The sequence below is a fragment of the Mustela putorius genome, unplaced genomic scaffold (genome assembly GCF_011764305.1).
Source record: "Mustela putorius furo isolate JIRA1106 unplaced genomic scaffold, ASM1176430v1.1 tig00000151_pilon_pilon_pilon, whole genome shotgun sequence".
Taxonomy (NCBI): Eukaryota; Metazoa; Chordata; class Mammalia; order Carnivora; family Mustelidae; genus Mustela; species Mustela putorius.
In genome coordinates this window covers 1,735,154-1,801,321 of record NW_025421296.1, presented here as the reverse complement: position 1 = coordinate 1,801,321, position 66,168 = coordinate 1,735,154, and the positions used below count along the sequence as shown (strand labels likewise).

General features: G+C 37.6%; 1 protein-coding gene and 1 long non-coding RNA gene across 2 annotated transcripts; one reads left to right on the top strand and one right to left on the bottom strand.

Moving 5' to 3' along the window:
* Positions 1–7,937: 7,937 nt before the first annotated feature.
* VCPIP1 (valosin containing protein interacting protein 1) lies at positions 7,938–38,910 on the bottom strand. Its single transcript, XM_004772977.3, has 3 exons — positions 35,951–38,910; positions 24,918–25,004; positions 7,938–12,969 (listed from the first exon to the last, which is right to left on the bottom strand). Exons 1-3 carry the CDS (start codon positions 38,652–38,654, stop codon positions 12,098–12,100), a joined length of 3,663 nt encoding a protein of 1,220 aa, XP_004773034.1. The 5' UTR covers positions 38,655–38,910; the 3' UTR covers positions 7,938–12,097.
* A 25-nt stretch (positions 38,911–38,935) lies between these two features.
* Positions 38,936–63,349, top strand: LOC123390896. Its single transcript, XR_006605479.1, has 3 exons — positions 38,936–39,406; positions 57,712–57,767; positions 62,185–63,349. It is a non-coding gene; the product is annotated as an uncharacterized LOC123390896 (long non-coding RNA).
* Positions 63,350–66,168: the final 2,819 nt, after the last annotated feature.

Genomic DNA, 66,168 nt, shown 5'->3' with positions numbered 1-66,168 from the left:
GACAAATCTAACCATAAAATTTGTGCGGCCGTTATTGTTTAAGAAAAATGTGAGCTTTATTTTGCCCAGACATCAGAGCTACTGTAATAGCGAAGACTGTGGTAGGAAAACGAATATCAAGAATGAGCGGGACTGACAGGTGAAAAAGTTTTTAGCTAGAGTCGTGTTTGGCACAGAAAAAGGAAACAAGCCCAAGTGTCGGTCTGATCATCCCTGGGCTCGCTCTACGGGAAATAATTGAACCGTGATGCAGGAGAACAATGTACGAAGACAGGAGCGGACTGGAAATTTTGCCTAGATGAATCAGTATGGTAGTCAACTGTAGAAGGTGACCTTCCTTCGCAGGAGAGACGAGAGGAAGGGAGAATTGCACGGAAGGAGCTTCCAGTTGTTGTAACTACTCTAGAAGCTTCAAGTGTGAAAACTACGAACTGCTGGGATCAAATAACATTGAAGTAGTTTACAGTAACAATTACAAATGGTAAAGAATCCAAATTTGCAAGGTAACATGCTCTACTGCATAGAGCACTAAAACCACATGTTAATATTATAACAAACTTATATTTTGCTATTTTGAAGTTTTACGCGTCAATTTTTGCAAATCAGAGATGCAGGTGCAAATGTGAATTGAAGAGGGGTTTGCATGCTCTAGTTTCAAAACTTAAAACGCCTTTTTATAGTTCCTTTTTCTCAAGAAATGGGTTCTGGGAAGGTGAAACACTTTTTATTTCATTCCTTATTGTGTTGCTCGTTCACTTTTTTTTTTTTTAACCTAATTGAGAAAGTAATGTCATTTGAAAACTGATTTCTGATTTACTCCTGGGTCATACATTACTCTACTTACTTATATTCTAACAGGAAGCAGGAAGCAGAGTTTCTCCTCTATATTAGGCTTTTTATACAGAATACTTATTTAGAGCTTGAAAGCAGATATTTTAGACTTTGACACTACACTAAATACCCCTCATTTTAGAGACAGAGAAAAACATAATTCCCCAGAAAGAGCACATTGTAAATTCATATAAATCGCTTATAAAGAGACAAAGTGTGCCATGAAAGTGCTTCACAGTTATTTGAATACACACTCGAATGTAATTGAGAGCTGGGCTTTTTTTTTTTTTTTCCTTAAAGCAAAACATACATTTCAAAAGAGTTTTTATTCAGAGTATTATAAGGAACTCTTAAAACAACTATGTGGGGGGAGCAATGAAAAAATGGGCAAAAGGTTAGAGCAGACATTTCACCAAAAAAAGATAGACAAATAGCAAATAAGCCACATGAAAAGACGTTCCACATCTTTGATCATTAGAGAAATGCAAATCAAAACCACAGTGAGATACCACCACACAGTAATTAGGATGGGGAGGGGGGAGACTGATATACAAGTGTTGGTAAAGGTGAAGATGCTAAGCAAACACAACTTCCGTGCATTGATGGTAGAAATGCAGATGGACGGACACTTTGGAGAACAAATGTTTATAGTGGCTTTATTTGTAATCACCCAAAACTGAAAACACTCAAAAGAATGTTCTTCTCATTACCACACTTCTCACTCCCTAAGAGTTGGTTTTAAATAGCCTGTTAAAGCTTCTCAAGTTCTTCCTGAGAAGAACTTGAATGAATACCAAGGGGAAAATGATTGGGGACAAGTGCTGGAAATTTCTTTAAAAACTATTTTACCTTTAAGGACTCATAAAGTTTTCTTTCTACTCCATGACAAATATATTCCTATTTTTAATTATAAAAATTATTTTTAAAATATTTAAAAAAATTTTTTTAAGTAATCTCTAAACCCAACGTGGGGCTCAAACTCACAACTCTGAGATCAAGAGTGTCACATTCTCTTCCTACTGAGCCAGCCAGGTACCCCTATAAAAATGATTTTTAAATTATTTTAAAAGTATGTACTAATTTAGTTTCTTACTCCGAATCTTTAAATAAATTGCTTCACTATTATTAAACAAATGAGCAGTAAAGTGCACCGTGCTCATCCTTCCCATGGCTATACCAACTTATTCTCCCACAAAGGCCAAATACTCCCAAGGTTTGCTTATGTTGTTTGAAAAGCTTTTGCTGGCTTAATATAGTACCTGAGAGGCTATACTTTTTTTTTTTTTTTTTTTAACAAATTTTTTTAAGATTTTATTTATTTATTTGACACAGAGAGATCACAAGTAGTCAGAGAGGCAGGCAGAGAGAGAGGAAGGGAAGCAGGCTCCCTGCTGAGCAGAGAGCCTGATGCGGGACTCAATCCCAGGACCCTGAGACCATGACCCGAGCCGAAGGCAGTGGCTCAACCCACCGAGCCACCCAGGCGCCCCAAGGCTATACTTTTAATAGAGCCATATCTATCTTTCCCATAGATTTTTGTTTGTTCTGTTTATTGCTAGAATCCCAGTCCCTAGAATAGTAATACATCAATATGCTCAAATACAATCACTGTACAATGAATAAACAAAGGCAAATAATAAGCACATGAAAAAATATGTTCATAAAAAGTATAAATTAGGGGGCCTGGGTGGCTCAGTCGGTAGGACATCTGCCTTTGGCTTTGATCATGATCCCGGGGTCCTAGGATGGAGTCCCACGTTGGGTTTCACACTCACTGGGGCCTGCTTCTCCCTCTTCCTCTGCTTGCAGCTCCCCCTGCTTGTGCTCACTCCCTCTGTGTCTCTGTGTCAGATAAATTTAAAAAATCTAAAAAAAAAATTTTTTAAAGTGTAAGTACCATTTTATGACTACTAAGGTAGCAAAATATTTCTGAACTCTGTCAAAAGTTTGAATAATTCCTCGATGTTAGTACTGAAACCGGTATGATCCCTTTGGAAAGCAACACCAAGCAAAAGCTGTAAAGATGTGCATAGCCTGTGATGGACATCTTATCACAATATACTGTAATTTGGAGCACCTATGTGGTACAGTTGTTTGAGTGTCTGACTCTTGGTTTCAGCTTGGGTCATAATCTTGGGGTCCAGGAATGGAGCCCCACATTGGGTTCCACACTCAGTGGAACATTCACATTCACATTCACTTTACTACCCTAATATCCATGAACATTCAACTATCAGTATAGTATAGATGTACTATAGGACGGTGTAGAGCAAAGAGCTAGTAGCAGAACTGTATGCTTAATATGTTGTTTATGTACGTAAGGTCTCAGGTATATGTATATGTGGGTATGTGTCTAACATTATAGAAAATGGTCTATGGACTGCACACCAAACTGTTTAGCAGTGTTTTACTTTGGAGGGAGAGATGAGATGGGAGCAGGGCTGGCTTTAACTTTTTATCCTGTGTATTTTTGTATTATTTAATATTTTAAAGCATAAATTCTTGTTTATTTTTTTAATTTAAAAAAAAATGAACTGCAAGGGCATCTGGATGGCTCAGTCAGTTGTCTGCCTACAGCTCAGGTCATGATCTCAGGGTCCTGGGATCAAGTTCATGTTGGGGTGTCATCCCTGCTCAGCAAGGGATCTCCTTCTCCCTCTCTCCCTCCCTATTTTTGCTCATGCTCTCTCTTTCTCAAATAAATAAGTAAAATCTTAAAGAAATTAAAAATGAAATAAAATTTTTTAAATGAGCTGGAAATAGAAAGAAATAGCATGTTATATAAAACTTGCCCCAGCATTGATAATGCTAAATAAATATGCTTTGGCAGAAATGGTGAAACCATATATTATGTGCTCAATCTGAGAATAAAAATCAGATTTAGAATTATATCTTGGATACATAAATATCTGTTTCAGCCTCTCCCCACCACCAATGTATTTTGGTAATCTCTACATTTAGGATATTATTTTAAGTTTGATGGAAATTATAAATAGAAATCATACTGTCATAAGCAGTTATAAAATTCTTACTTTGGCTTTTAAAGGTAAAAATGAGTGGTTGATCTGCCAGGAAAAACAAAAACTGTAAGAGACAAAAATGTTTTAAAGTCTCCCTATTTCAGGACACAGGTGGGGAGTATGGGCTATATAGGTGATGGGTATTAAGGAGTGCACTTGTGATGAGCACCAGGTGTCATATGGAAGTGTTGAATCACTATATTGCACAACTGAAACTAATATCACACTGCATGTTAACTGACTGGAATTTAAATAAAAACTTTTTTTAAAAAAGAAAGTGTCCCTAATTCAAACCAATATTCTTTGCTCTACTCTTTTGTAGTAGATAGAATAATGGCCCACCCCAAAGATATCCATGTCCTAATTCCCAGAACCGATGAATATAATATTTTAATGGCAAAAGGGACTTTGCAGTTATAATTAAATTAAGGATCTTGACATGGGGATGTTAGTTTGGGTTATCCAGGAGGACCCAATGTAATCACAAAAGTCCTTAAGAATGGAAGAGAGTAGCAGGGGAGCCTGACAGATTTGGAGACGCTATACTGTTAGTATCGAAAATGGAGAAAAGGGTCATGAACCAAGGAATGCAGGCAGCCTGTAGAAGCTATTAAATAAATCAAGAAAACAGATTCTCCTCTCAGATTTTAGCTCAGGGAGATTCTCTTTGAACTTCTGACTTCCAGAACTTTAGGATATTAAGTTTGTATTGTTTTAAGCCAGAGTTTGTGGTAATTTGCTACAGCAACAATAGGTAACAGCCTTCTCTGAAATTTTCAGTATTTTTGGCCTGTGATGATAAAAGAAGTGCTTTCTCTTCTAAAGGTGATCTTCTATAGTGTTCAAATTTTAGCACCTCTTTACAACAAATAAGCCTACCAACTGAAGATTCAAAATGAAGGATAGGAACTCCACATTAAGGGAGAGGGTGGGCACTCAGGGCATTAAACAAAAGAAATAATTTACAGAATACCACAAAATCCCTAAAGCAGGACTCACTCATCTGTGGGAAACACAATTTGTGCCAAGATATGAAGGTATGTGCTTCTTTTTAATTCTAAGCTTTCTACCTTTACTTTCAATTTTATCACCTTCTACATTATCAGGAATAGTATCTTGTCTTTTTTTTTTTTTTTTCCCCAGCCTCCCCTTCTCTCCTGGCCTAGTACATCCAGGCACTCCCAAAGGGCACAATGAATTTGCAAGATTTTAGGGGAATTTGTGGTTATTGAAGGTCAGTACTGGCATTTGAAGTGCCAGTTCTAGAACAGAAGACTCTTGTAAAGTTTGAAACAGTCCTGCACAAGGAAGAATTATCCGGTGTTCCATCCAACATTCAATCAGACAGTAATGTAAGTGAAAAAAATGCTAAGTCTCAAATCACTTTAACGTGTAAACTTGTAGTTTGTAAACACAAGTGCACAAATGTTGGGGCTGTTTTTGTTTTGCAATTTAAAATGCATTATTTGCAGGGTGCCTGGATGGCTTAGTTTAGCATCTGCCTTGAGCTCAGGGCATGATTCCATAGTCTCTGGATTGAGACCCACATGGAGCCCCACAGTGGTCTTCCTGCTCAGTAAGAAGTCTGCTTCTCCCTCTACCCTTCCCCTGTGCTTGTGATCTCTCTCTCCCTCTCTCAAATAAGTCCTCTGTTAAAAATATACACTATCTCCAGAAATACATCGTATGTAAACCAGGGGAAGACTGTATTTTATTTTGTTCAGACTTAACCAAGAGTTTTTTCTCCATGATTATTTCATTCTCCATTTTAGAAAAATCACATCACTGAGGGTTACTCAGCTCAAGATTTTATGACAGAAATAAAGCCCACTGGTATCTGTTTCTAGCTATGGAGTTCCATCTATTAAGTCCAGAATTTGGGTAACTTACCAACCTGAGCCTGCTTCCTGAAAGATGAAAACAATGATGTTACCCAACCACAAAGAGTTGTTTTGAGGCTTAAACTAATTATTGCATGTTGTTTCACATAGGTATCTGGATATAGGAAAATGGTCACTAAATGAGTTATTATGAAGGTGTTTATTGCTTGTCTTCATTATTGGGATGTAGCTCTAAAAGCTACATGGAATTTGTCTCATTTAGAACTATTTCCCCCGTTCCTAGAACAGGAGATATGTTGAATTTTGGGAGGTTTTTTGTTTTTGTTTTGTTTTGTTTTGTTTCCCCTCAGGAAAGGGGTTGGGGTTACAGGTGAAGATCTGTGAATCCTAGTATGTGACCGAATCAATATTATGCTTGAATCATTCAGTGTTTGTTAAGCACTGATCAAAAGCCCAGCTTCTGTTCCATGTGGTATGACAAGTGGACCAAAGACAGGTTTAGTTCCAACTAGGAAAGAGCACAAGTTTAAAGAGCCTGTAAGTTTTTCACCTTTGTATACTGTATATAGTTTAGAAAATCAATTAAAGACTTCAATTTTTCTGTATACATTTTTAATGATTAGAAACAATCAGCTATGCGCTCATAATTGCAGTTACTGGGGTCTGATAAAGCCAGTCAATAAAAACAAAATCCATACTGAACTGTCAATTAGTAGGATGTTTGTCTTATTTTAGTCACTGAAGTTTTTGAGAGCTCCAAACTATATGGTATATGACCAGTGAGACTCATGTACAAGACCTTGAGTCCAAGTTTGGGACAAATATAACCAGCCAAAGCATACAGCAAAGCTAGTTATGTTTAGTTTACTTGGAGCCCACACCAATGTCATTTGTCCCATCAGCACTATGCCAAGAGCAAGTGAGCCCATGATGACATGATCGGCAGAACAAGGGGGTAACTAAAGAACCAAAAGGTTATAGTAGAAACTGAGGCCTTGAAAAGCTCCATGACTTGCTTAGGTCACAGAACAAGTTAGTCACAAAGCACAGAAACCATTGTTTTTTAGCTATTAACTATCACAAATAAAGCAGGTTTTAACCTAATAAAACAAATTAAATAATGTGTGCCCTATGTATGAGGATTTATCCATTTTAATGTCAACTGAACTCTTGAATATTTTGATATGTAAGTAACAATAAACATTCAAGTGTTTACTCTATGTCAGGCACTGTTTTAATAATCAAATATGTGTTAACTCATTTAATCCTCACAACCACCCCAGGAGATGCCTCCATCATCCTACTAAAGAAGAAACTGAAGCACAGACAGATCACACAGTAAGCAGTGTGCCAAGATTCAGTTCTAGGAGTCTAGTGTCTGAGACTCTGCTCTAAGTTAAACAAGTCTATTCTAACAGAATAGATATTAAGCATACACATTAAAACGTAAAAGCAAATATGTCATATTGATTGCTAAGCCATAGAAGTGGTTACTATTTCTGTATTTCCCTTCATCCCCTCATCTCTAACCAGTATTTTTGAAAAATCAGCACAAAACTAAGTTCTCTCTTTATTAGAACGTCTGTTTCGTCTTTAAAAATTCAGTAAGCATTACATAACCCAATTACGTAAAACATCTAAAGGAATTTTGCTAATTCTTTTCTAATTGAGTCAATTTCATTTACACTGAGATCACAGTAAAGAGGAGAAATTCCTGTTCCTATATGACGTCCCACTAATGGAAGTTTAAAAAAGACCTTTATTGGAGTTAAGAATTCCCTTATAAAACTAATCTATATTTTCATGCATTATATTGAAGTATAATTCCAGGAAACTCAAGAATAAAAATTATTTTTAAAAGCTATTGTGGAGAAGTCGAGGGGAAAATCAGTATGTATTAACTTATAGTTTTATTAATATAAAAGAAAACTTCAAATACTGTACAGTGAGGTGTGCTGTAGAACACTATATAGTTATAATACACTATTATCAATTATTTATTACTCAAATGTAATATATACAGCAACAACAAAATCAGAAAATAATGGGTAACAGCCAGTGCCTTAGGGATAATGGAACATTTATACTACTTAACTGAGCAGTTAAAGCACTTGCTATGTAATTTTTCTAAATATTTACATTACCACTTATTTTTATATTTTCTAAAGAGCATTTCCCTCCAAAAAAGTAGACTCTCCAGCTCTTGGCACTAACTCTTAAAGTCCAATAAACCTGAAAATATTGATAACCTTTTCAGTCTTTTATTGCCCCACCACAGGCATAAAGGCTCAGGAAGGGACTTGTGCATTCTAAAGAAAAGTACGCAATACCTTCAAATTTTAATACTAAGTAATTGATACTCACAAGCAGGTAACATCAACTAGAACTTTTTTTACTAGTTTTCCTTTTCTTTTACAAGAGAATAATCATTGTATTAATATTATACTACAAAAGCATGTAGACTCCATAATTTAAAAAATTAAATGTCAGATATACAAGTAATGGCATTTTCTCCAATAATTCACAATTTTTACAATTTCTGCTATTTTGGAACAAACGTTAAAATTTCCACGATTTAATTATCATTAAATATGAATTGAAACACTTAGCATCTCAAAGAATTATTAAGAATGGCAGAACTTAACAGTTAACTATAAATCTTACAGTAGCTCCTCTTTATTTCAGTAAGCATTCTACTATGGCATGTTTTCAAGTGAGTAGTTCTGACTTGAAAATTAATTTCTTATATTAATTATGAAGAGCTTTGAGGATGTACAATTTTGTTCAATTATATGATAACCTTGAACTGCAGGATATAGCTACCCAACTTATATGGAGTATGTATCTCACTACTGCTTTGATAAAAGGTCATTTAAAATTCATACTGAGTGGAGTTTAATTCAATTTTGCAAAGGCTTTTTATGAAAATCCTAATATGGAGACCTTGTTTTGGGAACCATGAAACTCTCAAAATCTACTCTGCAGTATTTTAAGTGTGGGCCAACTGAAATTCCTATAGAAAAATGAGGACAAAACTGTACTGATATTCTAAAACAAACATAGTATGATATTGTCATTATATTGACCAAAGCATAATTAATGACAGAAATTGTGAGTTTACTTCATACCTAAACACTAGTTATTCGGGAGTCCTAAATATTTAAAGAAATGTTCACTAGCAGCCAGTATTAGTAGGCAACTACATAAAATAATACTGTTATAAATTTTGCATTTAGTTGCTAACATGTGATGTCAGTACAATTCTCAAAAACCTGTCATTAGTAATATATGAGTTGCTAGCAAGTGATCTTCCCTGAGGTAAGAGACCATATGCAAAAGTCTGCTCATTTCAAACCAAATTAGATACTTAAAAATAATGGCAATAAGGACCTGTGGCTGGGATTCACAGATGCATTTCAGATTGGTATCTTAATTGCAAGCAGTAGGCTTGATTGTAAAAATCAAACTAAAAATCATCAGAAGATATAAAGCAAATTTCACAGTCAATAGCATTTGCTAAATTTCTCAGTCTTTATCCTAACATTTTCCAATAAAATACTTGAAACATAGTGAAAGGGGAAAAAAGTAGGTGTTGGGCTTGCTCTTTAACTAGTTCCTGAGTAACCATTCCCTTGGCGTTCATTAAATTCTAGCTCATAATATTTGGCAGTGTCTTGTGTTCTTCAATTTCAGCCAGTTTCTCATGACTAATATTCTAGACATACACCACCTTCAAACTCTACCTAGACTTTGGGTCATCAATTCAAACTTGGTATGATTACCTAACAAAGTGGATTACTGAAGAAAAAAATTTACAATTTTACTTCAAGTTTCAGTGAAACATCACAAACAGAATAATAAGATTGAGCTATATTTATGTTACATCTAAGGCTAAAATAATATTTTAACTGATTTATGATCTCTAGCTTGAACTCAAAGTTGTGGTGATCACAAATGGCAGTACTGAAAAATAAGAATTCTACAGTCATCTATCTGATTATGATAACCATATGAAACAATAAAGGATGAAAATTAAGAACGTAAATTGTTTCTAAAACTTCTTTGTGAAGATGATACCTGGCTCACTTCTCAAAAACTACTAATTACTCCAACCAAATTTCAGCAGATTTAAAATAATTTCAAGAAATCTGACCATTCTCAAAATCAAGCCTTTTATTCTTTATCAAGGGAGAACCCAAATTATTATTATAATATTCACACCTAACCAGCTTCTAAATAGCATTGCTGTGGCAAGAGAAATAGTGTTATCAGAGATTTAAGCCCTTATCCTAATGTTCACAGGTGCACTCTAATTTGACTAAATGTAAGTATTAATATAATAGGAAGATAAAATTTCTGATATTTTTCTATATGCTATGAGTATAGTTGTCTGTTATTAACAAAACATGCCAAGCCACAGGTGAAGAAAATACTTGTTAAAGAAAAGGTGATTATATCATTTATCTGAAAGCAGCACATTTGCTTGTTAAACAGTTTTCCTGTATTTAATTTAATAAGAAAAGTCAGTTTCAGTGGCTGAAAAAGCCAAAAATAATTATAGTGGTTAGTGGTATTTGTAATTTTTAGTTTAATACACAGAAGCCACCTATACTAACTAAATGGGAACTATTATTTGGTAGCTGCAGTTCTTTATGCAAAACACACAATATTAAAGTCCTAAATTTTCCTGCTCTTTAGATATTAAGATAATTGAAAGTAAATTTAGAAGAATTGAAATAAAATATGGTTTAAAATGTGATGTGATAAAATTAACCTAAATATCTATCTTGCTCAGGTATCACCTGCAGAGTGTCTAGATTCTCCATTCTTTCCTTACTCAAATGGAGTACTTCATTTAGTAAGTGGATTAAGTCAGAGAGACTTTCTTAGAAAGAAATCCAAAACCTCCCTCCTTTGGAAACACAAGTCAAAGTACTGTCTAATATTCGTTATGAATCAACAGACTGAAATTTTGAAACCTGATAATATACTCTCTGATGTACATTTTCTTAGACTGCAAACACAGTTCTGCATCTGTTACATGTGCAAACAGAGACAGCCAGGCTTTAAATGCTCTAGATAAGAGATTGTATTAACATACATTTTGTCTTTCATCCATTCAAATTCAACTTAATTTCAGTGAACAAAGGAAAAAGATGGATTGAATTGTACATTTCAGAATACAGATTTGCAGAACAGGATAAAATAGTGCAATACCAATCTCAGGTTAACATTCTTTGTCTTTAAGATAATAAGCATGAGAGCTGCTTTTTGAGGAAACTGGCACTAAAGGTTTGATGAATACACTATTTAAGCAAATGCCCAGTAGATCAGGGTCTGATGCAGTAACATTTGCATCCAAATCCAAGTGAAGCCAACAGATAAAGAAAATCTTATGGATGCTAAGGAAAAAAGGAAACATTTTTGGTTCAAAGGGGCTCAAAGACACTTAGCATATACAAGCTTAAATACCATTGATCAAAATTGTAGAACAATGTAACTCATTCATAAAGATAAATTCTTACATATAAATTCTCTGTGAATCTGACAGACTCTGAAAATTAGAGATTAACTACTGCTACCATTATTTTTAAATTTTCTACCACACTTTACAATCAACTTTTCTGCAAGATTAAAGAAAAAAAAAATTCAGTGGTACTTGACCAGGCCAGGATTAAAAAAATAATGGTAACATATTATCAACAACAGAGCACACAATTGGCTGTGTTGGCTCAGACAGCAACATTACTGAATCACATTGACTTTATCATTTTAGAATAGATATTTTCCCCCTAGCCTTGCTCAAATCAGCAAAATGTTATATCATTACACTCTATTCTCTAGGTATTTTCACCAAGAATACGTATCTCTATGAATGTGTTTACGTTCACGGAAACATCAGGATCCCAGTATCTAATAAATCCGTCGATGAATTTTAAGATATAATTTAGTTCTGATAACCTTCAAATTTACATAAGTCTTTTGACACTCTAATAAATATGTGGAACGGTTACCTTGATGATATCAATGTTAGCAAAATCTCATTCCCCCCCCAGTTCTAGCCTTTTCAGAAAAACAAACATTAGCAAGAAAATTTTCATGTTTGAAACATTTAAGACTTTCATGGAATTAAAATTACAAAAAACTTCCAATGAACCACATATATGGAAGAAACTCATCTCAGCAGATCTAATAACTAATTTATAGGAATTCAGAGCCAGCCTGGGCAGCAGTATATTAAAAGCTATTGCCAGTCACACACTTGCTGTCATGCACTGAATAACAAGATAGAATCTTTGAATTATATACGTACAAGATTTTTATGACTAATCAAGTTATGTGGCCCAGCCAACAAATGTTACATATTCACAATAAACATTCTGCCTTTATTAGCCTCTAATTAAATCAAGAGTGATCCATTGGCTCAGTTGTGTTTGTCATCTCAGCATCTTGACTATCCATCTCTTCAGGCTCCTCCACTGAATTTCCCTTTTGTGCTTTTGACCTTGTGGCAAATGCTGTTCCCAGGGCCTCTGTCACACAGCTATCAGTTGTTTCTGTACTCAAATTTTCAGTGCCACCAGTTAAAGAAAAAGATTCAGGTAAGCCAGTCTGAAGACTCCCAGATTTCACAGAAGAACTCACAACTTCTCCTTTCCTTTGAGGAAGATCAGATGGTGACTGCTCTGTACTTTGATCCCGCAAATGCTTGTCCATCGAAGCCTGGATAGAAGAAACCATTTCCTGCAATTTTTTTCGCTGGGCCTCAACCAAATCAGGATCAAGCTGCCTGCTGTCTCTCATTGTAACTACTCCAGGAGCTATTCGAATAAGCTCACTGTTACTAGGAGCAGCTGTGAATACAGAAGGCTCTATTTTAATGGAACTATTACTAAAGTCTGTCCCTGTATTATGCTTCCTTACAACTGAGGCTTCCCTAGCTCTTGAATCAAGGTGTGGGTTACTAGATGCAGTTCCTAAAGAATGCCCTTTTCCCTGAAAGGCAGTTACATTATGAAGCTGCTCAGATTTCTTTTTCACTACTCCACCACTACCTAGTTTTAATAGCCCATGTGAGGGACTTGATTCTCTACTTCTTGTAGTAGCCTCTGCTCGAACCTGACTTACAGCCTCTTTAACTAAATCTTCAACATCAGGACCGATGGGAAAATGTCCTGCAGCATCCACACACAATTCCAGTCTATCTTCAGAAGCATTATAGACAAAGGTTTTGCCAGGCAGATGTGGAAAAGTACAATGCTTGCCATCAGCCATACCTAAAGAAGGGAAAAAAACACATTTAATATATTAAAATCTTACTTAAAAAGTGTAGTAACAAAAATTGTAGTTGAAGCAGTGAATTTTCAACAATATCCAGATCACAGTTTTGAAAACAAAACTAATTAAAAAATAATTATATTAATAGAATTTATTACTATTAAAAATAGCATGACAGCCCTCGCTTCGGCAGCACATACACTAAAATATGACGGACCTTCCCCAGGAGAATTTTTTTTGTTTAATATCATTAACCTATTACAAACTTAGGAACAGGGCTTAAACGAACAGCTAAGCTATGAGAAAACACTAGCAAAGGTATTAGTAAAACAACTGCTTGCATTAAAACAATGAGAAAATATACTTTCATTTACTAATTAAAATTTAAAACTTTACAAAAATACCTATAAGGGCAAAATTTACACAAAAATGCTGCACAGTGTGAATTAAAATTAAAAATCCTAAGTAGCTCTACTGAATTACAGAATACCAGAATAAAAGTGGTTTTCTCAGTGTACCTTAGGTATGTTATCTTTCACAAATATAAAAGACAATGAACTTTCAAAATGAGATACCCCATAGTTAAAGAAGTAATTATGTGGGCATATTTAGGAAAGCTAACATTAATGCACTGTGCCTTTGGTATAACTCTAAGCAATGACACTTGGGTTGCAATATAAGAATTTTTTTTTTCTTAAAAAAAAAGTTGTATTTCACGTTACTCCTCATTCCTCTCTGTTAAGTCACAACCACCAAAATAAGCCTGAAGTACAGATGCTCCTCAAACGGACCCTGCAGTTTAATTTACTTCTCATAGTCAACTAATGTAGGAACAGAAGAACTTGAAAGCAGGCTTCTATTTTCTAGTTGAGGAACTTGATCTCACTCTCTGGTATTCCAAAATTTTATACTTTTTCCAACTGAGGTATAAGAAAATTGTGTGTCTTTTAAACTATCCAATATCCTTACATTTTAAATTTGTTTCTCAAAGTATATTACAAGTATGCAAAAATGGGGGTTTTCAAATTTCATAAAACCAAAGATTTTCTATGTTAACAACAAAAGAAAGATATAGTAGAGAACTCTTATTTTTTTAAGTAAGCTCCATGCCCAGCATAGAAACCATGAAGCAAAGAACTCTTAATAATATATGGTGCAAATGGTTATGTTTATGGCAAAATATAAAGGCAAAAGCAAACTAGTTAAAAATGAGTGAAATTGTTAGTGCTACACAAATACAGAGGTGGAGAATGAGTGAACTCTAGAATGCTTAGTGGGCATTGAGGTAGTCTCCAGCTTTGTAGGTTATTATTTATTTTTTTTTTTTTTAGATTTTTATTTATTTATTTGACACAGAGAGAGACATCACAAGTAGGTGGAGCAGCTTGCAGAGAGAGAGGGGGAAGCAGGCTCCCTGCAGAGCAGAGAGCCCAATGCAGGGCTCAATCCCAGGACCCTGAGATTTTGACCGAAGCTGAAGGCAGAGGTGTTTGTGTTTTTTTTTTTTTTAAGATTTTATTTATTTGACAGACAGAGTACCCCAAGTAGGCATAAAGGCGGGCAGAGAGAGAAGTGAGGAAGCAGGCTCCCCACTGAGCAGAGAGCCCAATGTGGGGCTCGATCCCAGGACTCTGGAATCATGAACGCGAGCCGAAGGCAGAGGCTTTAACCCACTGAGCCACCCAGGCGCCCCTGAAGGCAGAGGTTTAACTCTCTGAGCCACCCAGGTGCCCCTGACTTTGTAGGTTATTAAGAGTAGTTCTTCCTCCCCTGAAAAAAGCTACAGAGTGGTTCTAATGTATCATTGCGAATATTCTAAATAACCAGAGAAAAGAACTGAACTGCAAATGAAATACACAGTAATTTTTAATAAACATTCATTTCAGTGGTAAGTATCCATTAATAAAAATCCAACAGAATTTCCTCTTGGAACGTTTCTGGCATAGGTAACTGACAAAAAGAGACAGACAAAATTTAAAATTAGAGATGTGGTCTCAATGGTTCCTTTTCAGGCCACAGCCTTGGAATCGGCTTATTACCAATCCCCTACCTCAGAGATCTGTAAATAGCCCATGTGAGGGACTTGATTCTCTACTTCTTGTAGTAAGTAGCCTCTGCTTGAACCTGACTTACAGCCTCTTTAGCTATTAATCTTCAACACCAGGACCGATGGGGAAATGTCCTGCAGTAACCACACACAATTCTAGTCTATCTTCAGAAGCATTATAGACAAAGGTTTTGCCAGGCAGATGCGGAAAAGTAAAACTTGGTTCAAGAAACAAAGGGAGCAAAGAAGAGAATTTTGAATGATTAAGTCCAGAGATTAAGCAAAACTTTCAAACATTCACTTCAACAGATGACACTTATTGAGTCTCACTATATGTCAGGAACTAAAATAGACCCTGAAGATTCAAATAAAATGTAATTCTTAGGAAACAGGTACAAACAGATCATTATAATACAATCAGGTAAGTATAATGATAGGTATACTCAGTTCACTGATTATTTGGTATTAAATGAGAAAACATGCAAAGCATAACACAGACTGCCTAATATAAATCAGGCAGTCAATGGTTTTAGTTCCTCTATTAGATCAAAAAGTTTTGTAATTGTTTCCAGACTGCTATTGTGATGCTTTCCTTTGGTCATTCCTGGAAAGGATCATAGTCCCACATATCACAGTATCATTCACAATGAAACACTGGAAACAGTCAAAGTAAGCTTTCAACAAGAAAAGAATGGCTAAGAAAATTATGGTCTATCCACCTGATGGAAGTAATATGCAGCTATTAGGAACTGATATAAACAAGAAACCTATGATGCCTCATATATATAATAAAATGCACATGAGTAGCAGGAAACAAATCTAAGTACTGTAATTACAATCAGGCCAAAACATGTATGTATGAGACAAATACTTAAAAATCATAGGTGATGTTTCCGATTTCTATAGTTTCTAAACCTTTTACATTATTAAAAATATTCTGAATATGTATTAAATACTTTATGGGCTGTACTCCCTTTAAGCATAATCATTTACATTTTATGTAACTTATGTAGTCTTAAATTTTAAGAATCAAGGTTATTAAAATTCCTGTATCTCATATCAAAAGTTCTATCACACATTTACACACAAAAAATATATACTAATATTTAGAGCTACATTCTTCCTTACATCAAAAAAAACAAAAACAAAAACACACCCAGAAATGCATCAGAAAAATGGATGAATAATATTAAAATGATAAAACAGAATACTATGCAGTAATGAAAATGAATGACAGTTGAACCCATCAACATGAATAAATCTGAAAACCTGTTGCATAAAAGCAGCAAATCACAGAGAATATATATAGCATAATTTTCAATTTCCATTTTCATAAAGTTCAAACACAAGCAAAACTCAACATTATAAATTAAGATAGCTATACAAGTTTTAACTAAATTTGTCATCTACATCTGCATTTATCTCTACATAAAGACCTGCAAAGAAACTTATATTTTAAGCAAAAGAACTTTAAAATATCTTTCCAAATATAAGGAATAAGAATATTAATAGTCTAGTTAAATTGGGAAATATTTCTGTTCTAATGTAGATATAACCATATGTTTGTTAGGGTGGATTTGTAAAAAGAGAAGTATGTTCCAATTATTGGAGGACATGGGTATATGTGTTTTGGGTGATATAGTTTGATTCTTTGACTACAGGATAATAATGATTTGCCACATGAATATGTCCTAAACAAAAGAAGTAAGGGGCACCTGGCTGGCTAAGTCAGAGGACATGGGACTCTTGACCTTAGGATCAAGAGTAGGAGCCCTATATCAGGCGTAGAGATTACCCTGAAAAAATGAAATTTTAAAAAAGATAAAACCCTGCTACAAATATTAGAAAAGACTGTATTTTGAAAAGTAAAATAATTTTCTAACAATGACCCATTTCAAATGGTTGTTATAGTCAAAAGAATTTTAATTATTCTGCAAATGACAGCTGAAATTCTAATAATAACAAACATTAGCTAATTACTTAATAGGTACCAGGCCCTTTGCTAACTGCTTTATGTACATGATTCCATTTGATCCTAACAACCCTGAGATTATAATACCCACTTTACTAATGAAGACACTAAAACTTAGAAGTCACACAGGGAGTAAGTGGTAGAACCAAAATTGGATCTCAGATGTTCTTACTTCAGAGCTCTAAACCACTCCCTAATAAGGTTAAATTGAGACAGGAAACATTTGAAAAAACTCTAATGGTTCTACCAAGAGATAATTCACATAAAACTCATTTTAAGTGTACAACTGAATGGTTGTACACTTAAGAGAAAAGTAGAATCATCATCAAACACTTTTAGAACATTTTCATCACCCCGAAAAGAAACTCAAACCCATTAGTAGTCACTCTCATTTCCTCCCCTTACCCTAACTCCCAGCCCTAGGAAATACTGATTTACTCTGTCTCTGTAGGTAAGCCTATTCTGTGACATTTCATTTAAATGGGATAATACATGGTCTATTGTGACTGGTTTATCTCATGTAGCGTAGTTTTTCAAGGTTCATGCATGATATAGCATGTACCGATACTTCATTCCTTTTTATTGCCAAATAATACTTCATTGTATCCAAATACTAAATCTTACTTATCCAATCACCAGTTGATGGAAATTTTGGGTTGTTTCCACTCTTGACTATTATGAATAATGCTATTATGACCCATTTGTGTACAAGTTTTGCATGGACAGGTTTCATTTCTCTTGGGTATACACCTAAGAGTAGAACTACTGGGTTGTAACCAGTTAAATATGAGGAACTGCCAGACTGTTTTCCCAAGTGGCTGTACCATTTCACATTCCTACCAGCAGTATGAGGGTTCCAATATCTCTATATCTCCTTGCCAACAGTTCTTATCTGCCTTTTTGATTATAGCCATTCTAGTGAATGTGAGGTACTATGTCATTATGGTTTTGATTTACATTTCTCTGATGGTTAATAATGCTGAGTATCTAAACATCAGTTTATGTACTTAATGGCTGTATATTTTCTTTGGAGAAATATCTATTCAGATATCTTGCCCATTTTAAAATCAGGTTATTTGGCATTTTACTGATGAGTTCTTTATATATATTTTTAAACACTGTATGTATTTATTTATTTGAGGAAAAGAGAGTACACAGCAGGGGAGAGGAGCAGAGGGAGGAGAAGCATATCCTCCAAGGGAGAAGCAGGGAGCCTGATGCAGGGCTCAATCCCAGGCCCCTGGGATCACGGCCAGAGCCAAAGACAGACACTTAACTAACTGAGCCACCAAGGTGCCCCAAATTCTTTATATTTTAGATACAAATCTATTATCAGATACATAATTTGCAAATTTTCCTCACTCTGTGGGCTGTCTTTTCACTTTCTTTCTTTCTTTTTTTTTTTTAAGAGAGAGAAAGCATGAGAGATACAGAGAATCTTAAGCAGGCTCCTCGTCCAGCGTAGAGCCTAACATGGGGCTTGATCTCACAACCTGGAGATCATGACCTGAGCTGAAATCAAGAGTCAGACGGTTAACCAACTGAGCCACCCAGGTGTCCATCTTTTCACTTTCATGATGGTGTCCTTTACAGCACAAAAGTTTGTTTCTTACTTATCTACTTTTCTCTTCTGTTGCTTGTACTTTTGGTGTCATATCTAAGAAGGCTTTGCCAAATCCAAGTCAAGAAATTTTATGCCTATGGTCTTCTTCTAAAAGTTTTCTAGTTGTAACTCCTCTATCTAGGTGGTGGATAAATTTGAGCTAATTTTTTATTTGGTGTGAGGTACAAGTCAAAACTTCATTCTTTTGTATGTAAATATCCAGTTGTCCCAGCACCATTTGTTGAAAAAACAATTCTTTCCACATTAAACTGTCTTAACATTAGAGCTAACATTTTAAAAAAAACTGAAACCAGAAACATTTAACTATTTAGTAAATAATCAAGAGTCATCCCCATAACCACCCACCATGTACCCCTCCCCCACAAAAAACAAAGGAGGGAACTTCATTCAGTTGCACGAAATGCACAAAAGTGCATACTTTCCCTAATTACTGAGAACGTCATTAATCAATCGTCACACTAACTTTTATAAAACCATTAACTGATATCAATATAATTCAGGATGTAAAATAAAGCTAAAATGGAAAGTAAAAAGAAAGGGATGCCAAAATAAGAGAGGGGAGGATGCTCAGAGAGAAACTTATAGCTTAAAATGCTTTATTAGAACACAGAAGTTTATAAACAAGAATCTAAGCTTCTACATAAAGAACCTATAAAGAAAAGGGCAAATTAAACCCAAAGCAAGCAAAAAGAAGGAAAAAATAAATGTAAAAGCAGAAATCAATGAAACTGAAGTCACAGAAAACCTGTGAAACAAATGCTGTTTCTTTGAAAAGATCAGTAAAACTGATAAACCATTAGCTGGATTGCTCAGCAAAAGAAGAGAGGCACAAATTGCCCATACCAGAAATGAAAGAGCTACAGACCTTTCAGATATTAAATGGACAGCAAGGGAATATTATGAACAATTTTAGCCAATAAAATTGGATGAAATGGAAAGACTTCTTGAAAGACAAAACTAACAAAACTAACAAAGCTTACTCAAAAAAAAAAAAAAAGACACAAATCTTAAGAGGATTCTATTAAATGAATTAAATTCATAGCTAAAAACTGTCCAGCAAAGATAACTCCAAGCACAGATGGCTTCTCTGGTGAATTCTACCAGTTAAGAAAGAAATTACTGTATCAAAGTATTACAAATCTACCAGAAAACAGAAGAGAAGCAAACACTTCCCAACTCCATTTTATGAAGCCAACATTATCCTGATTAAGTAGTCATTTTAAGAAAACTACATATCATTATGTCCCAAGAACACAGATGCAAAACTCTCAACAAAATATGTCTGAATTTGAATCCAGACATGCATAGTTGGTTCAACATCCAAGAATCAATCAGTGTAATTCACCCTAACAATAAACTAAACAGAAAAACCATAAGATCATTTCAATAGATGCAGGAAAAGAACACCTGATAAAATTCAACATCCATTCAAAATATAAACTCTCAGTACACTATCAACAGAATGGAATGTCCTCAACCTGATAAAAGGGCATTTCTGGAAAACCTACAGGCTGAATTGCTTTCAGGAACAAGACAAGGATGTCTGCTCTCACCACACCTATTCAGCAATAAACTTATAGCCACTGCAATAAGGCAAGTGAGAGAAATACAAGGCATACTGACTAAAAAGGAAGAAATAAAACTGTCTTGTCTTTGCAAAAGACATGCTGACCTACATAGACAATTCCACAGAATCTGCTACTAGAATATGTGCATATAAAAAGGTCACAGGATATGAGGTCTTGGCTTTGGGTGGCTCAGTTAGTTGAGTATCCGCATTCAGCTTGGGTCATGGGCTCAGGGTCCGGGGACTGAGCCCCGCATCAGGCTCTCTGCTCGGTGGCAAGTCGGCTTCTCCCTCTCCCTCTCACTCTGTGACCTCTCTCTGTGCTCTCTCAAATGAATGAATAAAATCTTCTAAAAAAATTAAAAACCAATCTTCTCTTTTTTTTAAAGGTTTTACTTATTTATTTGTCAGAGAGAACACAAGAAGGAGGGAACAGCAGGCAGAGAAAGAGGCAAGTGGAGGGAGAAGCAGGATCCCCACCGACCAAGGAGCCCAATGCGGCCCTCAATCCCAGGGTCTTGAGATCATGACCGGAGCAGAAGGCAGACACCCAGTGGATTGAGCCACCCAGGCATCCCTAAAAACCAATCTTATTTTCTATACTAGCAAAGAACAAAAGGAGTTGGAATTTAAAAAAACAAAAAAACAAAAAAACATTTATTTATTTGAGAGAGAGAAAGAGCAAGAGAGAGAGAGAGAGCAGGGGTGGGGAAGGGCAAAGAGAGAGAGAGAGAAAGTACTAAATAGACTCGGCGCTGAGTGCAAAGGCCAACATGGGGCTCAATCTCACTACCCTGAGCTGACTGACAACCTGAGCCAAAGCTAAGGGTCCAATGCTTAACTGACTGCACCACTGAGGCACCCCAGGAAATTGGAATTTTAAAAAAGCATCTTTTACAACAGCATTCCCAAAACATGAAATATTTAGGTATAACTCTAAGAAAGGATATGTAGAACTATATGCTGAAAATTATAAAATTTTGATCAGAGAAATTAAAGAACACTTAAATAAATGGAGAAATACAGTATTTTCATGAATCAGAAGATTCGATGTAAAAATATCTTCACCTTCAATTTGATCCTCAGAGTCCATACATCACAATAAAAATCCCAGCAGACTTTTTTGCAGAAACTGTCAAGATGATTCTAAAATTTATATGAATAAGCAAAGCACCTAGAATCCCAAAAATTTTTTTTGGAAAAGAATAAATAAAGAAGTTTGCAACTGACATGGATAGAGCTAGAGAGAGTTTTATGCTAAACGAAGTAAGGTAAAGAACAATGAATACCATTTGATTTTACTCAAGTGGAATTTAAGAAACACAACAAATGAGCAAAGGGTAGAAAAAGGGTGGGGAAAGCAAGAGAGGCAAACCAAGAAACAGAGCCTTAACTGTAGAGAGTAAACTAATGGCTACCAGAAGGGAGGTAGGTGGGGGAATGAGTCAGATAGGTGATGGGGATTAAGGAGTGCACTTGTGATGAGCACCAAGCGTTGCATGGAAGTGTGGAATCACTATATTGCATACCTGAAACTAATATTACATCCACTATATGTTAACTAACTGGAATTTAAATAAAAACTTTAAAAAATAGAAAAGAATAGATGGAAGACTCAAAATAACTGATATCAAGAATTACTATATGGATACTTTCATCAAGACAAGTTATTGGTGAAAGGAGAGAAATACATCAACAAATCAGAAAACAATCTCTAAAAATAGATCCACACATATACAGTCAATTGATTTTTTAAAATAATTTTAATGATGCTATATTTCCCATATACTTCACCCTTTTCAACTGTATGATCCATGGTCAACTGATTTTTTTTTTAAGATTTTATTTATTTATTTAACAGAGAGAGATCACAAGTAGGCAGAGAGGCAGATAGAGAGAGAGAGAGAGGAGGAAGCAGGCTCCCTGCTGAGCAGAGAGCCTGATGCGGGACTCAATCCCAGGATCCTGAGATCATGACCCCAGCCGAAGGCAGCGGCTTAACCCACTGAGCCACCCAGGCGCCCCTGGTCAACTGATTTTTGATGATTTTTGATGAATAAACAATGCTGGGACAATTGGATATCTATACATTAAAAAATGAACCTCAACTCATACCTTGCAACATATTAAAAAAATCAACTTGAAATAGATCATAAGCCTAATATAAAACCTAAAGCTATAAAACTGATACAAGAAAGCACAGAAGAAAATTTTGTCACCTTTGACTGGGCAAAGATTTTTTTGGACAGGACACAAAAAGTATAAAAGGAAAAAACTGTTAATAAGTTATCAAAATTAGAAATCTCTGATCTTCAGAAGATACTGTTAAGAGAATGAAAAGCCAAACTACAAACTGGGAGAAAATATTTGCAAAACACTTACCTGATAAATGATGTGTGTCAGAATATATAAAGAACTCTCAAAACTCAACTAAAAAGAAGATTCAAACCAATTTAAAAATGAGCAAAAGAAGGAGGAAGCAAATAAGCATATGAGCAGATGCTCAACATCATTAGATATTAGGGAAATGCAAATTAAAACCACCTAATAAAATAGTCTTAAAACAAAAACTGATACTACCAAGTACTGATAAGGAAGAGAGAAACTGGAACTCCAACACAGTAATAAGGAATATAAGAGTCCAGCTACTTTGGAAAATGGTTTCCAAGTTTCTTATAAAGATAAGCCTGTATCTTACCATATGACTTACCATCTGACTCAGCAATCCCACTCCTAGGTGTTTACAAAAGGAAAGTGAAACATATGTCCACACACAAAGACCTATACACAAATGTTTACAATGGCCTTATACATAGGAACTCAAAACTGAAAATCACCCGAATGTCCTTCAATCAGTTATAGATTTTCAAAAATATGATACATCCACACAATGGAATACGACTCAGCTATATGAGAAAATAAACTAATATAAGCAACCAGACAGACAAATCTCAAAAGCAGTAAGGTAGAACAGAAATTGGCAATTTTCTTCCTGTAATGGAGCAATACAGTAAATACTTTAGGTTTTCAGACCATATAGTTTCTGCCACAACTATTCAATTCTGCCATTGTAGTATGAAAACAGCTAGGTAAACATGAGTGTGGCTGTAATTTTGGGGTGGGTTGTTTGTTTTTTGGTGGTTTTTTTGCTGTTTTCTGAGAAAACTTTATATATACAGGTAGCAATTTCTTACTATATATATATATATAAAATTTATATATAACAACAACATTATATATACAGGCCTGATATGGTACCTGGAGAAGTAGTTTGCCAACCCCTGTGCTAAATCCAAGAAGCCAGACACAAAAGGTTATATTCATCCATTTATATGGTGATATGGAAAAGGCAAAAACATAAAGAGACAAAAAAAAATCAGTGGTTGTCAAGTCAAGGCCTAGGGGTAGGAGTAAGGGATTACTTAGAAAGAGGCACAGGGCAACTTTTTGGAACGATGGCAATACTCTATATCTTGATTGTGGTGGTAGCTACATGGCCATATATGTTTGTCAATATTCACATATCTTTGTATCTACAAAGGGTGAATTTTACTGTATGCAAATTATGCTTCAAGAATCCTGTCTTAGGGAAGGAGGAAGGTAGAGAGGAAGGAAGGGAGGGAGGGAGGGAAGAAGGGAGGATAAGGTAAGATCAAGGAAGAAAGGAAGGAAACCAGTCAGCCAGTCATTCTTTGGTCCCTGATTCAAATAAACTGAAAGAAAACAAAAAAATTTTTTGAGACAATCAAAAATCAAGTAATTAAAACACTGACTGGGTATTTGGTGATGTTTTAAAAATTATTTTTCATATTTTTCATATGTGATAATCACATTATAGGTTTTTTTTAAAGTTCTTACTTTTAGAGATACACACTGAAATTCTTACAGATGAAATTATATTATATCTGGGATTTATTTTAAAATAGTCCAGTGAGGGGAATAGAAGTATTGATAATTTTTGAAGCTGAGTGGGTAAATAGGGGTTCATTATATTATTCTGCTACTTTTATGTATGTTTGAACATTTCTACAACAGCAAAGTTGGTTGGTTTTTTTGAAGAAAGAAAAAAAAGGTGTGTAAGAGATACAAACCATAAATAGTGATTATGCAGTTAATGTATACAGAGGTTAGGTAGGTGAAAAAATGAGAAAAGCTAGAGTGATAAAGTCTGGGGCCAAATCATTCACATCAACTATGAAAAAACATTTGAGGTAAACACACACACTGCTCATCATTCTCTTAAGACCATAAAACTGAAGATACAGTTGTATACTTTCACATATCTTTATAAACAATGCATACACAATGTGGAAAGAAGTTAGATATAAAATGAGCAATTTCTTAAAATCCATAAAACACTGAGGTATATAATAACAGCCAAAACACAACAACAACAACAAAAGTACTGTACTTTCTGGTTCTGGTATAGTCACTACTATTATAACCAAATCTGTTTCTAATTTCAAATTCTGTCTTTAGTTATTAAGAACTGTATACAGAATTTAATGAGAAAATAGCAGCAAGAAAGTAATAGGAGACTTTTTAGTAATATTATAGCAGAAAAAACAGCTGATGATTTCAGAAAAATCTGTTTTGACTAGGCAAAGAAGAACTGCTGAAGAAGAACATATACAAAAAACTGCTGTTGGAAATAGCTTTAGAATATCTGACCTTCTTAATCTTACAACAGCCTAAGTGGAGATATTATCTAAGAATAAAATCAGATATTAACTATACCCATGGTTTTCTTCATAATATTGTAGAATACTCCACCCTGCTGGAACATGTGAGGAAGCCCCTTTGCATAAGACCACACATCTTCTCCTGTAAAATAAAAACAGATATAGTATTAGCAACAAACAAAAGAGTTCAACCCAAGGTTGCTTAATGATTAACCTCAAACAGAGATTGCAGAGCAGATCTAAATGAGTGACAGTGCTTGGTGTAATATAAAGAGATGATACGGAGTGATGAGACTGTGACAAACTAGAAAATCCATGGCCCATCAAAGGTGGCAGCCACTACCAAGTGCTGTCATGAAGAGTATAGGCCCAATATTTTAAGACCATACGGCTTTTCAGAAGCCAGAAACCTCAGTTTTTCATGTGAAGTCTCCCAATTTTTAAGTGTAGGAACTAATTAAAAAATGTCTTTAAAACTACATGAGTCAATACTGGGCATATTAAACAAAATATATCTGAAGACACCAACTCAAAGGAAAGTAGTTCATAACCTTGAACTAGAGGAACAAAGAAGGTTATTGAAAGATACTTATTTTTAACAAGTAGAACACAGAAATGTGTATTCTCTATTTGTTTCAACCAAATAAAAAATAGATGAAAGGGTCTAGGGAAAAAAGTAAATAGGTAGACTAAAGATAAGTAATTAATGTTGTATTGTGTTATTCCAAAGTTGACTTTCTTAAAAAGAAATTTAGGGGGAAAATGCCTTGTTGAAGAGATTCAGAATAACCTTTAGAAGTCTACAAAATGTCCACAAGCAAATGACCATTTCACAAAAAAATTTTTTAAGAACATCCTTGGCAGTGACTATTTCAATAAGAAGTTTCAAATAAAAAGACCGATAGTCACTGTTCAAAAAAATTAGTGAAGAAAAGAAGAACATAAAAATTAGTTAATTTTGAGGGTGCTGGGTGGCACAGTTGGTTAAGCATCAGACTCTTGGTTTCGGTTCAGGTTATGGCATTGTGGGGTCAAGCCCTGCATCAGGCTTCACACTCAGCTCAGCATGATGCCTGCTGGGGATTCTCTTTCTCTCCCTCAAACGAATTTTTTTTTAAGATCTATTTATTTATCTTTTTAACAGAGAGAGCACAAGCAGGGGGAATGGCAGGCAGAGGAAGAGGAAGAAGCAAGCTCCCAACTGAGCAGGGAGCCCAATGCAGGGCTCAGTCACAGGACCCCAGGATCATGACCTGAGCTGAAGGCAGATGCTTAACGGACGGAGCCACCCAGGTGCCCCAATAAATGATTTTTTAAAAAATTACTTTTGGTTTGTGGAATGATTGTTTTTGTTTCTTTATACTTTCATTATTTTCTAATCTGATAATGATAATACTATATTTACAGTCAGGACTTTTTTTTAGTTAATCTTAACAAAGAAAGATCAATTTTTATTTTTCATACTAGAAAATTTTACTGGATCTCACTTTTGAATGAAGGTTACTAATGATGTGGCTTAATCATTATATACATGCAATCTCTCAGAGCTCTAACCCCTTCCCACATTTATAAACAGGAATACAAATTTGCATGGCAGTTGGCTAAAGTTTAGAGTACTCAATACATCAGTTTAAAGTTTGCAAATTTTAAAAGCCTTGGCCCTTAAAGTTTCAGTTAACTAGAACATTTACTTAAACACAAACACTTCATTCACTAATGATACAGTATCACTGGAATATGGCTAAATTTAAGGGTGGACATATGAATTTGATTTTAAATTTTGAATATTAGTAAAGCTCCAAATACAAAATGTTAACAACTTGCAGTGTAAGTTCTGACTGTTGGACTTATGATTACATTTCATATGGATAACTACTTCTTTTTTTTTTTAAAGATTTTATTTATTTATTTGACAGAGATCACAAGTAGGCAGAGAGGCAGGCAGAGAGAGAGAGGAGGAAGCAGGCTTCCCGCTGAGCAGAGAGCCCGATGCGGGGCTCGATCCCAGGACCCTGGGATCATGACCTGGGACGAAGGCAGAGGCTTTAACCCACTGAGCCACCCAGGCGCCCCTGGATAACTATTCCTATGGCAATAACCTTTCATTTATTTATCAGTGTTACCTTAAATGTACTAAGTATTTTATAAAATACTCAGAATATAATTTATTTGGAAAACACATAAAAATTATATAGTAGTGGAGCGCCTGGGTGGCTCAGTTGGTTAAACCTCTGCCTTTAGCTCAGGTCATGATCCTGGGGTCCTGGGATCAAGTCCCTCATTGGGCTCCTTGGTCAGCAAGGAGTTGGCTTCTCCCTCTTCCTCTGCCTGCTACTCCCCCTGCTTGTCTCTCTCTGTCAAATAAATAAATAAAAGCTTTAAAAAAAATTATTTGGTAGCACTTAAATTTTTTTTTGGTAAAAGTCTGAATAGGTCTCAAAATAGTGAATTCTCCCGAACTGACCACCATTAAATACTAGTTAAAAAAATGACATTTCCTATCTTACTACTCCTTATTTAAGCAGGCAGAACTTCTTAAAGTAGAACTCTGCTGGAGTGTATCAACCTTGTTTTCATTCTATCCCTCTAAGGATCCTTTTAAAATAATTATTCCTAAAGATCCCTTTAAAACATTTTGCTGAGCAGCCTCCTCCATGGCACTTGAGTACTACAGAGAGACAGATATACTGTTTATCTATTTATGTACTACAGTATATCAGAGTTTTACTCATTAAATAAAGATTTTGTTTACCCTCTCTCAAGAACTTCACCCCCCTTCAAAAGCAGTATGTGGCCTCTTTGAGTATGCATGCTCTGTTGCTTTAAGGGAAGGATAAATAAATTGAAACCTCTATTATCTACCCAGCTTTGAGCAGGCACTTTACATAGTTTAGTTTTTCATCACAATGAAGTTCTATTTTACAGAAAAGAAAACAAACTAAGCAATTTTTCCAAGATCGAACAGCTTGTAAGTGGTAGAGACAGGGCTTGAATCCAAAGCTTAAGCCATCCCTTTCCACTGATACTAAACCTTTACCAGAGGTCAAATTGTGTTACAACATATATGACAGAACTATCCAGTTTTTTCTTACAGAAACACATGGCATGTAAAGAAGATGTGGGATACACACACACACACACACACACACACACACAAATAATGGAATACTGTGCAGCCATCAAAAAACAAAATCTTGCCATTTGCAATTAAGTGGATGGAACTAGAGGCTATTATGCTAAGTGAAATAAGTCAATCAGAGAAAGACAATTACTATATGATCTCACTGACATGAAGAATTTGAGAGGCAAGGTGGGGAGTCATGGGGGAAGGGAGGGAAAAATGAAAAAAGATGGGACCAGGGAGAAAGATAAACCCTAAGAGACTCTTAATCTCAGGAAACAAATTGAGGGTTGCTGGAGGGGTGGGGTGGGAGAGATAGGGTGGCTGGGTGATGGATATCGGGGAGGGTATGTGCTATGGTGAGTGCTGTGAATTGTGTATGACTGATGATTCACAGACCTACAGCCCTGAAACAAGTAGTACATTATACATTAACTTAAAAAAAAAAAAAAAGGAAAGAAAGAAAAAGAAATCCATGGTATCAACAACTGGTGGGGGAAAAAAATAGACAAATTATTTCCTTTGGTATACAAATACTTCCACTAAGTCATGTTTGTTGGTAACAGAACCAAAAAAAAGAGATTAGAGATCAGGAAGCAGGAATTGTTACACTCTGCACAAGTGCCCAATCAGCGCCATACTGCTCTCCATTGCATTTGCCCTCATCAGGTCTATAATTACCTGGTTCAGGCCTGTCTCCTGCCTGCAATACCGCCATCAGCTCCTAACTAGCTTTCTCTCCAATCCTGTTCTCCTTAAATATCTCCTCCTTCTGAGTCATACCTTTAATGGTTCCCCAAAACCATACCATAAAGTGCAAGTTCCTTTTTCATGGCAGATAAAGGCACTCAAAGAGTCATCTTTGCATTCTCTCCTATCTCACATCTCTCACTGCACCGTAACTTCACTTTTACAAAGCAACACCACCAAACTGGTCTGGTTCCCAAAGGTCAATAATTGCTATATATTCTTTAAAACTCAATTCAGGTGTCACTTCCTCTTGGATTCTTCAGAGAGGCAGGTAAGTAGACAACTGCCTTGCTACTCCTATACAGGAGATGAGCACCACAGCCCTCACTGCCCTGCAGATTAATTTACTGTGCTTTTCTGCTTCCCCTTCTAGACTGGCTTCTTGAAGTCAGGAAAAGGTCAGTGGTCTATGTGACTTCTATTCCCAGGGTCTGACACAGTGCTAGGTAGAACAGCCCTCTCAACATGCACTGAAAGAATCTAAATGAATGAACAGCATAAATGAGGTTTTTTCCTTTTAACAGCGCCTAAAAGAAGTTCAGAAAAACTTAAAAGAAGCTGCACAATGGTAACTGTTCTTCAGTATTAATATGAATAAAATACAACTAATGGAACCATCTATACCTCTTCATGATTCTAATAAAAAAAAAAAATGACAGCAAAAATGAAAGGGAAGGGCACCTAGGTGGCTCAGTGGGTTAAAGCCTCTGCCTTCGGCTCAAGTCATGATCTCAGGGTACTGGGATCAAGCCCCGCATCGGGCTCTCTGCTCAGCAGGGAGCCTGCTTCCTCCCCCTCTCTCTGCCTGCCTCTTTGCCTACTAGTGATCTCTGTCAAATAAATAAATAAAATCTTAAAAAAATGAAAGGGAAGACTTTCAGTTACAAGTTTCCAGTTTATCAAATGTTATGAGGATGTAATATACACCATGTACATATTAACTATAGTTAGTAATACTATATTGTATATTTGAAAGTTACTAAAAGAGTAGACCTTACCAAAAAAAAAGGAAAGAATTATTTTCTACCATTCCATTAGAAAGCAAACTCAAAGAGAACAGGAATATCTTGGTAAAGCATGTAGCAAATATTATATTAACTCATATTTTTGTTAGTCCCCAATTAATTTTACTTTATAATTCACCTGTTTCTTCACAGTAAACAATAAAAGTATTTATATCCAACACACTGTGTATAGATATAAATGTAGAAAGTATATACCACCATCATCAATAACCTCTGTTCACATTTCATCTTCCTCAAATCCTTCCTCCTGAAAGTCTTTAGTTCTCCTACCTAAATAGTAGTTATAAATGGCAGTAGTATTACAGATGGTTTTTCTTACGCTTTATCTGACTTGTTTCCTCTTGAAGAGGTAATTTTTAACTTTCAAAAAGTATGTTAAAGTGAAACACTTTTTAAAATATCACATTTGGGTGTTGAATTTGCTAAGTTCTTTATAGATTTTGGACACTAGTCCTTTAGATGTCCATCCATAGATGAATGGATCAAGAAGATGAGGTATATATACACAATGGAATACTACGCAGCCATCAAAAGAAATGAAATCTTGCCATTTGCGACAACATGGATGGAACTAGAGCGTATCATGCTTAGCGAAATAAGTCAAGCAGAGAAAGACAACTATCATATGATCTCCCTGATATGAGGAAGTGGTGATTCAACATGGGGGCTTAAGTGGGTAGGAGAAGAATAAATGAAACAAGATGGGATTGGGAGGGAGACAAACCATAAGTGACTCTTAATTTCACAAAACAAACTGAGGGTTGCTGGGGGGAGGGGGTTTGGGAGAAGGGGGTGGGATTATGGACATTGGGGAGGGTATGTGCTTTGGTGAGTGCTGTGAAGTGTGTAAACCTGGTGATTCACAGACCTGTACCCCTGGGGATAAAAATATATGTTTATAAAAAATTAAAAATTAAAAAGAAAAAAAAATATCACATTTTTCTAGCTTTTACTACTACTAATAAAACCATGGTGTTAAAGTGGGCTTAAAAGCTCATCATTCCAAATTTCTTAGTGAATTTTTAAAAAGCCAATTTGAAGTTTTACTTTGAAATTTATGAAGTGAGCAAATTTTAAAATCTAACATCTATATGAAATAAAGATGTTTTTAGTGAGGTATAATTGACAGACATTACATTAGTTTCAGGTGTACAACAGCAAGCGATTTGACAACTCTATAGATTATGCTATGCACACAACAAGTGTAGCTCCATCTGTCACCATACAACACTATTACAATACCATTGACTATATTCCCTATACTGTACCTTTCATTCCCACGACATTCATTCCATAACTGGAAGCTGTACCTCCCACTCCTCTTCATCCATTCTGCTCACTCCTCCCAACCCCATGACCATCAGTTTGTTTTCTGAATTTATGGGTCTGTTTCTTTTTTGTTTTTTAGATTCCACATATAAATAAAATCATATGGTATTTTTTTTTGTCTGACTTATTTTACTAAGCATAATACCCTGTAGGTCCATCCATGTTTTCACAAATGGCAAGATCCCATTCTTTTTCTATTGCTGAGTAACGAAATGAAATATCTTTTTAGGGGCATCTGGCTGGCTCAGCTGAAAAAGCACTGCAACTCTTGATCTTGGGGTTGTGAGTTTGAACCCAGAGTTGGGTGGTAGAGAGTACTAAATAAATAAACTTAAAAAAGAAAGAAGAAATACATTTTTAAAGACTCTCCCCCCAAAATACCTAAAATTAACTCTGAACTCAAGTATCTATGACCATAAAATAAACTGGCCAAAATGTAAATTTAAAGTACAGACATGGGACTATTTCTACTAGAAATAATCCTAAAGCTATTGGTTAACTGAAAGAATTGTTGCCATATCTCCACCCTTCCTGCAGATCCTCCCATCTAAAAATATATCTGCCTTATCAACAGTCAAAACCATTTCTAAGAAAGGCATGGCTGTTCCTCTCCTTAGACTGAGTCCCTGAAGTGTAACCAACCCATACAACTTTTAGTGTCATCGTTAGCATTAAAAGATGCATACATCATACATATACAGGCACGCAAACCTGTATGTAAATGTTTACACACACACACACACACACACACAGTACGATTTTCTCTAGGAAATAAAAATGTTAAAGACAATGATCATATTTTACTTCATATATGTTTGAATTCTTTGAATATTTAAAAATATTCATATTTAAAAATATTCATATTTCTTCATATTTTTTCAATTACAAGATTATATTAAGAAAAATAAAAGGTGCCAAAGTAGTTGAGTACAAAAAAGGAATAGAATCAATGTTTATACTATATGATAGTATATAGTATATGTGCTGCTGAAGCGAGCACCAAAGTATGATAGTATAAATTCATGTGTAACATACATTTATCTTAAGATATATCTATATGCATTTTTCAGGAAGATAAATGATATTAAAAATCAAACAAGTTTCTCAACTCCTGAAAGGCTGCTAACCTTATAGTGAAGTGGGGTAAATATCACAAGCAATTCAATTCTGTTAAAGCAACGCCAAGCTGACAGACTCTTTTTCACAAATTTGTCTTTATCTTTGGAAAAAGAATATTAACTCGAAACTTAGTGGAATACACTACTAAGAAAAAAGAAACTAGCTTAGTACTTATGATCAATGATATATCATGCCTACCACAAAGAGAATCCACCTAAAAACGGTCTACAATGGGGTACCTGGGTGGCTCGGTGGGTTAAAGCCTCTGCCTTTGGCTCAGGTCATAATCCCAGGGTCCTGGGATCAAGCCCCGAATTGGGCTTTCCGCTCTGCAGGGAACCTGCTTCCCCCCTCTCTGTCTCTGCCTGCCTCTCTACCTACTTGTGATCTCTGTCTGTCAAATAAACAAATAAAATCTTTAAAAAAAAAAATCTACGAGAAAATTTAATAAGATATTTTGTAATGCCAAAGTCACTCACATATAAATAATGAAGATGACAGTCTGCAAAAATTGCTCAATAGTCTGCATAAAGTAGATTAAAATGTGAAATATTACAGGTAGAACATTATTTCATTTTAAACTACCATCATATATTCAAAGTGACTAGTTTCATGAATGGTTCATACTGAGCAAAGGACTGATGCATTTGTTGATACAAATAAATAATAATTACAATGCCCTCAGTTGAGATCCTGCAGGTAAGTTTCTGGAGGGCAAGATCTATGTCGCATTCATCTTTGTATCTCCAGCACAATCTCTAGCTCTGCATTCATTCATTCATTCATTCAACAATTTATTTGACATCTAATAAGTGCCAGGCCCTACACTTACATATCAGCAGCTTAGCTCATATCTGGTAATTCACAAAGTAATTTCTGCATTTTGAATTTGCCATCTTCTAAATAAAAGCCCTGTCATTTTCCTTTTTCCAGCCCTCTCCAAACTAAACTTAGTTCTCCAGCACTCTTTACAAAAGGTTGTATATGTGTGCATGTGTTTGTGTGTGTGTGTGTGTGTGTGTGTGTGTATACACACAAATACACAAGCATATATATGTATATACACACATATATCCCCAAATGGACATTTTACCACCACATCACTTTTTATTAGAATATCTTCTAGGGGTGCCTGGTTGGCTCAGGCGATTGGGCATCCCACTCTTTATTTAGGTTCAGGTCACAGTCTTGGGGTCATGGGACTGAGTCTGCATCGGGTTCTGTCCTGGGCATGGAGCCTGCTTGGGATTCTTTCTCCCTCTCCCTCTGGCCCTCTACCCCCACTTGTGCTTTCTCTAAATTAAAAAAAAAAAAAAAAAAGATTATTTTCTACATAATTCAAATAGTTATAGAAAATCAGAAGGTTAAAAAAAATGAATGTTTACAGAGGTTACTAACACAGGCCAGGTACTCTCCTATTATTTTATAGCAGAAAATCTCTCAAGTGCTACAGTATGAAATTAATAAAACACTCTTTACGCTCAAATTTTGTTGGGAATAGATTTAAACAGATGTATGGGTTTAGAGTGGCAGCAACATAAATGTTGGAGGTAAAGAGGGAAGAGATAATAACAAGAAGACATTATCTTGTTGAACTCATTGCAGTCCAAAGTCTAGTATTCAGATATTCAGGTCCAGAAACCTCAACCTAAACTCAAAAAGTGAGTAATTATAAACCAGAACTATATTTTACTGATTTTCATCACAAAATATATTACTATACTGATCAGACTTTAAAGTACTGATCATAGTCTCGCTCTTGCCAATTTATTTATCTACAATGGAGAACATAGCCTTCTAAGTGAACATAATCTTTATCTGCACTCTCACCTGTCCCTCAATACTTTTATCAGGAAGTTAAATGAGTGCTTAGAATAGATACTTGATGAATAAAGAATCACTGAATGATACAGTTCTTTCAGCCAGGCCATGGTGAGGACTGATGAAATATTCCCACCCTTAGAGATTACCTTTCTAGTTACCAGAATTTTCATGAACCCCAGATGATGTATCTTTTCCCTTTGTACAGCAGTGTGTAAACAGTGCCAAATTCTGCTTTTCAGTTCTTTTTCAATGTTCAATGCTGACCATCCATTCCATTTCTGCTGACATAGCCTTTCTTTAAACATGTTAATGTCATCTATTTAATCCAATCAAAAACATTTCAAAGTGCCTACAATTTGCTGGGCACTCTACTAGGTACCGAGCATCCAAGGTTAGATAAGAGATGAGCTACATCCTCAACAGTTCACCTTTTATTGCGGAAGACCTTCTCTTTCCTGTTTTCCACCTGGGAGAGCGCCAGTTTTTAAAGTACCTTCTGCATATACCTAATTTTAGCCATTCTCTAATAATGTTATTTAATTTTCAGAGTTCTAGGAGTATTTTAGTGTTGCCCTGGTACCAACTACAAAGGGTATTTTGTAGAGAAGAGGCAACTAAAGTCTTGGGGAGTTAAGCAGCTTGCCTGATCCACCAAGTTAGTAAGTAGTGGAGCCAAGATTTAAATTCTAGGTCTTTCTGACTCCAAAGATCACATGATCTTTCCTCTATTTCATGAAGTGTCTAAGAAACCAGAAACTGAGAGAGAGAAATATACAGTGCCTAATACATTTCTTGACATATCCCTCAATTCTATGGCTATGTCTGCCAAAATAAAATCAACAATATCAGTTATCAAGTTATAAATGTGTACAGAGCTTTTAGATTGCCTATTAACTTCTAGGCCCACAAATTTAACAAGCCAGGAATAAATAATCTTCATTTTCGTAGGTCAAGGCCCAATTCACTGATATTTACTACTCTTAGAAAACAGAATCAAACCCAGATCACTTTTCCAGTTAAAAGCTCTAATCTCAGCAAAAATAAGGCTCTTCTAATATGTAATATAAATTTTAATTCTACTTTAAGCCTTAGTAAAGCATATTAAGAGTGATTTTAAAAACAAAGATTAAGCAAATAAACATGTTAAAAGTGCACTGTTGGAGCATATCCCAAATTATTTAAAATCATCATGTAATTTACATATTTGGTTGATATTTTTAATTTATGCTGAATTATTAAAAAGAAACACTTCTTAAGCAACCCCATTAACATCTACCTCTGTTTTATTTCTCATGAGTTTATAATAGCTCATTACAATCGATGGCATAGAGTCAGTAAGCATAGGAATTACTTAAACACAAATCCTAACATACAAATAAAAATGTGATGAACTGGAAAAGGAAGAGCAGGAAATGGAGGGCAGAGACTATTAGGTGGGAGTGCAGTGAGAATATAAACACCAGAAACTGCAATTCATCAAACAGGAAGTCCTGAAATCACATGACATGCAGGAAAAGAAAATTTTAAAAATAAATGAAAAGGGACAAAGTGGGCAAGCTCAATAGAGCCCGGGGAGGGGAGGGAATATTTTTAAAGGTTTTAAACAGAGGCATTATAAGGCTATAAAAAAAAAATCACAACAATAAATTATATTGAAATAATCTGGTGACAGTTAAGGGACTACTTTCACTTTCTTAAGTTATGTTGTCCTAAATATTTAATCAGTAGAGAATCATGCTAACATATATCCATTATCTGTTAAAAAAACAAAACAAAACAAAACTGAAGAAAATAATCTCCTCCTAAACTTTATATATAATCAATTGATGACTAAATTTTTTTTCCCACAAAGACAACAGAAAAACTCAATGCATTATATTCACAATTAAGAAATAACTATCTAGGTTAAAATGATCTTACCCATTAATGTTGCTAAAAGACACAAGGAGTACATTTCCTTGTCAGCTTGCTCCTGAAGTTCCTTAGATAGTTTACCAGTAACGGCAATCTCTTCTTGTCTCACAGTGTGGGCTGAGTGTGCTGCAGCAGACTGACCACCTTCTGCTTTACTTTTTAGAATCTCTATTGTAATTCTGTCACCATGCTGCAAAGGAACTGGCTCCTTTTCCATTCCTGCCTGGGGTGGCATTAACTCTTTAGGAGGAAAGCCATAGCGAATACACTGTAAATAGGGAGGAATGTTAAATTCTCTGGCTATGCTTTCTTGAAGTTCAAAAAAGGTTGTTGAAGACTTAAGTGTAACCATGGACTGTCGTCCATCATTAGTTGTTATTCGGATCTTTTTCTCCTTAGAAGTCGTTGGTGAATAGGGAGCCTTGGTAGGGGTAGCAGGTGCAGAGGATGGACCATCACGAATGGTACTAGGAGAAACAGTCCTGGGCTGACCTTTTTGTTCTTGTTTTAACTTCTCTGTTTTCCGTTTCTGCATTACAGCAGCCTGTTCCGTAATATTCTGTTGAATAGTTCTTTCAGTTTTACTCATGTTTAACTCCTCCTTGTGCAAAGTTTTTGTTTTCTGTCCAGTAAGAATAATTTTAGTTGGGAGCTGAGACTCCGACTCTTGTCCTTGTACATCTCCGACTCTTTGGGCATGAGCACCATCTATATTTACAGGAGTATAATCATCAGGATTCTTTTTGGCAGTCTGATGCAATATAGTATGGACAACTTTCTGAACCAGGATTTCACTCCCAAATTCACCTGGAAAGTGCTTGGTAACAAGTTTCATTGCAACATCATAAACATTACTATTCAAAGATGAATCACTTTCATACTGGAACCAATATACTGTTTCTCTGACCACTCTTCCACCCCATTCCAAAGTAATAGGAAAAGCTTCTGGTAGATTGTCATACTCTTTACCATCCCAAAAATGTTTGAATCCACAACCACATTTGCCACCAGTGGACCTAGAATTAGTTCTGTCCCCATCCAAATATACAATAGACCCATCTCCTCTGACCCTTCGCACAGAAGTGCCATGGCACCAATTACAAGCTGTCAGGTTACTCAACCCATAGTCTGGTACCAGAACATCTTTCACTGAATCATATGAGCAAACTAAATTGTTCAAGGGAAAGCTATAATTTTTGTCAGGCCTCAGCTGTCCATGAGTACTTTTTGCCAGGTTATACAGTTTCCCTCCTGGAGCCAACCACTCTGGAGGAACATGAAGTTCAGAAAGGGCACCACAGAGCAAACATTTGTGAAGGCGATTATCCATTACTGCTTTTTTAGCAGCTGCTGTGACTTCTTCAGGCTGAACTCCTATCACCCCAGTCCTCCTGTAGAAATACTGATGGACATCAGCAACCAAACTAGGATGGATACCATGTTTGTCCATAAAGACTTCTTCCATAGCAGCAACAAGCCTAAGCAAATACTTATCCTGCAAACTTCTGTCTCCTCCAATAACACAACCACCATCTTCCTCAAGTTTAATGTACTTTTTAATAAGGTCCTGAGGCACACCCCAAGCTTTAGGCAGCAAATTCATAGGCAATTTGGGCAAAGCAGCCCCTTTTATGCCTACCAAGGGGATATAATGGTTTCTACCAGAGCTACTCCATGCAATACAGATTGGTTTGTTCAAATGACCATCTCTCCCTGTGCACTTCTCTGCAGGGATGAGCCCAGGCAGAAAGGTGGCTGAATAATCACCAGAGCTTCTCATGCCACTGAGAGAATCTAGCAGAATAATAGGGCGATGTAATACATTGGCAAGGCCAAATATGTGGATGTTCCTCAAGCCTAAGGGAACACCTTCAGGTGGTACAAACAGAGGGTCACACTCATTGATAATGTCCTCCCATTCAGCGGCATCAATGAAGTCATGGAACAGGGCTTGATACTGGGCCAGGTGCTGCTGAAAGTGTTGTTTAAGATTCTCTCTCAAGGCGTGCCAGAAGAGCTCCCGGCCTACTAGAGCCCGGGACACAGCATGCACCAAGCAGTGTCCATCCCCATCCACGTGAACTGGAATGAGGCATTCCTGGCTTTTATTGGCCCGCTTGATGTCCTCCAGAGTGTCATGCAAATATAGGAGGCTTCCGGAGCGGTCCTTGCCGTAGCCCACCGTGTTAACGTGCTCAGGTTCGATGAGGAAGGCGCGGTCACCGAGTAAAGCGCAATCGAACAGTTCACCCTGGTTCATGTCCCGGAGAAGCTTAGCCCTGCCTGTCTGTTTATCCATTCCATAGCGAGCTAATATGGGCGACAACAATTTGCAGTGGTAGTTAGAAAGGCCCATCACCTTTACCAGTTCCGTGTTCTTCTTGGGTGCCCCTGTCACCCCGAGCAGCGCGTTCCGCAGCAGGTTGTGTAGCACTACGTCCGGGTCGGTCACCTCCTCCACCCCCAGCAGCTGTTGCTGCTCGTGCCGCTGTCCGCACTCGGTACACTCGATGCTGACAGAACCGGAGGCCGGGAAGAACAGACGCGCCTGGCACTTCGGATCCGGGCAGCTCCCGGAGAGGATTCTCCGGTCTCTCCGTTTCGATAGCCCCCCCGGAGGAGCCGCCGCCGCCAGGGACGGCGGAGTCTGCGGAGCCTCAGGGGGAGGAGGTGGAGGCGGCAGCGGCGGCGGCGGCGGCGGCTGAGACATACCTCTCGGCTCTCGTGTCTCGCTCCGCGTCCCAAGCGACCCTCAAAGGCTCATAGCCCAGACCCCCCACCAGCCCGACTCTGTCCAGTTCAGGCCCAGGGCGAATCACTTTCCTTTCCCTACCAGCTCCTCCTCCTCCTAAGCGAAGGCGGAAGCGCCGGACGTTGTTTCTCTTCTTACTTCTCCACTGCCGTAGCCGTTGCCCCGAACGTAACGGCCACCACCCTACCCAGCACTCACACTCACTCACTCTCGCTCTCTCTCTCCCTCAGACACACAGACATACACGCCCTCACTGAGAGTGCGCAGGCGCAGCTACCGCTCTGCCCTCTGGGAATTAGAGTCTTGCAGCCTCTGTCCGGGTCGTTGAGCGCTAGGATCTTGGATCCAGAAAGAACTACAAATACCGTGAGGCCAAGCGGTTCGGCTCCCGCGGAGAGGAGGAAGAGGAAGGCAGTAGGAAGGGGGGCAGAAAGGAAGAGTGTCACTCATGTTGGCTGCCGGGAGTTGTAGTTTTAACTGGATCGCCTTTGTCGACTTTCCACTTCTGGGGCGCCAGCAAAAGAGAATGAGAGACCACATTTCCTAGGATGCCCTGCGGTGCGTTCAGCCTCACTTCCCCCGTCGGCGGAGAAGAGGATACGGGGAAGCTTGGTAAAAACAGAATTAAAGGGAATGGGTGTCGGAAGCGGAGGGTCTGAAGTTCTCAACTCATAGAAGGGGAGGGGAATGAAAGGCTCTCAGTAAAGAAGGTACAGTACATAAATGTCCAGCGATATGGCGGGCTGGTAAATTGAATGAAATGATCTAATCTAGATTGGAGGTCGTAAAAGAAAAAAGGGGGAAGACAATAAATTCTCAGAGTATGTCTTAAGGTCTTTTTTTTTTTCTGCCACACTTCTCTGTTCTCACTCCTGCTCCTATTCCAAACCACTGAGGTCCTAAGTCCCCCCTTTCTGTCCTTTTCCCCCCTCTCACCTGAGGGTCACTGAGGCGCCATTTGTTTCTCAGTTCCGTGTACATCTTTAAAGTTTACAGTACAAATAACAATACCTTGGATGCGTATAGAGTCGTATATACATACAAAGCCTTTTAATTCGATATAATTTGCTACTTACGGCACTCTCCTCAGAGAGTTATAACAGCTATCATTTACTAAGTTCTAGTATAGTCCTGTCGCAGCCTTTACATACACGATATAATATGATCTTCGTAATAACCTTGTTAGAATCCACGTCCGGAAAGGGAATGACTTCCTCTGGTTCACACAGCCAGTAAGTGACTGTTAGGCATTCAGATCTACATCTGTACCCATTTTGCAGACAGGGATATAGGCAGGAAAGGTTAGAACAGTTTTATATAAAATAACTAATTTCCCATTACTATTGCTTTATAGTTTACATAATGTGTTCACATATATCATCTCATCCTCCCACATATCCATCCCTGTAATATGTTACCAGGTATTGTTGACTCCATTTACAGTTGTTGCAAACAGAGTAGGAGTTAAGTGACTGACTTGTCCAAAGTCAAATCACTAGTGTATCTGACGTAGAGAGTGCTTTTTACACTAATTACAAAAGAAAAGAGCTGTTAAGCCCAGACCTTTTGTTAAACCTCTGAGTCTCTTAGTGACTCAAGGAGTGGTAAAGATGTTTACCCTTAAGAAGGCAGCACAGCTTTATTTTATTGTGTGCTTTGAAACTGCCTCTTCATGCAAAACACATTGATACGTTAATTGAAAGCTAGTATTGTTTTAATTATTATTGTACAGTCAGCCCCTTTCACTTATTCTGGAAATTCTTGCTTTCTGAAACCTTAGATAAGTGAACTGTCTCAGAATTTCTGAAACATTTGGCACAAAACAGATAAAGCAGCGCAGTCCATGAGGTCATTTGAGTCTTCTGCCCCGCCAAGGGAATTGTTTACCTTATAGGTTTTTTGAGTAAATAGAATTTGATGCTTTGAAATGAACCATCTGTAAGACACTCCTAAAAAGTATTAGTGCTGACTTTCACCCTAATTATTGTCTACAGTTTTCTTCCAAAGAAACATGTTTAAAAGAGAAATTCTTCAAGTGTTTTTTTCTCACCCAGTTCTTCCTGGTCCATGCAAAAAATGATGTTACCTTCATACAAGATAGGTAATGTTATTTAAAGGGGATAATTTTCAATAAAGTTTTTCTTAATTCATGCAGAAAAAGTTGTTTATTTCCATTCTGACAACAGTTTGGTGATCTTGGGACTGATTTTTTGTTTATAAGTTGAGAAATTAAATGTGCCCATTAAGTGGAAATCATTGTTTACTGTTACTGAGAAGTTACACCTGCAGTGAAATTTTTTTCTCCTCATACAGAATCCAAAGAATTGAATTGTGAAAGCTTCAGAGCAAATGAAAGATAATGGTAGTGTGCACTTTTATGTCTTGACATTATCAAGACAGATTTTCCGTACTGATAATACATTTAACCAGTGAAATAGATTTTTTCAAATTGCATCTGAATGTGTCGTTCTGAATCATACTTGACAAAATCATACTTGGCAAAACCCTACTGAAGAAATGGGTGGCCTTGCTCTGGCTTGTCAAGCACTATCCATTTGACTAATCCATTGTCCCCATATGAAACCTTGATTAGTTAGAAACATTCTTCCCAAATTAAATCTGACATTTTAAACTCTTTTGTTACTGTAGTTCTAGTTTTAAGAATGATTCTTTTGAGAGGAAAAAACAAAATACCCTGGCATAAAGCACAGTAGGGGGAAGGGGAGAGTTTTCAATCAATTCTGGAGTTAAATCAGGTCATTTAACCTACAAATCACTTATTTAACAAGTCTGTAGATGCGAAGTTCAGAAAGAAGAAAGCTCTCAGATAAAGGGACAATGATGGTTTGTTTTTTTTTTTAATAGTTTTATTTATTTGTCAGAAAGAGAGAGAACAAGTAGGGGGAGCAGCAGGCAAAGGTAGAAGCAGGCTCCCCGCCGAGCAAGGAGCAGGACGTGGGACTTGATCCCAGGACCCCGGGATCATGACCCAAAGTGAAGGCAGACACTGAACCAATCAAGCCACCCAGGCATCCCATACTAAGTTCAATATGTGAATTAATCTTTTATAGGCATTTAGAAGGCATGGGTACCTGTAAAGTAAGAAAATTTTGTTAGGACAAAATATGACATGCTGTTTCTTACAAAGCCATAAAAGTGCAGAAAACTTCTAACCTGCTTATGTGAGATATACATGCTTCCTTCCTCTTCTTCCCAAATTCCATGACCTTAATTATGTCATAACTTTCACAAGAACTTTATGAGATTCTTAATAGTTCTTGTTCTTGTCTCAGTATTCCAGATGGGGAAATGAACTGAGTACCTGTTAGCTGTTCTGATACATACCTCTTCTACCACCTTTATCTCAGCATCACCTCTATCTGAATTGCCAAAATGTAGTTAAAACCGAAACCCTTTCCCTACCAGCCCTATAAATTTCTAGAAGGACACTTCTAAAATTCCTGTATTGCTGTTAGCATAACTAGTAAAGGCAAAAGCAAGAGGCATCCACTTAAGAGAATATCGTTTTTCTCTTTTATATTGGAAAAGGAAAGGAATCATTACTTTGGGGATTGTTAAAAGTCAGCCACATACTTTTTTTTATTATTATTTTATTTATTACAGAGAGAGCACAAGAGGAAGGAGGGGGACAGGGAGAGGAAGAAACAGTCTGCCCACTGAGCAAGGATCCTTGATGCTGGGCTCAGTCCCAGGACCCCTGAAGCATAACCTGAGCCAAAGGCAGATGCTTAACCAACTGAACCACCCAGGTGCCCTAGCCACATGCTTTCTTATATAAAATATACATTTGTACTAAGAGTTGACTAAATTCTTCCAAATTTATCTCCCAGTCAGACTTTGAGTCACAAGTTTTTGTTGAATCTCAGGGTGGACATGGACTTAATTACTGGAATAGGTACTATAGGAGCTCAAAGGGATACAGAGGTCATCCCTGACCCAAAGGAACTCAGAGTCTAACAGAAGAATAGTCACAACCAAATTGTTCATTAATACAGGTAGAATAAAATATATAATTGATAAAAACAATACAAGAAAATAAATTTCACAGATGCTATGAAAATTTTATTGATGGCTTATTGTAGGGTGGGTGTTTTTAAGAATATTATCTTAATCTTTAAAACAATCTTATGAGGGGTTCCTGGGTGACTTAGTCAGTTAAGTATCTGTATTTAGCTCAGGTCATGATCCCAGGGTTCTGGGATCTAGCCCTGCATCAGTGGAACCCCGTGTGGGGCTCCCTGCTCAGTGGGGAGCCTGCTTCTCCTTCTCCCTCTGTCACTCCCCCTGCTTGTGCTTGCTCGTGCTCACTCTCCCTCTCTTTCTCTCTCTCTCTCTGTCAAATGAATAAATAAAATCTTTTTAAGGAAAAAAAAATCCTGTGACATAGGTAGTATTGTTTTTATTATACAGATGAGAGGATTTAACTCCGGAAGGTTAACATTATTATTATCATCATTATTACCACCCAGCTAGCAAGTAGCAGAGCTGGGCTTCCAGTGAAGGTTTTCTTCCTTGTTTACTCACTCTTTCCACTGCATCACAGCTGCTTTGTGATTTGAGAGAGAATTAGCCAAGAAGTGAGTGCAGACTGGTGGCAGTGGCCAAACTTGGCTTACATGTGTTTTTGTTTGGCCAGTAGCAGTTTAACTTTTTTTTTTTTTTATGTGAACATCTTTGCACAGTGGCCAGCACTTTACTCTAACATCATATACCAGGTCCCCTTGAGACATTACTTGCCTGGCTCCAGAAAGCATTTGCGTTTTCTGTATCAGACAGCAACTGGGGACAGAGAGGAGCAATTCTCAAAAGGCTCATGAAAAAGGTATTTTAAAGGGCAGAAGGAGGACTTTGTGAACAAGAGTTGCAGAGAGGGGTGCCTGGGTGGCTCAGTCAGTTAAGGTAGGCTGCTGAGCCTACATTCATATGGTAAAGGTCAAATTCTACCTGGTTACATCTCTACATTGCCAAACGGAACTATTTGCAGTGATGGAAAAGTCCTATGTCTGTCCTGTCCAGTATGGCAACCACTAGCCACATGTGGCTATTAGGTACTTGAAATGTGGCTAGTGCAACTTAGGAACTGATTAACAAATCAGTTAACAAACTTCATTTAATTTTTAAAAAGCTTTTATTTATTTATTTGACAGAGATCACAAGTAGACAGACAGGCAGGCAGAGAGAGAGGGGGAAACCAGGCTCCCTGCTGAGCAGAGAGCCTGATGCGGGGCTCGATCCCAGGACTCTGAGATCATGGCCTGAGCTGAAGGCAGAGGCTTAACCCACTGAGACACCCAGATGCCCCTAACTTTATTTAATTTTAATTAAACTTAAGTAGCCACATGTGGCTGTGGCTCTCTGTTCGCAGGACAAATCTAAGTACTTACAGCTATTAATTCTACATTAAAAATAGTGATTCCCCAAATTCCAGTGAGTTCCTCACTCTCGTGGGGGTCAAGGAATGGGGACTGACTATAAAAGGGAACAAGGGAACTTTTTAGGATGATGGAAATATTCTTCATCTTGATTATGGTGATGACATGGATGTTTACATTTGCCAAAACTCATCCAACTGAACTCTTAAAAAGGGTGCATTTGTGTGTGTGAATTATACCTCAGTAAAGTCAGTTTTAAAAAGGAAAAAGGGGGCACCTGGATGGCACAGTCAGCTAAGCATTTAACTTTTGGTTCTGGCTTAGGTCATGATCTCAGGGTCCTGGGATCCAGACCCACATCGGGCTCTGTGCTCAGCTCAGAGTCTGCCTGAGAGTCTCTCTCCCTCTCTCTGTCCCTTCTGCTTCTCCCTTCCTTCTGCCCCCGCCATTCTCTCTCTCTCTCTCTCTCTCAAATAAATACTTTAAAAAATGGGGAGAGTAAAAGAAAAAAAAAAGAGTTGAGTTCCTGAGTGCCAGAGATAGATATTCCACCTCTAGTCTATTTAAAGCATGCCTTCTGCAATCCCACTTTTTCCCCTAAGAACCAGCGAAGTCTTTACTACATTACAGGACCCTGGGTGGTCTGGCCCTGGCTACTTCAGACATTATTTCCTTGGCTCATGCTTCTGTCACACTGACCTTGTTGGTCCTCAAACACTCCAAGCGCATTCCTGTCTCAAGGCCTTTGCACTTGCTTTTCTTCAGATTGGAAAACTTTCTCCAGGTAATCATTTCAGTGTCTGCTCAAATGTTATCCCCAGCAAGATGCCACTCCTACCATCCTCTTGAAAATAACACCTCTGTCCTTTCAACCCTCCATGTCCTTATCCTGCTCACTTTCTTTACAACACTAATCAGTATCTGAAATTATATAATTACTTGTCTATTGTCCTCCTTGCCCATTAGACTGTAAGGCTGTTCATAAGGGCAGGCAGTTTGTTGATTGTTAGATTCCCTGTGCCAGGCACACAGTAGCCTCAACAAATATTGCTGAGTGAATGAATGGCTATCATCCATGGCAGTGTTTCTGAGACTGAGATCCAAGCATACACCTTCATAGAAAATCCACAATTCTCCAAAAAATGTTTTAAAATCCTGTGTTGGCATTCTGGTACTAATCTAAAACGGTATTTATGAATTCTCAAATGAGCACCTTACAACATGAGTTTTGAATGCCTGAGTTCATGTAGAGTTTAGGATTTTGTACCAGGTGAAAACCAAAGGACATCATGACAAAATGATTAAAGATTTCATGGTTATTTTGATAGAGTTGGGTCATCACATGTCACACAGTAGCCTAGACAAGCCAAACTCAAAAGAGCCAACACTCCAACTGCCAGTGCTACATTCCAGTTAGAAACAAATTGCACAAAGCATACATGCATGTGGACACAAACATACACACTCATTCAGAATAACTTAGTAGCTGTAAGTAAATACACAGGAATTACTAGTAAATACACAGGAATTGTTTTGTGGTTGCCAGCATTAATCAGATTAGAGACTATTAAATTAAGATGTCATGCTTAACAAGGGGTGAGGCGCCTGGCTGGTTTAGTTGGTAGAACATGTTAACTCTTTTTAAAAAAAAAAAAAAAAGATTTTATTTATTTATTTGACAAAGAGAGAGAGGTCACAAGTAGGCAGAGAGGCAGTCAGAGAGAGAGGAGGAAGCGGACTCCCTACTGAGCAGAAAGCTGGATGTGGGCTTGATCCCAGGACCCTGGGATCATGACCTGAGCTAAAGGCAGAGGCTTTAACTCACTGAGCCACCCAGGTGCCCCAGAACATGTAACTCTTGATCTTAGGGTCCTGAATTCAAGCCCCACGTTGGGCATAGAACTTACTTTAAAAAAAAAAAAAAGTCAGTAAGTCAGTCAGTCAAAATTATCATATGATCTCCCTCATATGAGGAAGTTGAGAGGCAATGTGGGGGGCTTGGGAGTTAGGAAAAGAATAAATGAAACAAGATGGGATCCGGAGGGAGACAAACCATAAGAAACTCTTAATCTCACAAAACAGAGTGTTGTGGGGGGGAGACGGGTAGGGAGAGGGTGGTAGGGTTATGGACATTGGGGAAGGTATGTGCTATGAAGTGTGTTTTAAACCTGGTGATTCACAGACCTGTACCCCTGGGACTAATAATACATTATATGTTAATTAAAAAATAAAAAAATTAAAAAGAAGTCAGATACTCACAAATGCTAACCCTATCTTACAATAAATGACTACTTTATAGTTAACTGGGTGATAATTAAAATTGACATTCCAGGATTTTGTAGCACTAAAGTTTTTATTGAAATATGTGATCTGATCTCAAACTAGCTGCAGAAAACCTGGGAGTTATTAATACAATGTATTATATGCACTGTATTAATGTTCAAACTGTACCTGTGCAAACAGGTATCATTGCATTGACATTAATGAAGTAAACATAGACACATTTATTATAGATCAGAAGTTGCATCTTAATGCTCATAAGCCCAACAGTTCACAATTCAAATTAACACTAATTTTAAATGGTTGGATGAAATAACCACTGTCCTTGGGGCAGGAGAGTGCTTATCACTGCAGTTATATTACTGTTCCTTCTTTCATCTTTTTCTTTCCCTTTATTTAAAACCCAAAGGGTACTTTTGGTATAAAAGAAGATAGGTTCAAGGGTTTACTGAAAGAAACTATCTTCATTCCCATTACAATCTCGAGTTTTTGTACAATGTCCTGATCTCTCCATCTGAACCTTCTAGCGCTGTCCCCTAAACACAGTCTAATTCGATTCCCTTCATGGATATGACATAGAGTCAGAAAAAGTATTACTTGACACATTTTTTTGTACATAGAGTCTCATAAGACATTTTAATAGGTGAGAGAAGGACAAAAGTACAAGGCAGCATACTTTCTTAGCCCTTTGGGTCATTTACATAAATCCTTTCATAATATTCCAAGATAAAAATGCATTATAATTATGTACAAGAATATAAATGCAGTATGCAACATTTCTATTTTGGTGGGCAGGAAAGTATTGGAAATTATGTATGTACTAAATTAAAGCATCAGCACTAGGTGTCAATAGACCACAACATTGGAGAGGGTCTCAATTTGGGCATTGGTCAAATAGCAGTAAATGGACATATGTCTTTCATAGTAACACCTCTTGCTGAGCATTTTCTCCTTCAAATACTAATTTTCAGCCTGACCTTACTAGTGTGCTCCACAAATTCTACAGATATTAATAGGTATCATATTGAAGGGAGGGGTATAGTCAAGTAACTTTGAAATAATAAGTAAATGAAGTTAGTTTTCTTCTTTTTCCACTAAGAACTTCTCAGAGCCTTTCTATGCTGATATGACACTCTGACTCCAGAAGACAAGTAGTGATGCTTCTAGAACGTCTGGGGAGAGAAGGGCTTAGTGGCAAGAGTCGGCTTGCAGCATAACATACTAGGATGAGTTACATCTTTCATTTTGCACATTACTTTATTTACCCTTATATTTTGGGGGTGATCTGGGACTGCTCATAGAGATAACAGGGATGTTAATACGCTAAGCCACCCTTGGCATTATTATTGATGTGTAGCACTTCCACACCCGCATACCCACAAAAACATTTTCAGTCTGTGTCAGAGGCATGTATTTTAGGAAAAAGTAACACACAGAAATGGTGCCTCTCATCATGATCTCTGCTTTTATCAGTATGCTTCAAGGGGGGTTAATACTTGTCCATATTTTCTGGTAGTTCATGGAGGCTTTTTTCCATTTAATGTTTTCATCTAGCTGACATGTATTTTTACACAGGATGTAAGAGAGAGATTCCATTTATTTATCTCTATTTTATATCACAAAATACCAGTTGCCCCAAAACCTTGCACAAATATGTTTTTGGTTTTATTTTTAGGTCCATAACACTTCAGATCAACTTACCAATAAGTTCACAATGTAAAACAGACCATTATGGCTGAAATGTAAACTAATGAGAGTTACTTCAATTTGCCAGCAGCCCTTACCCTCATTCCCACCTCCCCACAAGATGTACTTTGAACACCACTGGAAAAACTCATCCCCTCATAAATGGCTTGAAATGCCCTTCTGTAATTTGCTACATTAAAATGTTTATTTATCCCAATTATTTTTCTGTTTTTCTGCCAGTCTCATACTTTAATTAATTTATGGAGCCTCAGACCTTTTTAATGTGACAGAAGAAGAAATTGAAACATTTAATAAATACAATAACATGAGATTTTGGGAGACCCATAAAATTAGCATATTTCTTTAAAATGTCTGTTATTGGTTAAGAGTTGACCAAATCCCTTCAATATTTAGAAGATTAACTTGGTAAAACCATATACCGGTATGTTACAAGTTTACAATGTTGATACTCTTTGACATACAAATCACTTATAAGATTTAACCCTAAATAAATAGCTAGAAATGTATGGGAAATATTTGCTGTTGTTTATATTACTGATAGTATTGAAAATGTTCCAAATTTTAACAATGCAGGACTGGTTAAATGAATCCTGGCACAGCCATGAGCTGGGATACTCTAGCCATTACAGTGATGTCATAAAAAAGAAAAATACCTTATTGAGTGCTTGTGATGAATCTGGCACTGTACTAGTCACCTTGATTGTATTGTCTTAAGCCTAACAATATCCCTGGATGATAGGTATCATTATTCCCATTCATAGAAGAGAAAACATAGAACTTGAAATAGCTAGTGAAATAGTGTTGCTGGAATTCAACCCATGTCTGCTCTTTACCCTTGTTCTTAATCACTGTCCTAATGATATGGGAAAATATTCACTATTTACTGATAAGCTATTGTTTTACAAACAATTATTTTTTTTTTTAAGTAGGTTCCACATCTAATTTAGGATTTGAACTCCTGACCCTGAGATCAAGCAAGAGTCTCATGCTCTCTACCAACTGAGCTAGCCAGGTACCCCAAATGAAAATAGTCCCATTTTTAATGGGACTCAACACAACATGGGGTTGAAACTTACAAGCCCAATATCAAGAGCCTCCCACTTTCCCAACTGAGCCAACCAGGTGCCCCTGACGATAAGCTATTGTTTTAATGTAGTTTAACTGACATTTAAATAAACAAGCAAAAAAACTCCCTCCTATGTGAAATCCCTCTCCTAAGTTAGTTATGCTTAGTCATTTTTTTTGCCCAAAATGAATTTACTTTTACACATGTTTTTTAAGTTGATTTTTGAAGTTTTAAATGCCTGCTTTAAGAATTCAAACAGTACTGAATATTATAAAGTAGCTGTACCTTTAATCACAAATTATATATATCATTGGATATACTCACAGGCTCTTTTTTATGTTCCCTCAGTTCTGTTCTGTCTCTTCTTGCTCTGGTGTCAGCTTTAGGCAAAGTGAGAAGGATCTGTGAAGGTCTAGATGGCTAACTTTGAACACAGGAGAGTCCCTTACATGTATAGCATGTTGGTTAGAAGTGCTGGTTCTGAAGCTCAGTTGGTTAGACTGAGTCCCAGCTTTTGAATTTGAGCAGCTTGCTTGTCTTCTTTGTGCATCAGTGTCTTCATTAAATGAAGGTGCTCATTGAACCTTCCTCGTAAGATCGTGGTGAGGATTAAACCAATTGGCGCACGTAAAGTGCTTAGGACAGTGCCTGGGACACAATAAATGTTCAACCATTAGCTACAATGGTTGTCGACAATGATGATGGTATGATGCATGTGTGCAGAGATAAGGAAGAGAAGAGAAATAACTCATGAGTGCTTACTGTGTACCATATGCCTGCATGATCTCTCCATTTGATCCTCCTTTTATTCCCTTTTTATAAAGATGAGGAACCTAAAATTAAGGGTGGTTCTATATGGAAGAAATAGAATATATTATTAGGCCCGTTTCTAGGACTAAGGACAATACAAATACCAAAAGCTGCCTGACTAGAAGGTAGAAAAATGTGGAGGAATGAGATGAGAAACAGGCCTGCAGAGTCATACCACCCTTTGGGGCCAAGAGGCAGTGTTCCACCATTCAGGACTGAGTGGGTTTCTAATCCAATCTGTGGGTATCAGAAAACTGCTTTGAAAATCCAACTGCTTTTATGCTGGCTGTATTTGCTGTAAATATTTCTTGTTTTCTTCTCCCTTTGTAGGTACCAAAATTATTTCTGAACAACCAGCCTGTCTCAGTTTGTATTTTGAGGGAATAAAAAGGAAAAGGGAATCTTTGGGCACCTTCTGGAGCTTTCAGGTAGAACATGTCAGACACCAGGTATCCTAGGCTTCAAATGCCAGAAGCCTAAGAGGGAAAAGAATCCAGGGAAGAAAATCCTCGAGGTGCCTGGGTGGCTCAGTTCATTAAGCATCTGCCCCTAGTTGGGCTCCATGCTCAGCATGGAGCCTGCTTCTCCTTCTCCTCCCTGCTTATGTTGGTTCTATCTCTGTCACTGTCTATCTCTCAAGTAAGTAACTAAAATCTAAGAAAGAAAGAAGGAAGGAAAGGAAAAGAAAGGAAGGAAAGAAAGAAAAGGAAGAAAGAAAGAAAGAGAAAGGGAAAGAAAGAAAGAAAAAAAATCCTCTTCCCAGAGGCTTCTGGAGTGTTCTCTGCTCTAACCTTAGAAGCTTTTGAATAATGTTGCCTAGAGAACGGCCTTTTACTTACTCGTCTGTCCAGCATGACTCATCCCTAAGAGTGTGGAGTAAGTGAAATTTTACAGTATTTATGTTTCTGTGACTTTTATAAACATGGTGATATGGAAAGAGCATGGACTTTGGAATTGGACAGGCCTAAACTTTGTCACCTGGTACTTGTGTTCTTGTGGGCTACTTAATATCTTCTCTGGGCTTGGGGCGCCTGGGTGGCTGGGTCAGTTAAGCATCTGCCTTTGGCTTGGGTCATGATCCCAGGGTCCTGGGATCGAGCCCCCCATCAGGCTTCTTGCTCAGCAGGGAGCCTACTTCCTCCTCTCCCTCTGCTCCTCCCTTTGCTTGTACTTGCTCTCTCTCAAATAAATAAATAAAATCTTAAAAAAAAAACAAAACTCTGCGAATCGTCATGTATAAAATAAGAATAATGAAAATCCATTTCACAGAATTGGTATGGACATGAAATGAGACAGCAAAATGAAAGTCTAACCTCTGGCACAAAGTATAAAGAATTACCCTGGGCACTCATGCCTTGCCTTTCTCTGTCAGACTGTGGGTTCAGGGTGAGCATTTGGCCACATGTTGTATTTATTTTTATACTTTACTACTATATCCCTGTGCAGTGCTTAGTTTACAGTGAGCATCCTATAAATAGGAACTTGGCAACACTGGCGTACATGCACGGGAGTGGACTAATGGGTAAACAATTTTAGGTGTGTCCTAATGTTGATTAATCCATTTATCCTGTCAGAAAGAAAAACTGCCAAATGTCGATCAATGAGATATGCAGTCAGGGCGGAAGAGTTGGGCAGGTTGTTCCCTGCACAGGGCCAGCGACTCCGGGGGCCAGTGGGCACCAAGCCCACGGCCCCCTCTACTTGCAGACCCCCGAGAGCTCCTTGTTTCCGTTAACTCAAAGGCAGTCTTCTGTGGGTGAACCACAGCCTCATCTCTTCTGTCACCTGGGGTTCCTCTTACAGACCACTTGTTTTGCTTGATTTAAATTTTCTTTTTCTATCTTAATTTTTAAATGCTTAAAAGGTAAAAAAGATACTGTGATATTTATTTACCCATCCTTTGAGATGAGTAATTGTTATCACCTTCTTTGAAACTATAACATAATTTCAGACTTTTAGAAAAATTGAAAAAATATTAGAGTTTCCACACACCTTTCACAGTTTCCCAAGTGTCAATATTTTACCCACTTGCTCATCCTTAGCTCTCTAAATTACATATGCAGATTATGTTTTTGGACCATATAGTTCTCCCTTCTTCCCACTTCATTCCTTTGTTCTTTCATTCCTTCCTTCCTTCATCTCAAATAAAACATATTACGTAAAACTATTACTTCTTTGCTTCACCCACTCACTCCCTTCTCTCCCTGAAACCTGCTGTGTTACATGTTTTTGTCCCTTTACTACATATGATTAGATCTGCAGATACTGAACGTTCATTATTCGTTGAGACTTGCTTTGGGACCCAGTACATGATCACTTTTACGACTTTTCCTTATAACCTGAGAAAGAATATGTACTCTTTAAATGAGCCAAGGGGCACCTAGGTGGCTCAGTGGGTTAAAGCCTCTGCCTTTGGCTCAGGTCATGATCGCAGGGTCCTGGGATCGAGCCCCACATCAGGCTCTCTGCTCAGCAAGGAGCCTGCTTCCTCCTTTCTCTTTCAGCCTCCTTGTGATCTCTGTCTGTCAAATAAATAAATTAAAATCTTAAAAAATTTAAAAAATTAAAAAAAAATAAATGAGCCAATAGTGGGGTGCCTGCGTGGCTCAATCAGTTAAGGGGCTGCCGAGCTCAGATTAGGATCTTAGGGTTCTGAGATCTCAGGGTTCTGGAGTTGAGCCCCACGGCAGGCCCCTTGCTCAGTGGGGGGTCTGCTTCTCCCTCTGCCTCTCCCCCTGGCTTGTGCTCTCTTTCTCACTCACTCTCTCTGTCTCTCTCAAATAAATAAGTAAAATCTTAAAAAAAAAAATAAATGAGCCAGTAGTTATAAACCATTTGCAACAGTGCCTCACACATCATAAGCAGTGTGTGGTGTTAAATTTTTAAGACAGTATACAGTTATATATAAATCCACTGGCTAAAAATTTGTTAAGCGTCTTGTTCAAATTTTGTATACCCGATCCCTCAACTTTCAAAGAAGTTTGCTAAAATCTCCCTATGATCATGGATCTGTATATTCTTGCATATATTCTGCCAGCCTTTGCTTGCTGGCTTAGAAGTGAGCGATTCTGGTCAGTTGTCAGCATTCCACCGCTAATCCCTCCTGTTAGTGTTTCATTGCACAGCGGAGAACTAGGATGGAAGTCAGGGCACTGACTGAAGGGAAAAGGCATCATGGGGAAATGGAAGTTTATGAATCCAAACACTTAGAGAATCAGAGTGGTGGTGACATCTCTTTTTGTAAGCTTTTGCTCTGCAGCCTAATCATCATTTGCTACACCCTGATATTTCTCTTCCCAAATGCCCCCACCATGAGTTGCACCATCTCACCCCTCTCCCTCCCCCGCCATCCCTCAACCATAATTCTTCTGAAGTTTAAGCCAATTTGGGGGATAATATTCTCCAAATGCCCTCTCCAATATTTCAAAACTAAATTTCAACATTTCGATGATATTTATGGGACTGGAATTGGGGAAGAAATGTTCCTTAACTGATTCATTAAAAATCGGATATTGTTGACTATATTACAATAAACAAAATACGCATGGAGAGTGGGAAAACAGACATGAAATAAATAAAACCAAGTAAGCTCTGAAAATTGCTAGAAGAGAAAAGAACTGTTTCTGTAAGGAAGAAAATAGTGGGCGGGGGCATGTCCTGTGATGTTTTGTGGAAGGACGTTCCAAGAGGAGTGACCAGCTCTGAGAAGGTCATGGCCAGAACTGAACATGGCAGCTGAAGGGCTGAAAAAAGCCAGCAGGGCTGGATCCTAGTGAGTAGTGGAGAGCCCGCAGGAGAGGCGTCAGCTAGTTCATGGAGGGCTGTATGAGCCATATCAGAGCTTTTGATTTTATCCCAGGAACTGGAATGCATTGAAAGGTGTTAAGCAGAGAAGGAGGTGACCACATTTATGGTTTTAAATATAACTCTAGCTAGAAGGTGGAGAATGACTGCGTAAGATCAAGAATGGAAGCAGGGATACCATTCATAGCAACTCTTGCAAATGGGGCTTTTGGTGAGCTCAGAGTATGTCTCCCTCTTCTCAGAGAGTTTACTGAAACCACAACAGCAAGTGAAACAGACTTTAACTTCATTTGTAAAGGATCCTTTGTACAGTTTGTGGTGACCATCATAGACTGTTTATACGACTGGAAGATAGAGTTATAACCACAACTCTACATCCAATTTAATTTTGTAGGTGTTTTTTGAGAACTTTTTATTTTGAAAAATTTAACTTTCATTTAAAATGTACAATTAAGGGACGCGTGGGTGGCTCAGTGGGTTAAAGCCTCTGCCTTCGGCTCAATTCATGATCTCAAGGTCCTGGGATCGAGCCCCACATCGGGCTCTCTGCTCAGCGGGGAGCCTGCTTCCCCCTCTCTCTCTGCCTGCCTCTCTGCCTACTTGTGATCTCTCTTTCTGTCAAATAAATAAATAAAATCTTTAAAAATATATACAATTAATTCCCATTACCTTGGAAATTACTTACTCAATGATTGTCAAGTTTGCTGACATTTACTTCATCTGTCACTTTTTTTTCTTCCTTTGTAGAATTATTTAAAAGCAAATCCCAAATAAATAATTTTGTCCCTTCATATTAAGGATCCATCTTCAAAATATGAACATTTTCTTACATACCACAAAGCCATAGCCACAAAATTTTAACAATTTATTGCTAACATCTAATGCCAATTTCATAACCAAATTTCTTTAATGTCTCAAAAATGTCGTTTCATAGTTGGTTTGTTCAAATCAGAATCTAAATAAGACCTGCGCAACGCACTTGGTTGTTAGATCTTTTAAGTCTCTTAATCCACGTTACTGCTTTTTCTTTTTTTTCTCCTTTTTTCTTTTTTAAAATTTATGTTGTTGGCTTGTAGAAACTGGATTAATCCTGTAAAATGTCTAACTATTTTATAATAAAAACTTTTTTTTAAAAAACAGGATAAAATATGGGGTTTGAGCCTTTAAACTTCCAGTAAGTCAGACCATCTCTCTGGAATGTTCTTTGAAGTGTCTGGCATACAACACAGTTGGTGAACCATAAACACTCACCACACTTGGCAAGCACATGCAAGCTGTTAAATAAGAGTGCTTGTGCTTAATGTTTTAATTTTATCACTCAGTATTCTCAGGTTCTTGACCTGCTTACTCACTGTGATTTGTCTACTGTTATTAAATTAACAGAATCTGAAAATAGCAGTTTCTCAAATGTTTTCAAAAGCAATTAAGATAATGCTTCAGTTTGCTAACCTCAGCCCTTTTCACTTCAGAAATTAGAAAATTAAAAATAGTTGAACTGGCATTAATAAAAAGCCAGGTTTTGTTCCACTTCTAGGATACACAGAAAAAGCGGTGGCCAAACAATGCATGTTTCCTTCACCTCAGTGTTGGTCTCTCGGAGAAGGATGACTTTGATTTCTTCGCTATAATTAGCCTCTGTAGCCAATGGAGCAGAGTCTTATTATCTGCAGTAAATAGAACTAGATCACTAGTTCTATTGGTTTTGTTGTTTCAACAGGTTATAGTGCATACATATTATTGACAATACTATGGTTATATAAGGTGTTGGCATAGGGAAAACTGGATAAAGAGTAATGGGAACTCTGTACTATCTTTACAACTCCTCCAAATATAAAATTATCTCAAAGTAAGACTTTTTTTTTTTTTTAAGAGAGGGAGAGAGGGGTGGGGAGGGGTGCAGAGAGAATTGTAAGCAAACTTCATGCCCAGTGTGGAGTCCAACGTGGGGCTTGATCCCATGACCCCAAAATCATGACCTGAACAGTGATCAAGAGTTGGATGCTTAACTGACTGAACCACCCAAGTGCTCCAAGATGTTTTAAAATATTAATTTCCTCTTCTAAATGATGATCTTAAGGAAGTGCATGGTTATTCCATTAATGATATCATTGCTTTAATTATTTTTGAAGCCTCTTTTTTGGAACTGTTCTCCAAAGCCTAAAATCAAAGGTCATAAAACTGGAAGATTGTGAGAGATCTGAGGTGTTATCTAGTCCAATCTCCCAACCATTCCAGAGAATCCTGTTATGTACCATAAATTATTAACCACTCCCCTAGTGGCTAATATGTAGGTTGTATCCCAAACTGTCCTCTTTACAAAGTTTATTGTACATATATCTTTTTTGTACCCATATCTTTGGACACATTAGGGATATTTTAGTACTCCAGATTTCAAAAAGTAGAATTACTGGGTCAAAGGAAGCACACATTTAAAACATTGATTAAGTCCTTCCAGTTTGCCATTAAAAAAAAAAAAAAAGCTGTATGCTTCTACCAACAGTGTGTGGGTATATACTGACACAGGTTGCTAGCAATCTTTTCTATTTTTCCTATTCTAATAGGGGGCCTGGTAAGTTTGAGGCAGTGGGAGCAGCCTGCCCCTGTGGGGAAGAATATTCTAGACTTAGCATGATAATATGTTTATTATTTTGAAAATTCTCTACAAACAGTGTACCTTCTGACTGCTTGCCCTCCTTCCTGCTGACTGTACACCCAGCCATTCCTACTTGGTGTACTGCTGCTGATAGGTAAAGGAGCCATCTTGTTTAATTAGTAGTGAGGTTGAACACACGCTTATTTTCTCAGCAATGTGTATGCCTTCTGGTGTGTTTTATTTTTTATTTTCCTTTTCTTATTTTAAAAGAACCCTTTGTATATAATGAATAACAACCCTTTATTACCCAGTCTGCAAGTGTTCTGCTGTGTGACACTCATCTTTTAACTTTACGGTCTCTTTTGCTATATGAAAGTTATGGTGGTGTTGGAGGAAGATACAAGTAAGATTTATTTATTTATTTGGGAGAGAGAGAGTGTGTGAGCAAGCAGGAGGAAGGGCAGAGGGAGAGGAAGAGAGAATCCTCAAGCAGACTCCCTGCTGAGTGTGGAGCCCAATGCGGGGCTTGATCCCAGGACCCTGACATGGTGACCTGAGCTGAAATCAGGAGTCTGGCCACTTAACTGACTGAGCCACCCAGGTGCCCAAAGTGAGGGTTTGTTTTTTGTTTTTTTTTTTTTAAGATTTTATTTACTTATTTGACAGACAGAGATCACAAGTAGGCAGAGAGGCAGGCAGAGACAGAGAGAGGAGGAAGCAGGCTCCCTGCTAAGCAGAGAGCACGATGCCAGGGCTTGATCCCAGGACCCTGGGATCATGACCTGAGCTGAAGGCAGAGGCTTTGACCCACTGAGCCACCCAGGCACCTCATCCAGTCATCATTTTTTGATCAGTCTCACACTATCCTGTTTATTACATAGTTTTATAGTTCTTTCAGTGTCTTGTAAGCCAACTCTTATTTTGCTACTGTTGTTTTTCAAAACCTTCTTGGCTGTTTTGAAATATTTACTCTTCCAGATAAACTAGAGAATCAACTTTTAAATTTAAAAAATTCCACTGCGATTTTGATAAAAATTATATTTTATTTATAGATCAATACAGGGAGAATTGACTTTTTAAAATGTTGAGGTTTCTTATCCATATATGACTCTCCATTTACAAATACTTTATATGTCATTCGGTAAAACACAATTTTTAATGGGTTTTGAATATTTTTTATTAATTTTATTTCTAGGTATTTTATTGTTGTGATTATTACAAATATGTCATTTTCCATTTTATTTTTGAACTGGCTCTTCCTGATACATAGTAAAACTATGATTTTTATATATTCCTTTTGTACTTAGTATTTTGTATTACTATACTTTGTTTACTTAACTCTCCCTTATTTCTTGGTATTAGGTTGTTCCCAAGTTCTGATGGTCATAATCAGCATTGCTATAAACATCTCTAATCAGGTAATTTTTTTCCCTTTAAATTTCTTCCCACACATGGGAAACATCTGTTTTACATGTTTTACATGGGTAAAACAGATTTGAAAGGTCTATGAAACTTTATGGCTCTTAGTACATATTGCTCTGGATAATCTCCTGAGGGGCTAGCCCCATTTCCAATTCTGCCTATAATAACATCAGCAGAGTAACAATGATGAAGATAATGACAATGACAATGATGAGACCAATTGGTGAGAGCCAGTGCTTTCCATGACTTTTCTCATTTAATACTCACAATGAATCTATAATATGCTATGGCTAACATATGAACAGATAAGGAAACTTAGGTGCAGAGAGAGAGGGTAAAATCTGCACTCATAGCTGGTGGGTGCCAAAGTCAGGTGTGTGGTGTTCCATGGTCAAAGCCTTCTTCCTATGTCTTCTCCAAGACCCATTCTTTTTATTTTTCATTTATATCTGAGACCTTAAAAGGTATGTGAGGGGCACCTGAGTGGCTCAGTGGGTTAAGCCTCTGCCTTCAGCTCAGGTCATCGTCTCAGGGTCCTGGGATTGAGCCCCAAATAGGGCTCTCTGCTCAGCAGGGATCCTGCTCCCCACCCCATCCCTGCTAGCCTCTCCGCCTACTTGTGATCTCTCTCTCTCTGTCAAATAAATAAATAAAATCTTCAAAAAAAAATAAAAGGTATGTAGGCCTGAAAGTTGTTTCACTTGGCATTTCTTAACCATTAAGTAGGTTGTTAGGTAACACATGTTAAAACTCTTTATCATCTCCTTTGACCACTTATCCAATAGACTGGTGATGTTAATTATATATTTGTAAGAACTCTCTATAAATTGGAATGAAAGTTTTAAAAGATTATATTTTCCCCCACACCTTTATTAATATTCTTGGGTTTTATTTCCCATAGATTCTTCCTTCCTCTATTCTAATTTATGTCTTCTGTAAATTCTTCTTATCAGAAAATTCCATTACCAGCATGGAGAATATTAAGCAGATGGAACACTCTTATTTCATTCATGTAGTAGAGTAGTAGTAGTAAATAATAATAATAACTGAGTGCTTATCAAGTACTAAGGATATAATACACATAATCTTACTTAACTCTATAATCCAATAAGACATTATCTTTGTTTTACAGATGAAAAAATAGGCTCAGATTCATCAACTCAGCCAAGGGCACACAGTTAATAAAAGGAAGTCCTGTCTGTTACAAAGCCAATGTTCCTAAGAATAATACTGCTGGCCTTCCATTATGTAGTGAATAAAATTGACTCTCTTTGAGAAAAAAAAAATTCTTTGTCATGCTAAGAAATCTTCCATACCAATTTATTTCTTTTTAAAATTTTGACTGAATGGGTTTCTTAATTGAGTTGTAATTGACATATAACATCATATTAGTTTCATGTTTACAACATAATGATTTAACATATATATTGTGAAATGATCACCACAATAAGTCTAGTTAACATCCATCACCACACCTCATTACAAAGGCTCATACCAATTTCTTACAAGCTTTAGATAAGAGATTTTATTTAATTGAATATGTTCTTGACATTAATTTATGTTTTGTTTTTTTTTTAAGATTTATTTATCAGAGAGAGAGAGCACAAGCAGGGGGAGTGGCAGGCAGAGGGAGAAGCATGTTTCCTGCTGAACAAGGAACCTGATGGGGGGATGGATCCCATGATCCTGGGAATCATGACCTAAACCAAAGGCAGATGCTTAATCAACTGAGTCACCCAGGCGTCCCTGTTTTTTGTTTTTTGTTTTTTTTTTTAAGATTTTATTTATTTATTTGACAGAGATCACAAGTAGGCAGAGAGGCAGGCAGAGAGAGAAGGGCAGAGAGAGGAGGAAGGCTCCCTGACGAGCAGAGAGCCAGTTTCAGGACTTTATCCCAGGACCCTGAGATCATGACCTGAGCCGAAGGCAGAGGCTTAGCCCACTGAGCCACCCAGGCACCCATCCCTGTTCTTAATATTTACAAAGAATTTTACATTTCTCTTGCCTAGCCTAGCTTCTGCTTCTTGTGGTCTCTGGACATTGCCACTCTGGTCTCCAGGGGGCACTGTTTCCCCTTTAATCAAGCATTTGACGCCTAATTCCTCTAGGTACCAGTAAGACTGGGGAAAATATTTAAACAAAGTTTACAAAGGATTCAGATGAACAGAAGGCAAATGAGGACAGAAAATAATATACAACCAGATAATCTGGTTCACTGAATGCAGAGTAGGCATTTCAGTATTTGACACAACCTACCTAGCTTCCTACTGCCTGCACAGAGCAGAAGCCTTTTTTTTCTATCCTGCACTATGTCCTCAAGCAAGCAAAATTCTTCAAAAACTGGCTCTGAGATTGGTCAGGCTAGTTCCAGCTTAGGGCTTCCTTCCAAATTCTAGTTTCTAGTTTCAACATATGCCTCTCCCTACATACTAGACACTAAGCGTGTCAGCCCTCTTCTGGGAAGAAGGCATCATTTTCCTGGTTTGTAGCTTTACCCTGTTGCTTGAGAATAGTTATTTATGGGTCTCTCATACCCCTTCACGTCTTGGCCAATATGCCAAGAGTGCAAGGCCCTCACAGCTCATATTACATAACTATCACTGCATAACAAAAGACTCCAAAACACCGAGGCTTCAAGCAACAAATACTTTTTTTTTTTTTTGACAGTTTCTGTTGACTAGGAATCTGGGCATAGCTTAGCTGGGAGCCCTTGGCCTCAGAGTCTCTGATAAGGCTACAGTCAAGGGGTTGGCCAGGGTGCAGTCATCCCCAATCTTGAATAAAGGAGATTCTGCTTCCAAGGTCACTCAACACAGCTGTTGGCAGGCTTCAGGTTCTTACTGTTGGCCAAAGACATCCTTTCCTTGCAGTGCAGTTCTCTCAGTGTGGCAGCTTACAATGTAACTGTCTGCCCTCAGAGTGAGTGAGAGAGAACATGAAAGGGTGCCCAAGATAGGAGCCACAGTCTTTTTATAACCTCAACTCAGAAGCAACATCCTGTCATTTGTGCTGTATTAAATTAGGTGGAAATGAGTCAATAAATCTAGCCCATAGTCTGCTGGAGGTGATTACACCAAGGAGTGAAGACCAGGAGGCAAGAACCATTATGGGCCATGTTAGAGGCCTTCTACCACATCACTCTTTACCCAAGCCATTTCTCATGGTTATGTTTGCAGCAACCAATCTTATTTTTTATTTTTATTTTTTTAAAGTAATCTATAAGGTCAAGATGGGGCTCAAACTTGTAACTGCAACATCAAGAATAGCATGCCCTACTGACTGAGCCTGCCAGGTGCCCCTACAGCAGCAATCTTTTTTTTCTTTTCTTTTTTTTTTTTACGATTTTATTTATTTACTTGACAGAGATCACAAGTAGGCAGAGAGGCAGGTGGAGAGAGAGAGAGGAGGAAGCAGGCTCCCTGCTGAGCAGAGAGCCCGATGCAGGACTCAATCCCAGGACCCTGGGATCATGACCTGAGCCAAAGATAGAGGCTTTAACCCACTGAGCCACCCAGGAGCCCCTACAGCAGCACTCTTGAGAGATAAAGTAACATCTCCCTCTGGGACAAAGAAACTGACTTAGCTTTTTGCTTGCTGGAAAAGCAATGGGTTCCCCAAGATCACCATACCCCCACTGAACCCAAAGTCACTGCATGTGTGGCCTCTATCTGGGCTCCTTGGTGTTACGCTGGTGGAACTTGGGGGCAAGAGGAATTGATATGAACAATTCATGCTTTTTATCTTGTGCTGTGGGTGAAACAGTTTTTTCTTTCTGACTGAGATGCCTCACATCTTCTTTCAACATCTGTGAAACAGTAAAGGCTAACTTACTGGCTTGTAAGTGGGATAAAATCAAATTGCAGACCTGAGAGTTTGACTCAACAGCACAATTCAGAATTCTATACAGGCCTGGGAGACCAGCATTCATACAAGAGATCCATGTACGTATTATCCATTTTATTCAACACTTACATGCCAGGTAATTATTCTAAGAGTTTATGAATATAAACTCATTTAATCTATGAGGTAGACACTATTAAAAATTCCTGCTTTACAGATGAGGAAGAAGAGGCCCGAAGATGTTGAGTAACTTGCTCCAAATTATACTGCTTATAAATGTCAGAGGCTCATTATTCGAACAGAAACAACACAGACAGTCTGGTTACACATCCGTTGATCCAGTGTATCATGCTAACTGTTCTGAGTTGAGAAGGGGTGGAGCAGGGAGAAGATGGGGGGGAAGGACCAAATAGAGAGTCAGTTCCTCAAAGCATTTGTTGAAATCATCAATTTAGAGTTTCTTATTTGTAACATAGTAACATATTGTCTTGTTTCAAAGGATATTCAAAGGATAAACTCTACCAGTCATATTGATAAATGCTTTGATTTCATGTGTTCTTTTTGACTTCTTAGGAATTGATTTAGAACAATTGTTCTGTATTCAGAATATGAAGGTTAAAATGAACTGTCCGGACAAAAATCTGAACATGGAGCTTCTAACAGCTTTATTCATAAGTGGCAAAACATGGAAGCAAACAAGATGTCCTTCAGTAGGTGAATGGCTAAACTGTGGTAACCCATACAACAGAAAATTGTTTAATGCTAAAAAGAAATGAGATATTAAGCCATGAAAAGACGGGGGAGAGGCTTTAATGTATATCACTAATTAAATGAAGCCATTCTGAAAATGTTATATACTGTTTGATTCCAACTATATGACGGTCTGGAAAAGGCAAATCTATGGAGATAGTAAAAAGATCAGTGGATGCCAGGGGTTGGGAGGAAGGGAGGGATGAATAGAGCCAGAGAATGTCAGGGCAGTGAAACTCTTCTGCATGATACTATAATGGTGAAAACATGTTATTAGACATTTGTCCAAGCCCATGGAATATGTAATAATGAGAGTGAACCCTAGTGTAAATTACAGACTTTGAATGACAACAATGTGTCAATGTAGGTTCATCCATAACCATGGAAGTACCACTCTTGTTGGGGAGGGTGTGCATGTGTGGGGGCAGGGGTTATCTGAGATCTCTACTTTCTGCTCAGTGTTGCTGAGAACCTAAAACTGTTCTAAAAAAATAAAGTCTATTTTTAAAAATGCTTTGAAAATGACAGCGTGCTTTAAAATATAAAATATTATGAATAGTGTAAGCATGTGTAGGAAGTTTTTGTTAACATCTTTCTCTACCTGTCCCCATGCCTTTGACCTCATCTTCCTGCCTGTTACCTTCTCCTTACCTTAGCAAGTGTAAATAGCTTGGCCCCCACTTGGCCTCTCTTCCTCTGTTTCACTGTCCTCTTGAACCTTCCCAACCTAGGTTCAAGCCCGCTCTCTGTCTGCTCGGTGGCTTTAGCATGGCTGCAGATCTCAGCGTCAGAAAAACCACAACGGTGAAGATGAAATGTATTGTACAACTGCCATTCTCCTCCATCAGCTGATCCCTCAGTGTTTCCTGCAACTGTTTGTGTGTTTCTTAAACCAGAGCTTTGTGCTTAAAATATGTATCGGTAAGTTTTAAGTGTAGTTTGCTTTACTGATATTGTGCGGTTTTGAATAAATTTTTCAAAGTCTTTGGCCCTGTCTTCCTATTTACTCCACAGATATTATGTCAGCTTTTTTGCATTTTTATAAAATTGTATTTATGATATTGATTAAGCTGTTTTCTATTAAAACAATTAAAATAATCTGGCTTCTAATGAGCATGCATATCAATGATGATTCACCCAAAAATGCTTAAATGCAAAAATGCATTAGCAAACCCAGGGGGTTGATATGTTTAGAGTTGCTTTAATTATTGGTGTCTTTAAGAAGATTCTGTGGAAAAGCTGAGTCATACTCCCTTCTCCAATGTGCCTCCATGCCCTGGAATAAGCCTCCCTTTTTCTTAGGTTAGGGTATCTCTTCCCTCAATGAGCTCAATCAAAAGCTACTTCAATCCTTTCCACGTCTCATTTAGCAAGACTACAGACCGCTCCCTGGGTCCTAGGGATCAATGCTAGTGGTCTCAAATTGGTAGCCCCTGCGGCAAATTTCCTTGATAGATGTGGCTCATTTGGCCTGCACGGTGTTTTAAGAAAACCTGAATTTGTTCCTAGCATTTTGCAGTTATGCCATTTCACATTAAAATGTATATTGTGAGCTTTTTTTTTTTTTTTTTAAGATTTTTTTATTATTTGAGAAAGAGAGAGAGCACACCAGAGGGAGCAGAGAGGGGATATGGTTAGAGGGAGAAGCAAACTCCCTGCTGAGCAGGGAGCCAGAGGAGGGACTTGAACCAAAGGCAGTCATTCAACCAACTGAGCCATCCAGGCGCCCATATTGCTAGCTTTTATAGAAAAAGTAATAGATCTGGCAACATTGGGCCCATGTGCTAACATAGCAACAGCTGGTAGCAGCCATCAGCTGTCCCTTTAAAGAGGGCAGACACCTCTTTCATCTCATGAAGACTGCCAGTCAGTTACCATTTATCATCTCACTTTCACCTCTTCTGACACTTAGGTGCCTTCTCTCAGGTGCCTTCCTGGTGCTTTAGGCATTTAGTCTACACCTAGTCCTTGCTGCCTTTCATCCAGCACCACCCATTGACATGGAAGGCTCTGTGGTGCTTTAGAAAGACCATGGGCTTCAAAACAAATGGACTCATTTCTGCCACTTACCTGCTATGTGACCTGGATAGGGTTATTTCACCTCTTTGAATTTCTGTTCCTTTATCTATATAAAAAAAGGGGGGTGGATAATGATGGTGTGGTTCTGTGGATTAAAGGCAATAATGGGAGCACCTGGGTGGCTCAGTCGGTCAATCTTGATTTTGGCTCAAGTCATGGTCTCAGAGTCGTGAAACTGAGCCCTTCATTGGACTCCACACCCAGTGGGGAATCTGAGATTCACTCTCTCCCTCTCCATCTGCCCTTTCTCCCCACATCATGTGCATGTGCAAGTGCTTGCTCTCTCTCTAAAATAAATAAATCTCAAAAAAATAAAGGCAAAAATGTACATAATGTGCTTCTGAGAGAGCCAAGAAGAGGTAGGAAATACTCAGTGAGTTTGGCCTACCTTCTTTGAGCACCTCTGAGCTTACCTCTCAGGAGATGACAGGGCTACTCCTGTAAGCCTCTAGCATGGTCAGTTCATAACTAATTCGTATGATACTCTCAGATGATACTATGATACTCTAGGTACAAATAAAAATATAAGAAACTAGGGACACCTGGCTGGCTCAGTTGGTAGAGCATGTGATTCTTGATCTTGGGGTCATGAGTTTGAGCCTCATGTGGGGTACACAATTTAGTGAAAAAATAAAATTTTTAAAAATTATAAATAAGTAAAATATAAGAGACCAGATAGTACTTAGGTAAAATTTATATTCTGTAATTGTCATCTGTCATCATTGAGGAACCATAATAGGTTAAGTTGTTAGCCAACAGCAACTTCTATTGCTTGGAGAATAATCCTATGACATGGTAAATTGATCTCTTGCAACTAGAAAGAAAACAAAAATGAAAACATTTGTGAGTTGGCATGTTTTCTATAATGGGCGGGGGGGGGGGAATTCTCTATATGCCGTACTTGCTCTCCACTGTAACTTGTACAGTTCCTGATTTATCTATATACCTATCTTGCTTTTTATATGTTGCTGTAGCAAATTACCACATACTTAGAGACTTAAAACAACACAAATGTGTTATAGCTCTCTAGGTTTGAACTCTGACATTGGTGGCACTGAGCTAAAATCAGTGTGTCAGCAGGGCTGCACTTTTTTTGCCCTTTCCAACTTCTAGAGGCCACCCACATTCCATGGCTCTAGGCCCCTTTCTCCACCTTCGAAGCCAGCAATGTTGTATCCCTCCAGCCATCCGTCCATAGTGACATCTTTTTCTCTAACTCTTCTTTTGCCTTCGTCCTTTTCACTTTTAAAGATTCTTGTGATCACCTTAGACCCACTCAGAAAATCCAGAATATTCTTCCTATCTTAAGGCCAACTGAGTGGCAACCTTAATTCTTTTTTAAAATTAATTTTTATAAATTGAGATATAATTAACATATGACATCATATTATTTTCAGGTGTTCAGCATAATGATTCGATATCTGTATATACTGCTAAGTGATCACCGCAAGTCTAGTTTAACATCCACCACCACACATAGTTATAATGTCTTTTTTGTTATAGAAATTTGAAGATCTAATCTCTTAGCAACTTTCAGATATACAATACAACATTATTAACTATAGTTACCATACTGTGCATTACATCCCATGACTTATTTATTTTATAACTGGAAACATGTACCTTTTGGCCAACTGCACTCATTTTACCTAACCCCCTCCCCACCCAACACTGCTTCTGGCAGCCACCAATCTGTTCTCTGTTAATCTGAGTTCATTTTTGTTTTGT

Excerpts from the sequence above, each read along its gene's own strand:
- VCPIP1 (XM_004772977.3), bottom strand. The coding sequence starts at position 38,654 with ATGTCTCAGCCGCCGCCGCCGCCGCCGCTGCCGCCTCCACCTCCTCCC. Across the intron at positions 25,005-35,950 it reads TCTTTTAGCAACATTAATGG|GAGAAGATGTGTGGTCTTAT; the intron begins GTAAGATCATTT and ends TTTATTTTACAG. Across the intron at positions 12,970-24,917 it reads TATTATGAAGAAAACCATGG|GTATGGCTGATGGCAAGCAT; the intron begins GTATAGTTAATA and ends TCCCTTCTTTAG.